Source organism: Ambystoma mexicanum, chromosome 12 (assembly GCF_040938575.1).
Source record: "Ambystoma mexicanum isolate Mex_15411 chromosome 12, UKY_AmexF1_1, whole genome shotgun sequence".
Classification (NCBI taxonomy): Eukaryota; Metazoa; Chordata; class Amphibia; order Caudata; family Ambystomatidae; genus Ambystoma; species Ambystoma mexicanum.
The window spans coordinates 933,134,445-933,206,533 of record NC_090936.1 but is presented as its reverse complement, the minus strand read 5'-3'; positions in this window follow the sequence as shown (position 1 = coordinate 933,206,533).

Genomic DNA, 72,089 nt, shown 5'->3' with positions numbered 1-72,089 from the left:
CGGAATGGCCTGGTAAGTCCCCTTTTGCGAGACCCGGACCTGAGTTTGGAGGCAGCCATGCCCTTATTAAGGGCATGGCTGCCTCTAAACATGTAATGAGGCCCTGTGTCTAAATCTAGTATTATGTCCAGTACAAAAAATACCATATCAGTTCCCTGGGCCGCATAGCGCTTAACACCCGCACACAAGATTCTTTGTGTAGGTGAGGTGCTGATGGGTGCAGGGTACAGGCATGGTATTGTTTACTAGGCATCTATCATATATACCCAGTAAGAAAACACCATATCTGTCCCCTGGGCCCCACAGCATCTAACAAACTCACACAATCAACATGATTGGTGTGTTTGTTAGGCGTTACATAAATGACAAGTACAATACAATCCAAAGACAAATGAATTTCGCCTACTTTATGAAAAATGTTGGCACAACCATTTTATTATACGTTTCGGAGCATACATGCAAGCACTTGAGTTGCATAGAGTAAGTAGTGGTCTCCAATACTGGGAGTGTAACACCATACACCACTTCCATCTGTAAGCGTGGTAAGCTTTAGAACACAAGCAAACGTTTATATTAGTTTCATGGGTAAAATGCTAATTTACAGAAATTTGCACTCCAAGTCCCCAGCAGATGTTGGGCCTTTATTTATAGTGCTGTTACTTCGGTTTACAGTTTCAAAACAAACACACACTGCCTGGCATCCTGCATTAAGATCTACACACACCCTGAAAATGGCAACTTTGGTTTACAAGCCAATTTTCATTATTCCAGGCATCTAAAAGCTTAAGAAATGGCACCTCCAGAGTCGCACTGAATGAAGGAGAGCTGACCTACAGTTCTCATGGAGTTTAATGACCACACTAAAACGAGGCACACATCGTTTAACTGACGCTACAGTGCAATTTTGCAGGTAAAGAACCACTGGGGGAACACATGAGGGCTCCTTTCCGATTCCTGGTCTCTAATTTTCCAGGTGCAGGTTTTGCTCTTATGACAGTTTTAATGGCAGCACGTGAGACACAATGCCAAAGCCTGATGCGCACTGTGACCACAGCAAAATATCCACAGAATAGGAGCATCAGTTACTGAAGTGAAAAGGACACACACAAGTTACCGACATCTGGGGTTCATCGCAAAAGTGCTGGTCCAAAACTATTATTGCCACAGCCACATGCTTTGTTTGTCTTTTCAACATAATATTGCAATCAGCACTTGCACCCAAGCAGAGATGTTCTGGCAAGGTCTAAAGCAGTAAGGCTTCAATTAAGCAGTTACGGTCTAAATCAGGCTTTTGGCACCTTAATGGTGTTTGTCCCTTTCAGGTGAGGACAACTAATCCGTTCTAAAATAGAGGTGGTGGGGAGCCTGTTATGGCCTAGGACATTTACAAATGGCTTGCAGTATACCCATAGCATACATTTCATACCCCACAGATACTGCCTGAAGTCAGTGACTGCTCACAAGAATAAGGCATTCCCCGTTCTTTGACAGAACTTGGCCAAAAAAAGAACAAAGTGAAAATGTCCTTAACATAGCATCCTCTTGGGGAAACTGGTCACATAGATTTGTAATGTTTACATTTCATGAACAACTAGATAATCCATTTAAAGCTTAGACAAGTATCTGCTGAATTGGACACAAGGCATGTAATCCCTTCATTTTACAGAATTGGGGACATGGGCTTCGGGGAGGGCAGGGGGGCCGACATGGGTTTTGAGGGGAGTGGGAGTAGGATATGGGTTTCTGAGGGAGACCCAAAGGCTGTCTGTGCCCCGGGCCGCAGAAACTGCTTAGATGGCCCTGCTTCTACTCGTTCCAATGTCTTACACGAGTGGCAAAGGAGCTGGTTACAGTTATCGGCAAGACTTCCACAATGTTTTAGAACACTGCGCCTCACTCACCGGCTTCTGAAACACTTGCTCTGCAGATCGCACTGCTTTCCCCCGACTTCTGCTGCAACTTCGGCTGCTTCTTGTTCACTGGGGACGCACACCCTTCTCCTGAACAGGTGTCTCTCGCCCAGCCACACGTTTTGGGAGTCTCCTCTATTCCCAAGACCCTCAGCTCGACAATTGCTTCTGGCCTCAGTTTCTGGCACGCCAACAGCTCAGCAACCATGGATATCAGGCTCACATGGGGAAAACCATTTCGCCTGCGGAGTTTGGGAGGACAGGACTCTCTCAGAACACGCAGGTGAAATCTGCTGTCTCCATGTTCCGGCGTCCTTCTTGTTCTCCCACTTCTGCTTAGTTTGTCAGCCTCATGCCTTCCTTCTGCTTCCACTGCTACAGACTGCACTCCAGTTAACGTTCCAGCTCCTTCCACTCCTTCCCCCTTTCTCTACCCGAGAGGGCCTATTATGCCCCCATGGCCTCTTCAGGTGTGGGTTGTTGTGCTCAATTGCCTGACCACTGCAATGGCTGTTAGGCTTAATTGCCTGACTGCTGCACAGGCATACTTCTTCAGCCCTCTTCCTCGCCTCAGTCCCTTTTGAATTCTGGGACTTGTAATTTCCTTCAACAAAGTTAGTTTTGATCATATTTAGTTTACTTTTAAGGGTAGATTTAATTCCCTTAAAGCTAAAAAGATAGGGGATATGAGAATGTGTCTTTTCAGAGGAAAATAGTTTATTGAAGACAATATTTCCAAATTCCTGTATATTGCACGCTTGGGTTTTAGGAAGGTGTTTATTTTGGGATACCTTAAAGGATCTTTCTTTTGGTAAAATTTGTTCAACTTTCCCAACATCAAGGTCCATAACTCAAGATCTAACGTGAGGTATAGGTATATTAAAATGACAATAAGCCATTACCTCTTTAGGTACCTTGTGTCATGATCTCTGCTTCCAAAAGGTCAGGGTTTTCCCAACTCCCTTGGAAGCAGATCCATAACCCAGGTTCCGAGTGCCAACCAGTCCCAATTGGGACCTTTTGGACCCAGTCCTGGCGCCAGTGGCACCAGGCTCATAAATATGCCCAGTCCCAGCGCTGGAAGCGCCGGGCTCATAATGCTTGGGTGGACTTACCTTCAGCAGACCATGCTGCTTACTTGCCTGCCAGTTGAGCCTCTGATCCTCTTCTGTTTGGAACTACTTTTCCTGTTGGGTGGGGCTGGAGCCACTCCCTAGATTCAGAACACTGGAACTCTTCTGGAAGGCAGGAACTCTTTTCTTACCAGGAACTCTTTTCTTACTTAGGCGTGGCTGTGGAAGGAGACACCTAAGCACTACAGGAGGCTATTTAAACCACACCCGGTGGATGAATCTTGCTTTGCGCTATTCTGCAACCTCTGCAGCAGAACGCTCATCGTGTCTTCTGCATCCGGTCCTGGGCCTAAGGAAAAAGGCTTACCATCCTGAATCCAGTCTTCAGCAACACCTATAAAGACAAGAAAGAACAGGTTAGCATTCCGGCATCTGAAAGGCAAAGGCTTACCATCCTGAATCCAGTCTTCAGCAACACCTATAAAGACAAGAAAGAACAGGTTAGCATTCCGGCATCTGAAAGGCAAAGGCTTACCTACTCTTCGTACGCTCCGGAGGCCTTCGGCGCTGCATCCCGCATCTGAAAGACAAAACAAGGTGCGTTTAAAGACATTGGGGAACTTTAATACTCACGTGCCATTACTCCTTTCCACATCTAATCCAGTGGGTATTCCGGCACCCTGCAGCCGCTCCGAACTCGTACCTGCAAAATAAAAAGACAGTTAGAGCGCATAGTGAAGCAGGCAACAAGCGCTTACTTACGTGCTTCCAGGCGCTTCTATTCATCACACGGGCTCCATCTTCAACTCACTTCAGCCCGTCATCCGCCATCGCCGGAACCCTGCAAAACAAGAGACATCATTACTAAAGACTTTAAAGACATTTGAATGACTCGAAACTTACCGTTCGTGCAGTAAACGACGGACAGCAGTCCTCTGAAGTCAAGAGGCCTGCGCTACCTATCCAGTGAAGAAACTGGTTACAGCACCCTGCCCCGAGGCAGATGGAGAGCTCGGCATTCACTTACCTAAGGTGAGAGCGTTAACCTTTGGGGGTCTACAGGAGAGGAGAAGAGGAAAGAGATAGGGACACCCCAATAACCCCAGTTCATTAACCCCATATTTTCTATCTGCAGACATCTTACTCTACACATCAGGCATACAGTGCACAGAGGTCCAGCCCAAAGAGCCAACCGGGTGCTACACATCACCTTTGAAGATACGGTAGTCGCCCAGTCAAGACCGGCGCCTCTGCGAGAATCAGGTGAGCGTTACAGAACGCAAAGCCTACCGCAAAACTCTCGCCCAGGCGCTATGGAAACCTCGGATACTGACCCCCTAGCCCGGTTACTTGGGGAACTAAGGGCAGAAGTGCATGCAGCTCGTCAGGAAACGAATGCTCTAAGAAGGGAACTAATTATTTCCAAGGAGAGAACAGACAATCTTGCTAGACAAGTGCTACAGTCACAAGCCGGACAGACCCCGTTACCCGCATCAGGGGCAAATCTTCCTTCAACATCCTCTATGAATCCAGTGCAGATCAACCTACCTGGGAATGTACCTCTGGCTCCGCCCGAACGATTTTCTGGTGACCCAAAGAGGTTTGCAGTATTTATCAATCAGTGCCGGTTGCACTTCTTATGCCGGCCAGCAGCCTTTCCAACTGATCAAGCAAAAGTAGCTTTTGTACTTTCGTACCTTAGTGGCAATGCGGCAGACTGGTCGATCCCTCTAGTTAATCAAGATGATCCGGTTCTCCATGATTTTCAAGCCTTTCAGCTTAGTATGGAAAAACTGTTCGCAAGACATTCACAGGGGCAGGCCTTGGACAATGAGCTTCTTTCGTTGCGACAGGGTAATCAAGACCTTTTGGCTTATATTGCATCTTTCAATAGACTAATAGTGGAAACTCAATGGCCTGAGGACAAAAGGATTATGCTGTTTTATAGAGGTCTACGTGGAGAGCTCAAAGACGTTTTAGCCCAAGTAGTGAATCCCCCACAAGACTGTTCGGATTATATAGACTTGGTCGTTCAAATAGATCACAGGCTGCAGAACAGGAAGGCCGATCGTTCCAAGTTTGATGCTCGAGTATTTTCCAAACCGCCAACTCCTTCCAAAGGAGTAGACTCCGGGGAACCCATGCAAATAGGGGGTCTGAAAGGTCCTCTAACACAAAGGGAGCGGGAAAGGAGGAAACAGTTGCAATTATGCCTATATCGCGGAAACTCAGGGCACTTTCTTCGAGACTGTCCGGTGAAACCTGCCAAGAAGGCAGTAGGAGCTGCAGTTACCAAAGTTACAAACTCTGAGCAGGGAAACGACCTCGCCCGACAAGAATAGAGGTCCTCTTGCCGAGCGTGAAAACCAGTTCCGTGACCTCGCATTTCGTGATACCTATGGTCCTCATTAGCCCTGATAATCCGGATCGATTACATGCAATTGAAGCTTACGTCGACAGCGGTGCCATCGGCAATTATGTGGATCATGAAATGGTTTTGAGGATGAATCTAACTCTTTGTCCCAAGGCTGTAAAGGACGTCATTACTACGGTGGATGGTACGGAGATAGCCTCCGGGCCAGTAACGCATACCACTCAAGAGGTGACGCTAGTAAGTCAAGATGGACACCATGAGAAGATCGTGTTCGATGTGATCAAGGCCCCTCAGTTTCAGATTATTCTAGGAATACCTTGGTTAGAGAAACACAATCCTCTGATCGATTGGCGAGCAAGAACGGTCCAGTTTCCAGAATGTGTCTCTACTTGTCACCCTCCACCTGGTGTTGCACTGGCCGCAATTTCTTCAGAGACTCCCCAGTTACCTCCCGAATACCTAGAATACCAAGATGTTTTCCGGAAGGATCAGGCTAACTCTCTACCTCCTCATAGGTCTTATGACTGCCAGATAGACCTGATACCTGGATCTACTCCTACTTGTAGTAGAATTTATGCCCTCACCGAGCCTGAGAACCTTCACCTTCGACAATACCTGGATCAATACCTGGCAAATGGGTTTATTCGTCCTTCCAAGTCCCCTGCTTCTTCAGCTTTGTTCTTCGTTCCAAAGAAGGAAGGAGACCTTAGAACTTGTATCGATTATCGCTCCCTGAACCAGATCACCGTTAAGAATAGATATCCGTTACCTTTGATCCCTGAACTCCTGGACCAAGTCAGAAAAGCATGCATATATACAAAGCTGGATCTTAGAGGAGCTTACCACTTGGTACGAGTAAAAGAGGGCGATGAATGGAAGACGGCCTTCCGCACCAAGTATGGGCTATTTGAATATCAGGTCATGCCCTTCGGACTTTGCAATGCCCCGGCCGCCTTTCAATATTTTATGAACGATGTCCTCAGAGAGCTCATAGATGTATGTGTTGTTGTTTACATTGACGACATCCTCGTTTATTCTTCATCGGAATCTGAACATCGGAAACACGTGAAAATGGTCCTCGAAAGATTGCGTCAACACAAACTCTTCGCTAAGTTGGAAAAATGTGTTTTCAACGTGACTGAAGTTGAATTCTTGGGATTCATATTATCACCTGGCGGAGTGCGTATGGATTCAAAGAAGGTCGATGCAGTTCTCAAATGGCCATCACCATCCTCCGTAAAAGGTGTGCAAAGCATGTTAGGCTTCGCTAACTTTTACCGCAGGTTTATCCCCGAATTCTCTCGAATAGTCCAGCCCATCACTGCCTTGTTAAAGAAAAACAAACGTTTTGAATGGTCTACCGAGGCGGAACAAGCTTTCCAGGATTTGAAGACTAAATTTATCTCTGCACCAATCTTAAAACACCCTCGCCCCGAACTCCCCTACATCGTGGAAACTGATGCTTCAAGCCTTGCCATGGGGGCAGTTCTATCACAAAAGGACCCGGTAACCAATCAGTTGCATCCCGTGGCATTTTGGTCCCGCAAATTCTCGCCTCCTGAAATCAATTACACGATTACTGACAAGGAACTTCTGGCTATCAAGTCTGCCTTTAAGGCTTGGCGGCATTATCTGCTGGGGGCCCGACACACCGTTACTGTGATTACGGATCACCGAAACCTGCAATATTTGAAGACCGCAAAAGCCCAATCCTCTAGACAACTCCGTTGGGCATTATTCTTTGCCGAGTTTGACTTCATAATTACCTATCGACCTGGTACAAAGAACGGTAAAGCCGATGCCCTTTCTCGGATGGGAGTGGAAGAACACTTGGTCAACCCTGAACCTGTACCAATCATTCCCGAACAAAGAATTCTGGGTGTAATCGCCACAGAATCCATAGAGGAAGTTAAGGATAAAGCCAGGCAACTTGTAACTCCAGCAGACATACAGAATTGGCATCTGCAGGGAAAGGACTTTGCAGTAAAGGACAACTTATTGTATTTCCAAGAACGATTATACCTACCCAGCACAGATTTACAGAAAAAAGTAATCTCTTGTTATCACGACTCTTTAATGGAAGGTCATCCCGGTATAGCCAAGACCTCAGAAAAGATCAAGCGCTACTTCTGGTGGCCGTCTTGGAAAAAAGATATCAGAGACTTTATAATGTCCTGTGGAGTATGCGCCCAAAACAAGAGTCAAAAGGAAAGACCAGCAGGCCTCTTACGCCCTATTGACATCCCACCTCGCCCTTGGCATACGCTTTCTATGGACTTCATCACCGATCTACCTCCATGCTCCGGATACAATACGATTCTAGTAATCGTGGACTTATTCTCCAAGATGGCGCATTTCATTCCGCTCAAAGGCTTGCCAACAGCAGCAACTCTGGCCCGAGAATTTCTCGAAAACATCGTCCGACTGCACGGTTTTCCTTCGGTTCTAATTTCGGATCGAGGTAGTCAATTTATTTCTCATTTTTGGCGAAGTTGCTGTCGGTCGGCTCAAATTGATGTGAGACTATCGACCAGTCACCACCCTCAGACCGACGGACAAACCGAGAGGACCAATCAAACTCTGGAACAGTATTTACGCTGCATGCTGCAACAAACTGAAAAAACTTGGAAAGATATCCTTTGGATAGCCGAGTATGCCTACAATAACTCTGTCCATTCGGGAACTGGGAAAACCCCGATTTTTCTTTTGTACGGCAGTCACCCTCGAACCTCGGAGTTGGATCCCCTCCAAGATCTTGAAACACCAGCAGTAGACTACCTGCATTCTACAATCACCCAAGCCTTTAAGGAAGCTGTTTCTCACCTTCAAAGGGCTAAAGAACAATACAAGAAAGGAGCAGATCAACATCGGAAGGAAGCCCCTCACTATCAAGTAGGGGATCAAGTCTGGTTATCCACCAAATATCTATCTCTAAAAGGGCCACGCACATTCAACCCAAGATACCTTGGTCCCTATTCCATCACTACCATAGTAAACCCAGTAGCGGTCAAGTTGGACTTGCCCCCGCACATGAAGATACATCCGGTCTTCCACGTCTCTCTATTAAAACCCGTGCAACCTCAAACCCGACTAACCAAATCTCCAAAACCTATCCTAGTGGATGGAGAACTCGAGTTTGAAGTCAAAAGCATTCTGGACTCCAAGATCTCCAAATCTAAACTATTCTACCTAATTGACTGGAAAGGCTACGGCCCCCAAGAGAGATCCTGGGAACCTGCTGAATATGTCCACGCTCCTCGCCTAATCAAAAGATTTCACCGAACATTTCCTGACAAGCCAAAACCCCCGGAGAAGCCCGGTTTGGGAGGGGCCTTGAGGGGGGGTACTGTCATGATCTCTGCTTCCAAAAGGTCAGGGTTTTCCCAACTCCCTTGGAAGCAGATCCATAACCCAGGTTCCGAGTGCCAACCAGTCCCAATTGGGACCTTTTGGACCCAGTCCTGGCGCCAGTGGCACCAGGCTCATAAATATGCCCAGTCCCAGCGCTGGAAGCGCCGGGCTCATAATGCTTGGGTGGACTTACCTTCAGCAGACCATGCTGCTTACTTGCCTGCCAGTTGAGCCTCTGATCCTCTTCTGTTTGGAACTACTTTTCCTGTTGGGTGGGGCTGGAGCCACTCCCTAGATTCAGAACACTGGAACTCTTCTGGAAGGCAGGAACTCTTTTCTTACCAGGAACTCTTTTCTTACTTAGGCGTGGCTGTGGAAGGAGACACCTAAGCACTACAGGAGGCTATTTAAACCACACCCGGTGGATGAATCTTGCTTTGCGCTATTCTGCAACCTCTGCAGCAGAACGCTCATCGTGTCTTCTGCATCCGGTCCTGGGCCTAAGGAAAAAGGCTTACCATCCTGAATCCAGTCTTCAGCAACACCTATAAAGACAAGAAAGAACAGGTTAGCATTCAGGCATCTGAAAGGCAAAGGCTTACCATCCTGAATCCAGTCTTCAGCAACACCTATAAAGACAAGAAAGAACAGGTTAGCATTCCGGCATCTGAAAGGCAAAGGCTTACCTACTCTTCGTACGCTCCGGAGGCCTTCGGCGCTGCATCCCGCATCTGAAAGACAAAACAAGGTGCGTTTAAAGACATTGGGGAACTTTAATACTCACGTGCCATTACTCCTTTCCACATCTAATCCAGTGGGTATTCCGGCACCCTGCAGCCGCTCCGAACTCGTACCTGCAAAATAAAAAGACAGTTAGAGCGCATAGTGAAGCAGGCAACAAGCGCTTACTTACGTGCTTCCAGGCGCTTCTATTCATCACACGGGCTCCATCTTCAACTCACTTCAGCCCGTCATCCGCCATCGCCGGAACCCTGCAAAACAAGAGACATCATTACTAAAGACTTTAAAGACATTTGAATGACTCGAAACTTACCGTTCGTGCAGTAAACGACGGACAGCAGTCCTCTGAAGTCAAGAGGCCTGCGCTACCTATCCAGTGAAGAAACTGGTTACAGCACCCTGCCCCGAGGCAGATGGAGAGCTCGGCATTCACTTACCTAAGGTGAGAGCGTTAACCTTTGGGGGTCTACAGGAGAGGAGAAGAGGAAAGAGATAGGGACACCCCAATAACCCCAGTTCATTAACCCCATATTTTCTATCTGCAGACATCTTACTCTACACGTCAGGCATACAGTGCACAGAGGTCCAGCCCAAAGAGCCAACCGGGAGCTACACATCACCTTTGAAGATACGGTAGTCGCCCAGTCAAGACCGGCGCCTCTGCGAGAATCAGGTGAGCGTTACACCTTGGGAAGATTCTTCCTTCCAGAGGAAAAATACTGCGTCTCATTTCAAGGAAATTCCTCACCACCCTGGGCCCGGTCTTCACCCAGGTGATCCTCCCGCAATACAACACCCGTAGGGTTGGGATCAGGAAGCGTCTGCCTTCCCCTGGCCACCGGGGAGGAGACTTTAGGCAGGAATTTAGTGAGGGATCTGTAGTTCTTTACATTTGCTGCAACTGCTGAACCAGAGAAGTCCTGTGAGGTGGTGCATGCCAGGGCAAAGATGGAGACACAGTTGCCATCGATTTGTGGGCATACATGTGCTAGATTCATCACTTTTCCCCTAACAACTGTTTTTTCCAAAAACATGGTATGGGTGGGACTGAATGCAATACACTACCATATGTGGGCCTGCTGTGTGGCATTTGTATGCACAACCATGTAGTAGCAGTGTGGTGAACCAGAAGAAGGCGTTAGACTAACATGCTCATCAGTGTTACTTTAAATAATAAGAAAAACGCATATCTAGCCCAACTGCTATTTGGGAACTTCCCTGCCTAACAAACTAAATCTAATGCTGCTCATCAAAATGTCCAAAAGAAATATTCCTTAGTCTAAACCCCACTATCTGGCCCTACCACTTAGAAAAACAAAGCAAACATGTGGACATGAGCAGTAGCTTCAATACTTGTCTTTTGCTCAGCTCAACTCCTTGGTTCTGTCGTCTCCCAAGAGATGGTTTTAAAAGTTCTTCAATGTCTCACAAATGCCGTCTTCCAGTCTCTGTCGGCTTTGAATTGTCAGTCTTAAAAACATATCACCTAGAAGATATTCTAAAAGGCACAGACTGGGCGAACAAATCAATGCGTAAGAATCTTTACTTTATGCTGAGCAACCCAGTAGCCTCATTACTGGTGAGTAAGCTTTACATAATCATAATACGAGTCCCCGCTCTTCACATAGAATACATATCTTCTATACTAACATTAAGGAAAGTCATGATTCTATTAAGTACACAGAGGTGAAGTATTGCCCCACCAGCGCAATAACTGAAGGCTGAGTGACAGGCAAAGCAAGTGCGCACTTTAACTAAGGCAAGGTGTAGTTTGGAAGCATTGTGGTTAAGACATTGATTGCCCGCCCCAGATTCCCAAAGGTTTCTCTATATGCTATTTCCCACTGCAGGTGAAGAATTTGAGTCATCAGGTTAGTGAGGGAGCCGACCAGGGCATTTGGTCACAGACACAGTCAAGAGCAAGTTATTAAGATGTTCCATTTTTCATGAAACAGCATAAGCAAGGAGTAAATGTGCAAGGGATAGCCAGCTATGTAGCTCTTGGAACAGGATTGGTGGAGAAGACCACAAAGGGCGGATACCACAGCATTTGAATTTTATAACTACAAAGACTGTTCTTTTCCCTGAGTTTTGTAGTTTTTATTGTTGATTTAGTTAAACATGTTTACAGCTGCTCGAGAAGTAAAGAGTAGAATAAAGCATGATCATTTGCCTCCTAAAAGAATCATGACTCCCCTTAACATTAGCATGGAAAATCTGCTTTCATTTTCCACGCTGCTCCTTTTTTAGTGGCCCCCTACATGCGTACTTACATAAAGCAAGAAAGCTTTCTTTGTCAGAAAAGTTCTAATGTAGTGTTGAAACTATAGTAGGAAGGCAACAGGGGGATATGAACACTGCTGGATACTGCAAGGTCAGATGCAGTGTAGGGCCTGGGGGCGACAGCAAAGGCAACCTGTAAAATGTATTTTGCTTCATGATTATACTTTCAGCATGTGGGTGGGAGCTCGCCTCCCCCTCCAGCTCGAGCCATCTTTCAAAGTTAATATTGGAAAAAGAAGGCGGAAGGACCCTGATACCATCCATGGCTGCTACCCATTCACAGCGTCCACCCAAGCCATGGTCCCTACGTAAATCTTCAGAACATAGTCATGCCCCTCCCAAGCCAGCTAATTTAAAGCATCAGCATCCCAAGACATTACAGGACGAACCACTAACAGCGGCTGGATGCAGACCATCATTATGGTATTATTTTTAAAGACTTGCTGTGGGTAAGAGGGGCAGGAGGCACATGAATGTGCAAATGAGTGATGGGGAACAAAGGATACCATTTAGCCTCAATTCGAGGAAGCTTGCTTTGTATGTGAATGTGTTTGTATGTGCTTTAAACCAGGGGATTATTGCAAATTGTTTACTAAGAAAGAAGATGATTAGGCGACATACGTGTTGAGCATTATTAAGATCGAAGAGAAGGATGAAATCAAGGTGATATTCAATAAAATGTGGGTGGCATGCTATGTCGAATCCTGGCATGCATTGACATAAAAAAGACCACTACCCTACACACTTTTGAAAGACTTCCCATGCATTTGATAGTAAAGTGGCAGTGCTTTGGGCTATGGAACACAAGGTACAAATCCCAAATTCAACTTTCTTTTTTTAAAATGTCTGGAAATGAAAAGCATCTTAATTAAAAGTAAATGAAAAGATGATTTGTAGTTTGTGCAAGGTTGTACATGACCAATCATGTAGGTAAAACAAGCAAAAGGGAGGAGCCCGTTTTGCATGTGAACGTGTTTTTATGTGCTTTAAACAAGAACATTATTGCAAATGGTTTACTAAGAAAGAAGATGATAAGGCGACATACGTGTTGAGCATTATTAAGATCGAAGAGAAGGATGAAATCAAGGTGATATTCGATCAAATGTGGGTGTCATGCTATGTCGAATCCTGGCATGCATTGACATAAAAAAGGATCGCTACCCTACACACTTTTGAAAGAAGGTCTAAACAAAAATGTTTCCAGACTTCCCATGTATTTGATAGTAAAGTGGCAGTGCTTTGGGCTATGGAACACAAGGTACAAATCCCAAATTCAACTTTCTTTTTTTAAAATGTCTGGAAATGAAAAGCATCTTAATTAAAAGTAAATGAAAAGATGATTTGTAGTTTGTGCAAGGTTGTACATGACCAATCATGTAGGTAAAACAAGCAAAAGGGAGGAGCCCGTTTTGCATGTGAACGTGTTTTTATGTGCTTTAAACAAGAACATTATTGCAAATGGTTTACTAAGAAAGAAGATGATAAGGCGACATACGTGTTGAGCATTATTAAGATCGAAGAGAAGGATGAAATCAAGGTGATATTCGATCAAATGTGGGTGTCATGCTATGTCGAATCCTGGCATGCATTGACATAAAAAAGGATCGCTACCCTACACACTTTTGGAAGAAGATATAAACAAAATGTTTCCAGACTTCCCTTGTGTTTGATAGTAAAGTGGCAGTACATTAGGCTATGAATCCCAAATTCGACTTATTAATATTATTATTATTTTAAATCTGGAAATGAAAAACATGTGATTCAACAGTAAATGAAAAGATTATTTGTATTTTGTGCAGGGATGTACCGGACCATGCACTTAGGTACTGCAAGAAAAGCAGAGGAATCCGTTCTGCGTGAACATGTGTTTTTCTGTGCTTTAAAGCATGCAGTTGTTGAAAGTTGCTTGTTATGAAGGAAGAGGATAGGTGCACATATTTAGTAAAACCAAAGACAAGGATGATTTCCAGGTGATATGCAATAAAATATTGTTGGCATGCCAGGTCACTTGCTAGCATGCATTGACATAGAAAAGGGACTACCATTCTAAACACTGTTGGAAGAAGCTATACTAGAAATGTTCTGCATGCTTTCCTTGTGTTCAATAGCACATTGGTAGAAGGCAAACTTTAGAGCAGAAGATACAGAGTTTGAGTCCAAAAGCATGCCTTTAATTATTTTATTTTTAATATCTGGAAATCAAAAGCATCTTGTTTTACAATAAATTAAATGATTATTTGTAGTTTGTGCAAAATTGTACATGTGCATGCACTTAGGCAATGCAAGCAAACCAGAGGAGTCTGTGCTGTATAACAATGTGTTTCTATGTGCTTTATAGTATGCAGTTGTTGAAAGTTGCTTATTATGAAGGAAGGGGATAGGGGCACAGATCTGTTTAACAATAGTAAAACCAAAGACAAGGATGATTTCCAGGTGATATACAATATTGTTGGCATGCCAGGGCACTTGCTGGCATGTACTGACATAGTAAAGGGAGCGCTGTCCTAAACACTGTTGCCAGAAGCTACACTAGAAATGTTCTGCAGACTTTCAATGTGTTACATAACACATTGGTAGAATGGCAAACTACACAGCAGAAGGTACTGGATTCTAATCCCAACACAAACATTCAAATTTGTTTCAAAATCTGGATATCAAAAGCATCTTATTTAAAAGTAAATGAAAAGAATATTTATTTTGTTTTGAAGGTTTTACAATGTTAGATATAAGATCTGCTATGCAACAAAATGGTGGCCTGCTGTGGCATGTGTCACATGTCACATTCAGCTCCTACCCGTTTCGTTTTTTTTTCTATTTACATGTGTCACATGTCACATTCAGCTCCTACCCGTTTCGTTTTTTTTTCTATTTACATTGTATATGGCTGAACGAGTTCAACCTTCACAATAAAATACAATACATTTGTTTTACAAATATGCATGCACATATTTGCCTAAAATACAACAGTATTAAGTTGTCAATATACAGTGTGAGTTGAAACAAGCAATCAAGTTTTCCATTCCACTAAAAACACAGATGTCTTAACATTCATAACATGCAGCATATAAACATAAAAACAAATACAATCCGATCATCCTAATATCAAGTATAGATAGAGCACCTCTAAATTATGAAGATCATGTGCTGAAAGAACATAACAATAGCCAAAGTTAAAGTTACGTATTGGTGACTAAACAAAATGGCCCACACAGCTTCGACTGTTAGAGTCCTGTACTGATTGAAAGCTTTACCCAAAAAAGGTCTATATTGTTAGCCAAGCAAGGGCAGGACATCAGCAAATGCCTCAAAGTTCAGTTTCAGACGTGACCTTCCAAAAGCGACAGCAGCTCTCCTCCTTAGACCATCTTTGACGAATGCCTAATATCTCTTTCCTGGCCAATAGATCTAAGCACACTCTTAGAAATGAATTTCTATATAAGGGACTGAGGAGTCAATGAAAGCAAGATAGATAGGCAAGTCTTGAAACAAAACCCTTTTTTTAATAAGTCCCAGAATAAAGGCATTCAATGAAGTACCCAGACCTACAACAAACTCAGATTGAAAGCGGTCAAAACTGGAACTCTCTTTCACCCAACAAAGTAACCGCATAAAAATGCGAGAGGCAAAAAGCTTCCCCGGGGCATCAAGAAGGGTGATCGGGCAGTAATTCCGAGGGCTTGTCCTATCGCCCTTCTTGAAGACTGGGATAATAATCTAATTTTTTCAGGAGAAGGGAACCCTTTAAGACTCCAACACCTGTTTAAACATGGAAAATAAAATCTCGTCCCAGGCCAAATGATATGCCTTAATCATAACATTTGAGAGGTAATACGGGCCATGTGCTCCGTATTTGCTACATTTTCTAATCAAATTAATATTGTCATTCTTATCAAACAAGATTTCCCAATTTTCATCCAGCAACATAAGAGCTTCCTGCTTATCTAAGCAGTGACCCACAAACAAGTCTGTAACCCATCCAAGCTTCCTCAGAGATTGGGTTAGTCTGAAACAAGCACCATATCAGCAATGACTTCCTAGAGGAGAGGGCTGCCAACATCCTCTCTGCATCATTTTGCATCAATACTGTTCTTTAACCCCTCCTTTTTTACTTGCCACAGCCTTATTATTGCCAACACAAATATGTGTCTGTGTATTGTTTAATGTATATAATGTATGATGTCCATGTTCTCTAAGGTTAGCGTTTCCACAGCTTTTTTTCTCTCTTTTCAAAGGAACAGTTATTAACCTTAACAATTTTCTTGAACCACTGGATGAAGGTTTACTTGCTGTTTTTTGATTTTTAGATGTTTCTTCGCTTTCAAGTTCGCCTTCTTTTCAATATTAAAAATAAAAAAAATCCCTTGCTGCTCATGCTCTATGATTCAGAGAATGAGATAGTGGCCAAAGGCGAGGCTTCCAGCGTCATTATTGGGGAAACACGAAATGAAGATTGATTGAGTGAAGATTTAACTAAATTAGCCAAGACTTGTGGCGTTGTTGTTTCTTGCAGAGTTGACGCTACTACATGTATTGGCTCCATTGCCATAGATTTGTTGATCAATTGCTTTTTATCCAAAAAAACAGGAATAAGCATTTGGGGGTCGTCAGAAGCCCTTCAATAAAAGAGACATTCGTATTTAGCAGGGTAAGGAGAGCAACTTGGTCATTCATTTTTACATTCAATGACTCATACAGCTTTACTAAAGTTGCATTACAAGGTTCAATAAAGGAATACAGATGGTATGCACTATGAGCTACACCAAATAGGTGTGGGGTGCACAAACGAAACCCAAGTATCCAGAAAAGTCTCTGAGGACTCCGGGTAGAGCACAGGGGTGGCAAGATAGCACATTCGCCAAACGGGACTCTTCATGCGGAGTTGAAATGCAAAGCCCCGCAGAACCTCCTCCAAGAGGCAGTATCAATTGCTTCCCATCCACCACTTGATTTGAAATGTCTCCCAAAGGGGTTGATACAGACTGATCGAGAAAGTGCCTAATGCTCGGAGCATGATTCGCCTGCACTGCAACCATGGCTGGGGGGGGGGGGGTGATGTACTGAATGAGCTCCCATGCCGGCCAACTCTGAATCCGTATAATTAAGCATCACAGAAGGCGCTGCCAAGACAGTTACATAATTCAGCGCTTGTATGCAATGAATATTGCTCCACCAGCTAGATCCCTGCCAAAAAAGCAAGGTCAGTAATGTCGTCGTAAATAATTAATTGGTTGGGGTCTAGTTTTTCAAATGTCTTTTTAGACTGAATGGGGTGCGGGATACAAGCGTCAGCAGCAACTGGACTTGAGGAGGTTATTGCTACCATAAGCTGTGGAAACGCTAACCTTAGGGAACATGGACATCATACATTATATACATTAAACAATACACAGACTCCTTTTTGTGTGGGCAATAACAAGGCCGTGGCAAGTGTTTCTTCTGAAGGACTGCTCCAGCAGCCCTGTCTTTATAGGGCTACTCTACCCTTGGGCTATCACAACCCTTTGGCCCCTGTGCATTAGATAGGCCAGCATATGCTGATGGCCACATAGCACCTAGGTGCCAGGCCCTCTGCTTACCCCTCATCTGTTAGCCTTATTGTTCTCTCCCCCTTTGAAGTCAAAGGGGGAGAGAAACACTTGCTGCCAGGGTGCCAGTGCCTGCCATTAGCACCCTGGCTGTCTGGGTGCCTTCTGTGTTGGACTTCCTTTCAGGATGCCTGTGTGAGCCTCCCTAACACCTGGTGGGAAGGGGGGAAACAGAAACAGGAGGGGGGAGAATGCCTTCCGTCTGCCTTTCATTCCCTCCCGTCACCCTTTGCCCACTCCTTGTTGCCTGCGGCCGCTCCCGCACTTAAGTACACGTGCCCTTGAGTTACATGGGGGCTGACCCCCCCTCATTTCATGGCGCCAGACATTTAATTACCAGTTCCAGGCAAAAATAATTGATGCTGTAAATCCAAGACGAAACGCGGCTGTGGAGTTAGAGTCAGCGCCTCAATGCCTACGGGTTGAATGCGCCATATATACAATACATAAATAAATAAATTAGCCAGAGGCGGTATAAGCAATACACTTTGGTGAGGAGGTGTTGGGGGCCTGCTCCGGATCACCGGCAGATCCCATGCACATGTCGAGTGCACCCGACGTGGTCCGTTAGTGTGGCGATTACGCCACAGACAATGGAGTGGGGGTCACCCCACTCGCCCCAGATCACTGGAGGCCCACACGTGGCTGGGGCCACCCAACACATTCCGGCTCTGGGGGCACCCAGGCCGGGGTCGCCACAACAGCTGGGATCACCTGGCTGCTGCATCGGACGGCGTTGCCCAGAAGGGGCACCATCCTCGTGCTGGGCCCCGTCCTTGGGCCCATGGCACGCGGTGTAGCACCAGCATGGTGCTGAAAGCACACACCAGAGTCGTGGTTGGTCTGACCGAAGTGCCCGTTTCTTTTATTAAATTGGTCACGTGGCTACGGCCACGTGACCCATTACAACAATCTGGGAGCTACCATGCTCCCAGGAGGGGTGCTATGCAACAGGAGGGACCGGTTGTTGGACAGCCACAGTGGAAGTAGAAGCAGTCTGAGGCATTTTACTTCTTAGAGCATATGCTAGGACATCCTCATATAGGCACAAACACTAGTCTTGCACGGATAACAGCAAAAAGTGGAAGGCTTACACCAACCGTTTCACCAGTCCCAAACGCAGACCCACGAGATGCAAGAAAACTGCAAGAGGCAGCTAATGTCACATCAATAGAATCCCCTTTTTTAGCTGGTCCACAGTGGCACCAGAACTCAACAGCGCTCACAGGTACTCTAGTAGTGGGGTGGGGAACAGTATTTAAGCTCCCAGATGCAGAAAGGGTGAGCAGGCCTCCATCAATTGAAAACAGGCTGCTTCATAGCTCATTTAGGTTAAATATATAAAGTCCAGTGTCAAGAAATAACCTTTTCAGCAGCAGCAGCCACCCTACCCCTTTAGTTTGGGCTATTGGGTGTGGACACCTACACATCGAAACTATTGCATTAGAGTATAGATAGGAAGAAATGGCATACAAGGAGAGACCCTCAGTCTATAGGTGGTGTTTGATTATGAGCCCACGGATGGCCATGCTAATCCGTATGGCCATTCCCACTCTTCCTGCCTCTGCCCGCCCAAAACACCTCCTCTCCTCAAGGGAACTCTTTGAGCTCTCTTTAATCAAGACTTACCATCAGGCTTTGCATTCAAAGTGCCTGCCAGTGTTTGCTCAAAGCAATCTTCTGAGAGTTAATGGGCCTCGTTATAATCCTGCCTGTCCGGAAACAATGGTGCCGGTAACCTTACCGGCACAGTTGTTTCTGGACCAGCATATTAAAGGTCTGCCTGCCGGAGCCGCCGTGCTTGACAGGTCTGACCCTGCCGGGCACAGCGGCCACAGTAGGCCGACCGGTCACTGAAGCACCAGTACCGTTAGCAACAGTGCCGGTGCTTCTGTGTCCCCATTCCCATAGAGTCTATGGGAATGGGGACTTACATTTTACTGATGCCTGACTTTCCAGGCCGCCAGGGTTGTAATCCCACTGGGAAGTCAGGCACTGGTAAATATTTACGGGTCTGGCAGCAACCTGCCGGTAGCACCGGCACGGTTACCGGCTTTTAGGGAGAATTCTCCAGAATGGCTAATTTCCCTTACCTGTTGAGTCCCTCAGCAGCTTTGCTGGATTTCTAGGGTTACATTTTTTCACCTGGTAAGAGTGTAAGCCTTTTTTCACACTCTTACATGTGTTTTGCTGTGTGTTGTACATTTTTTGCTCATGGACTATGGAGTTTCACCCACTCAATAGGCATCATCTTTTTACTGTGTGTCACACAGCACCTTTAGTGCAGTGACACAGGGCTGTCTTTTTAGACTTCCCACTTTAAACTCCATTTTCTGGGACTGACTACTGTCTCCCAGAACATGTAAAGTTGCCATTGACTTTACTAGTCTTTTTAAATCTACAGAACCAGTACACCCTATCTTTCCATAGAGTACTGGAAGGGTTAATAGTTATCCTTTTTTGTCTAATTCTCATGGGACATTTTTATGTTCTCCTTTCTCTAAGATTTGTCTGGTGGCAGTGGTATCTACCATTTTTATTCTACTGCGAGCTATGAAAATAGCCTCGGTACCGTAGAGGCTACGGTGGTAGCCTCAAACTCTAACCCGCTGGACCCCTTTTATTTTTATTTGGTTCCAATCGGGTTTATTCACCATTTCTTTTTGTAAAGGTCTTTCTTGTGTTTTACTCTGCACGCCAAACCAGGTTTGGTTCCTTTGTCTGCCGTCCTTGGGCGGGCTTCTGCACAGAAGCCCTCCTTATGCGCATGAGTGTCTGTGTGGACAGGATTTGAGGGAGGAGTTTGAGGCCCCCTTGGAGACCCAAGTCGCACTCTAGTTTGATTGGCTAGGTGGAGCCACCCTGCTGTGTGATTGACAGCCAGGCTGTGTGAATGGGGGATTTGGTGCATAAAAAGCCAGTCTCTGGGACTGGAAGGCAGAGTCGCCACTGGTGCAGGTCCGAATCGGCCGAAACTTCGACGACCGAGAAGATCTGCAAGGAATCTTCTTCCCTTGAGCTTGGTGGGACCAACCAGCTTGCCAAACACCAACAGCCAGAATCCTTCTCCTGGTCGGATTAGCTGTGCATCGCTGCAGTGAACCAGATAGCCAGGAGGAACGGAACCTGTTTGGGTTTTAAGGAGCGCACCTTTTATTCGACGTTTTGCTCCACTGCTGGCTTCATCCCTGGGCAGTGCAGGACTCTCCAGCCATCCTCCTTCTTGTCACCACGACTGAATCTTCACGAACCATGAGCCTGCAGGAAGTGCCAGGAACAACTGCCTCAATTACGTCATTCTTCGCCAGCTAAGGTACTGTGCAAATCCGGTCGTTCGTTCTGTCCGACCGCGGTGAAAGTGCTTGAAATCTTTCGCCTCTCCGAAGGCTTGTCCTTCTCTTCTCCTTTGAATAACTTTTCCTCCGACCAACTTCTTTTTAAACTCTTTGCAAAGACTTAACTGTGAACTACTCTGAACTGTGCGATCCTCTGCAAAGACTCTGAGCCATTAACATTGGCCCAGGTCTATTGACTTGAATCCTAGTTGTAGTAGCCTTTTCTAGATTGCCCTGCCTATAACGTGTTGGTGTAATTGGTTTTGAATAACCTTGTCTTTTCTCCCTTTTAAATTGCTGGAGTGCCATTTTGCTCACACTTCAGTTTGAGCCTAACTTGTCCAGAATTGATTGGGGGTTGTTGTAGTGTATTAAGACTGTGATTTTCTGCTGCTTTATAATAGTGAACTGTTTTATAACTGATGGTGTAAATAAATGTATATTCTTTCACTCATAAACCTTGAATCAGTGTTTGCTTGAATCATAGTAATTGTTGTCCTTTGTATAACTTCTTGTAATGCTCACTTTACTTTTGAGATAAGTCTGGCTGCTCAGCCATCGCTCCCACCTTACTGTGTAGTAGAAGCTTGTACCAAAGGTGAAATTGTACTTACACTTGTAGTCTTAATTGTGTGTGGTGTTCCCAAAGGGCACTGCATATGATTCTGCCTAACACCGCCGGACCCCGTAATGAGGCCCAGTGGAGTTATAAACACGCTAATGGTGCAGTAAAAATGCCAACCAGTCCTGCCTTCAGCCACTCCATTTATGAGCACTCTGCATGTCCTTCACTGATGTCCTCTTAAAACCAGGCATTGGCAAATCCACTGAAGTCCTGTTTAAAACAAGCATTAGCCAAGCCAACATTTGTGGCTTGTGCATTAGTTTAACCCTTTTGCCAGGCATGTCTATTAGATGCCCACAAACTCACGCCGTTATGTGCCTACCACCAACAATGGGTAGTTAATTCCATTACGGCTTTGCCTGACAAGAGCCTTTCCCATGCCTACAAAAGCATTGCCAATGCTCTTCTCTTATTCCTGCTGCAAAATGTGCTGTAAAATCTGTTTTTTCGACCTGGAGATGGGTGCAGCTCCCTCGTATCACTCAGTGTGGGAATCTCTGCCCCTGCATAGAAAATAAAAAGCTGCCACCCGTTAATATATGGGCAGTAAGTGAACATATCTTAAAGTGAAATGTACACATTTTGTTGAATTGACCTTTACCCTTAAAAGAAAGTGTACAAGACAAATGAGCACTGGCCTTTCAGAAAAATGTATAAACCTGGAAAAATAATCTGAGGGAGTAGAATGTCCAATAACTATGCTTACAAAGTATAAAAGGTGCCCACCTTTTAATATGTAGTCTTGTGGTTAAAAGTCTGCACTGGAAACATGACAACATGGGTTAAATTCTAGTAGCCGACGACTTGTGCAAGCAAACTTTTTCTTTTAATGCTGACCTCAGACCTACTCACTGGGGTTGCTTCCACCCTCTGAAAAAAAGTGGGCAGATGCTGTCCACCCACATGCATCCTTGACTTTTGCCCCGAAAATCAGCACAGGGCCAGAAACAGCGAAAATAACCCCTCCAGTCCTGTAACCTCTCCCACCAAATTCTGGGCAAATATTTGTGACTCACTTGCCCCCTCATCTTTCCCCCTATTACTCACACGTTTGGCTTTCAACAATACTGTTTTGTAAAGATAACTGGAAAATATCCTAGGTACACTGTTTACAATTGTGGTATTTCCCCCCCCACCTTGAGTGGAAGACTGCAAATACCAGAATGCAATTCAGCAGAAGGCAAAACATGGCCTGTGAATTTTTAAAATGTACCTACAATACTCATAACGAAAGGTAACGTGTGAAAAGGTACCTGTTTGTGTTTTAATGTTTGACAAAGTCATGGTTCATATATAATGTGTGAAAAATGGCAGTCTACCTAAAATCAACTCTTTGTGGTGTGTGGAATATGTACATGTGAAAATACGGCAGATCATTTAAAATGGTTTTGTGTGATATGTTTAGTTGTCCTGGAAGAGGGCACAGATGTAGGTAGGCAACTGATACTTTGCATGTGCTTTTAAAATAAAAATGTCCCTTTTCAGTTCTTAACACAGAAACGTTAAGAATGTCTTGTCAAATATAATGGTCTTGGGAGGATAGCTCATGGGCAATGTGCTCGCCTTGGAAGCAAGGCGTCACTGAGCACCACAGGTTCAATTCCCGGGTCCTCGCTTAGAAACCTCTGGGTATTAAGCGCATTATAAATAACCTATCATATCAATTGTAAATCACTCCCCCTTTAAATGCTCTGCATGAAGAAAGAAACTGAGAAGCAGCACGTTAGGGGCCTGCAGCATCTGGTGGGTTGCTGAGAGGGGTGGTATTTGTCTCAGGAGCGTCACAGCAGGAAGTTGAGCAGTGACACGCTTCCTCCCTAGTATAGACAAAACAGGGAGCCTTGTACATGGAAGCAGCGTAGCCCGTTTTACAATAGTCCTTTATTTGCTGGAGGCAGGCAGCTGGTGCCTGCTGAGCCCCTAAGGCTGCATGCCCTGGTCAGCGTCACAGGCTGTCCATGCCTCAGACCACCACTCTCAATACCCCCACACACCCTACCTCCACTCTCTATTCCCACCCACATACTGTAGTGCAGAAGCTCCAGGGGATTCGTCTTTCACTTTGTCAGGAGCTGGGAACTTACACTGCTGTTCAAGCATACGTCCGCTGGGAGGACGTCTTTGTCTGTTACACCTGATACACATTGTACACGTTGTGCTTATTTAGCCGTCAAATAGTGTACCTCTTATGAGATTGTTCGCTGAAACATCTCTTTTGTATTCTATTCAAAGGTCCTGATAACGCATGAGGACTCTGCCCTCGGGCGGCAACGTCCCCTTCTTACGAGATATAAACCAACGCACACCCACAAGTACATCAAAGTACTGTTTACTGTTCACGGTGCGCGGCGCGGGATGCAGAGGTCTCAAGTTAAAATGAGCATCTACTTAGATTGACTCACACGTGTTTAGAGAACTGTATTGTGGGGACATCACGTGATCGCGGGAGCGTGTTCTCGCGAGATCTCGCGAGACAGGATCTCGCGAGCCCACGCTCCGCGGGAAACAGTTCCCGCTTGACAGTTGGCGCCCTGCCAGCTGAAGCGGTCGTGCAGGAGCGCTGCTCCTGACTACATGAGAAGGAGAGTGAGTTGCAGAACTCTCACCACAGCCCCTAGGGCATAACACCACAGCCACTGGAGGCTTCATGGGGGCCCTAGGAGTTTACAGCGTGCCACCGGTGAGCACAACCCATCCACAGTGAGGCAACTGGGGAAGCACAGGACTTGGTCGCATTGAACAGTGAGTAAGCGCCCCGCGCCACCAGGCCGCCTTAGAACCTCTCCACTTGTTGCCAGTCAATAAAGACTGTTAGAAACCCTACAGCGTCCTGTCATCTATTTAGGCCACAACATAACTGGCGACGAGGATACCTGAAGTCCCACGGACCCACCATGCAAGGCGCCACACCACCCCCTGCGTTTCTCCCCTTGCCAGGGACACCGGCGATTCCGTGGATGCAATGGGAACCCCTCTTTTCCACCTACTTGGAAGCGGTGGGCGGCACGCGATATGCCCCCATCAGGAAGAGGGCGATGCTGTTGAATGCGCTAGGGGTTGAAGGTCAGCGTATCTTTGCCGGCCTTAAAGAAATACCTGCGGCCGACGATGACGCCGAAGACGACGACGTTTACAAAGAAGCCACTCGTCGTATCATGAAGAGGTTCACCAACAAGGAGAACATTGTACTGCACAGGTTGAGATTCTACACTCGCAAACAAAAAGGGAGCGAACTCGTGGATGACTACATCACCAGGATAAGGGAACTCGCTTCTCTTTGCGCCTTCGGAGAAAATGCAGAACAGGTCATCTGCGACATGCTTGTTGTCCACACCAACTCTAGGAAAGTACAGGACAAGCTCATCCAAGAAAAGGAGGTCACCCTCGATAAAGCCATCCAGATTGCCAGGGCGGAGGAAGAAACCTCCAGCAGACGCAAGGAGGCGGGAAGTCACCTGCCCGTGCCCGAAATGGCGGCGCTACAATGGAGAGGTCGCAGAGACAAGTAATCCCGCGACGGCCCTAAAGACAAAAGTCCCAGGAAAAAGGAGGCACCGAAATGCTACAGATGCGCCAGCCTCAAGCACATGGTGAACGACCGCGACTGTCCCGCCAGGAATAAGGAGTGCTCCAAGTGCGGACGCATTGGCCACGTGGCTCCAGCATGCATGTGGCGGGAGAAAACTGTGTCCCGTGTCGACGGTGACTGCACCTCAACCGATGAGGATGAACTGCAGGACAGACCCATGGTTGTCATGGTCAATGCCCCCCATGCCAGAAGAGAAAAGCCCCACTGCACCATTAAAGTGGACGGAATGGAAACGCGCGTCATGGCTGATTCGGGATCCGACCTCACCATTCTGCCCATCAACACGTACAAGGAGATGATGGGAAAAAGTGGAGATTAGATCAACCAGGCAAAAACCCACCGTGTTTGGAGGGGCAACGGTCGAACTGTTGGGGTACATCAAGGCCCGTATCGATTTCAAGGGGAGGTCTACCACCACCAAAGTGTATTTTTCTCCCAAAGGTCCAGCCGTGCTGGGGTGGGATGACCAACACAAACTCAGCATGAAACTAGATCCCAGCACTCCGGAACAGGTGCTCATGATCTCGTCAGGAGCAGCGCAAAACTACAAGGAGATCTTTCCAAGCCTGTTTTCCGAGAAACTGGGAAAAGTGAAAAACTTCGTCCACAAAATTCGGCTGAAACCCAACGCCACTCCAGTCAAGCACAAAGTAAGGGCAGTACCTGCCACCGCAAGACCAGCTTTGGACGCCCACCTGAGGAAGATGGTCGAAGAAGGAACCATTGAAACCGTGGAATCCTCGGAGTGGCTGAGTCCGGTAGTACTAGTTAAGAAAAAATCCAGCAACGACCTCAGAATCTGTATCGACCTGAGAAGCCTGAACTTGGAGGTGATCACGGATAGCTTCGCACTCCCCAGCATCAATGAGATCGTCCTCATGATGAAAGAGGCGGCCATTTTCTCGAAGCTGGACATGCGTGATGCCTATCACCAGATTCCCCTACACAAGTCCTCCCGCCCCCTGACGGCGTTCATCACTCCTTTTGGCACCTTCCAATACACCCGCATGCCTTTCGGGTTATCGTCCGCAGCATCCGCATTCCAGAGGATGATGAACTCCCTACTGAAAGGCCTCACCAATGTCTCATTCTTCCAAAACGACATTCTGGTATACGCCAAGGACAACGAGACCCATGACAAGGCACTCAAGTCAGTCCTAAGCAGACTTCAGGAGGAAGGCATTCACCTACGCCATGAAAAGTGTGTCTTCGGGGTGAACAAAGTAGAGTATCTTGGGTACTGCATCTCGAGTGATGGGGTAAGCCCCAAGAGGAACCTCATGGAGGCCATTACTGAGGCACCGGCGCCGATGTCCAAAGAGGAACTACGCTCATTCTTAGGCCTAGCGGAGTACTATGCCAAATTCGTCCCCAGGTTCTCTGAGACCACGTCTCCCATGAGGGAGCTTCTGAAGAAGGGGGCAGCGTACTCTTGGGGCCCAGAACAAGATGAGGCTTTCGGCGAAATCAAGAATAGGATTCTACACGCGCCGTGCCTTAAACCATACAACCCTGAATGGGACACCTACATCACCACTGACGGCAGCGCATACGGCCTAGGGGCCACCTTGACCCAGAAAAAGGGCGACACGGAGAACATTGTGGCGTTTCCATCCAAGGCATTATCCTCATCCGAGAAGAATTACTCTACGGTAGAGAAAGAGATGTTGGCATGCGCTTGGGCCGTCGACTACTTCAGATCATACGTATGGGGGACAAGATTCAAGCTGATCACCGATCACAAGCCCCCAATTCACATGCTGAGCCCGGGCAGCACCAAGACGGCCACCCCCAGACTGGCCAGGATCGCCGCGAAGCTCCAAGAATATACCTATGAGATACAACACATTGCGGGCTGGAAAAACGCACAAGCGGACTGCATGTCCAGGCTCCTCAACCAAAGCGCCCCCGGCACCACATTCCTGGAAGACGAATGTGTCGTTGCGTCCATCGGCGACCTGAGGAACGTCGAGTACATGGAAATGAGCGAGCGCCACTGGCAGGAAGAGTTCGAGCAGGACTATGCTCTAAGGCACGTAAGCACCTGGGTTCGAAATGGATGGCCCAACGAGAGAGCGATCCCCGAAGGCCTTCGTCCCTACTGGAAGGTGAACGAGGAAATCACTGCCATGAACAGTCTCATTCTCAGAGGTGATCAAATCATCCCACCCAGCGGAATCCGCAAAGTCATACTGTGCAGAGCACACTCGGGCCATTTAGGGTGCAACATGACCAGAAGAAGGATACGCGACGCATACTGGTGGCCAGGTATGGACCAGGACGTTCGGCAGATGGTCGATAGGTGCCACGAATGCTCCAACAGCGACAAGCGCCTAGCCGTGAGGCAAGCCCCCATGCTGCCCACCGAAGTCCCCAAAGGGGTGTGGCGAAAACTGGGGCTGGATTTCATAGGGCCGCTGGACAACATGCCCCCAGAGCACAGCTACGGGATAGTCTTGGTCGACTATTTTTCCAAATGGGTGGAAGCGGACTTCACCCCGGACATCACCACGGGAACAGTCATTGAAACACTCACTGCCATATTCCAGCGGGAGGGCCTGCCCGAAGAACTCGTCACGGACAACGGAGTCCAACTAGTCTCCAGAGAAATGGAAACATTTCTCAAGCTCAACAACATCAAACAGCGAAAAGCAAGCCTATATCACCCACAGGCAAATGGCCGAGTCGAGCGGGCCAACCGCTTCATCAAAGGGGCGCTGCAACTGGCTCACGCCTCGGGCCTAGACCCATACAAGACGGTCAAAGAAGCCGTAGCAGCCCACCGTCTCACCCCCAATGCCGTCACAGGTGTTTCACCGTTCCATCTGCTGAGGGGGAGAAGGGCGGCATCCTCACTGGTACCACCATGGCTTCAGCAAGTGAGAGCCGACAAAGACGTTGACATGGTTGACGTAACGTGCCGCATGCAGCGCAACAAAGAAGCAATGAAAGCACAGGGGGATTTGCGCCGAGCCGCTCGACACACACAAGTCAACAAAGGGGATCTGGTGAAGATACGCCTTCCCCACAAGGACACCTCCACAGGTTCCAGATACAGCAGTCCCATAGAAGTCATGGAGAGAGGGACAAACCACATCTGCACCAGCGATGGCAGGAGATGGAATCTAGAGAGGGTAGCCATGTACCGCAGGAAAGAAGACACTGTACACTCGCCAGGAGACACTGGAGTCGATCAAGTCTGCCAAGAGCCATACGAGAACGATCACCTCCCAAGTGGAGACATCATAGAGCCGCACCATCACAACGACTTCGCAAGCTCCCTTCCCCCAACTACACCCAGGGGATCACAGCAAGGAGCTGGACAAAGAGAACCCGAATCACCAGCACCCTCCCAAGGACACTTCATCGATCCCGCTCCATACCCGGATCCTGGCAGGCCCCAGAGAGAGAGAAGGAAACCCAGGAAATATGCGGACTTCATCATGGAGTGACCGCCCATTCTTTTTTCCAGCAGAGGAGGTGTGTGGGGACATCACGTGATCGCGGGAGCGTGTTCTCGCGAGATCTCGCGAGACGGGATCTCGCGAGCCCACGCTCCGCGGGAAAACGTTCCCGCTTGACAGTTGGCGCCCTGCCAGCTGAAGCGGTCGTGCAGGAGCGCTGCTCCTGACTACATGAGAAGGAGAGTGAGTTGCAGAACTCTCACCACAGCTCCTAGGGCATAACACCACAGCCACTGGAGGCTTCATGGGGGCCCTAGGAGTTTACAGCGTGCCACCGGTGAGCACAACCCATCCACAGTGAGGCAACTGGGGAAGCACAGGACTTGGTCGCATTGAACAGTGAGTAAGCGCCCCGCGCCACCAGGCCGCCTTAGAGCCTCTCCACTTGTTGCCAGTCAATAAAGACTGTTAGAAACCAACACATATCTAGGAAATTGTCTGAGTACTACTGTTAGAGGGGGATCGCTTGTGTACAAGCCTCTGAATCTTTGAGGGTCTTTCCACTCATGAAATATTGGGAGTTTACTCACAGGTGAGAACTGGATGGATATTAATGTGTAAAGGGAGATTCGGGGCCGTTTAGCCTCTGTATGTAGACTGTATGCAGTTGCGACCAGTGATTTTGAAAATAATGGCCGGTGTCTAAACTGGTGCGCTTCTGCATGCTGAAAAGAACTGCCGTAACCGGTGTATATAAATAGCTTTAACCCGGACGGGCCATACTTTCTCCGCTTTTGACGGTGGAAAGCAGAAGCATTTTTTAAGTACTGGACGGTGAGCCTGAAGGTTTCTGTGGGTTAAGGAGGTATTACTGGGCTATTTTGTGGAATGTGTCTGTTAATATTGTAGCACTCAAGTTTACTTCCAAACACTTCGGTACTCATATTTTTCTATCTGGGTGGTAAGGACTGACTGACTGTGCGGATCGTGCCTCCAATGCTCCTGGTTGGGCAAGAACCGTTTTACTGACTGCTTTGCTGGAGCATGGTCGGCACGCTTTGCAACGGTAAATCTGTTCGACCTCTTCAGGTGGTAAAAAAAACGTATTCTTTGGCTAAACCTGTTTTTGTGTTTAATATGGATAGCCTTCAGACTGGATGCTATTTGTCTGATCCCTCACTGAAAGACGCATCAAACGGTTTCAGTGAATTAAGGGAACAACTGCCACGGGGAAGTGTATGGAGAACACTGAGGTGCTGCGTTTATACCACAGGTGGAAGAGAGTATTGGGGATAGAATTACAAACTTAGGCCTAACTACGGCCCCATCTCAGAAGAGTTTATTAAGTGTACAAGAAAATCTGGGTAGTTATTCAATGGGGCAAATAGAGGAGGGAGCCAAACTGAAAATGGGGGCTGACACCTCCCTTGTGGCGCCAGTAGTACTTGCAGAACTAGACAGAAGGGTCCGCTTGTCGAAAGGGCCATCAACTCCTGCTAGGCCCAGAGCAGGGGGCTTTGATAACGTACACTTGCATGAAGCCACTGATGAGGCTCCACTTTCTCCCCTGCCCAACTCCACTTCTTGTGTTCAATCTTTTGGCACCAACTTTGGGGCAAAGGAAAAGGTACCATCCAATAGGGATAGTGAGGGGCTGGGTAGACAGGCTGCCAACCTTATAAAATCTTATAGCCCCACTTCCCCTATACAATATCAATCATTTGGCACAACCGATCCTCACATTGGACCGCTTTTTGAAGGCATTAATTCTGAGGACACGGCCTCAACATATGCCACATTTCCAGTGCTAACAAGGATCCTAAATCTCCTGCACAAGGGCCATGAGCGGACCCACTTGGACATCCAGGAACTTAGATCCTTGATAATACTTAATACAGAGAAAACCTGTAAATTGAAGGGCTATCTTTTGGCTATGGAGAGATGTGTTCTGACGGGGGGGCACGGTAAAGCTCAAAGCCGAATGTACTATCACGATCAGACCTCGCAAACGGAATGTGAGATTGTGGCTTGTCCAAAATCCTACGCAGAGGTTCTTACAAAAGGGAACAATGACACATTGCCCGCCTTACTGGGCAGCCTGGCAGAACTTAAAGTAATGGTGTCTATAAATGGTACCTAGATTAAAAATCTGGAGGAGAACATTGGTGTAGTGCACTCAAACTTTATAAGATTAGAAGAGAAGCTGGTAATTAGCAACAGCTTCTCCTACGCCTTGCAGGCAGCCACTAATACAGACAGCCCCTCTGCACTCCTAAGGGCATTGGAGGAAGGAGGTGATCCTGACGGTGATGAGAGGGGATTTAGGGATAGAGATTCTACCACAAAATGTGCAACTATCATCAATCAGCACACCTCCCGCAGGGAGAAAAAAATGAGGGCTAAGGCCATCAGGCGCAGGGCGGCCAGAGCGCATAGTTCTATTAAAAAGCCTGAAAAAAAAGCAAGAACTTACCTGCCTTAAAAATTTCCAACACCAATGCCAATTTAAAAGATATATGCGGACTCTCCGTCGAAGGTGGCATTGATTTGTCACAACTCGATGAGGAAAGTAAAAAAGCCCTAGAACTGAAAGAACTGGGGACTCCAAAAAAAATCAACCTGGCTTTAGTTGATGACCATGTCCCGTGTTTATCTGTGCCTACAGTCCAGGAGGAGGGCGATTATGAGGACACCTCTGATACCCTGATTGAGGCTATGAGCCATAAGGGACGCATTCAGACACTTAAACAAATGAAAAAAGAAATGCTAAAAAAATTGTACATATAGAGGAAGAGGGTCAAACGGGGAGGAAACCCCCTCAGGGCCTCAAATACTGTCATGAGGCTCAGTCCTCTCTAAAAAATACCATAAACAAAACAAAAAATAATAAAAAAAGACCGGGCCCGAACGATAACACTGACATTAAGCTTTTTTTTACACCAAAAATTTAAAATAGTCATTGTAGTGGTGAGGAAAATACGGGCATACTACCCGCCCCACACTTTATAGTATTGAGAAATCCCACCCCTGTACCCCAAGAGAAGGCCGAGGTTGGGGAATTAACAACTGAGGCAATCACCCCTTAAATGGAGGGGAGGCTACCTATGCAGGGGAACCCCATGCCCAAGGAGCTCCAATGGGAAGGAGCGTGGGGGGGATCTGTTCCTGTCTTCGGTACCCACCCTGGTTCCTAGTGAGGATATTAAAATCCTGGTAAAACAGGCCCTTAAGAACTTGTTAGAAGACTCCAGCAGTCGGGGTGTTAGATTTCCGGTCACTTATAATTGGACCGAAGAAAGGCACCATCCAATTGAGAAAAATGATAATATAGAAGGACCTCCTAATGTTACTAAAGTATTTGGGCCTCCTCAAGATTATGTTGGGATAGAAAAACATCAAATTGAGCCATTGTCCATGATTGGGTTGGGCCGTGAACTAAATAGCTTGATTAATAGTTCCGATAATCCATTGAGGCATGGGGGCATTAGTGATGCACAACTCGCTACGCTTAACTACGTAACCCATACCAATGAGGGACCTGCAGCACGGCTCAACTTATCTTGCCTAGACTCCTTGAAATTACAGCAAAACTTTACGTGTGAGCAATACGAAATGAGAAACATTCCTGAAAGAAATATGAACCTCCACCCGTCCAAAGAATGGGAGAACCTGGCACGAGCTGCACATTCGTCAGAAGGGGAAAATCATAAGTCCCATAGGGCCGACATACAGGCTTTTGGTAATGATCTACAGGAAGAAGGGGAGAATCGGGTATGTCCTGAATACCCTATGGGGGGTAAAATCACAGTCCCTATAGACCGAACAAACTAGCCTTAAATTATGAGATGCCCAATAGAATGGACTGGAGAGCCCCCCATTTTACGGATTGCCCTAGCATTATGTTATATTTTATGCTTATGCAGGGCGGTCCTGGTTCTCTAAATCGCCTTAGAGTTTTATTCCTCTTCAGTGAAATACCAAGACTCTCCATGATTTCATCGGGCGACATCAAATTGGTTGACTTCATCCATCCACTGATGTAAGACTGGTATTTTTTTCCCAGGCTATCATGGAACTAGTAGCTTCGGAAATTGACTCCCTCCACTGCTTTGGCTTTGACCTTGAACCATTTAATAATAGATTGATTAGCCGAGGAGGTGAGGTAGAGGGGAGGAAGCTGTTCAGCTGCTGCCACTTCATATTTACACTCAAAAAGGACTTGGGGTAATTGCACAAACTCTAACTCCAGAAACTGATTTAAAATGGCTGGCACAAACATTGAGCGAATCATTAGCCAAAATTCAAGCTTTAAATGTGAAACCATAGGCTTCACTATCATATATAGTTTTATCTTGGAACTCAAGGGGAAATATAGCCCTAAGGTTGGCGTCTGACAGCATTAGTCTTCTAATTTAAGCAAGAATTTTTTGTCTCCAAGAGACATGGGCACTTTCTCCCCTTGTGTTGGACGGGTACTGTTTGCATCAAGTGCGAGCAGTAAAAAAATCTAGAGGAAGACCCTCGGGAGGTATGCTTATTGCTATTAGAAATTCGCTGCCCTTCAAGTGACTTAAGCTTTTTTCGCCTCATAAGGGTTGCATTGCCATGCTGTTGCATTTCTTCCCCCCTGTTCCCCTCGGCCAACTGCTGATAATTAATGTTTATTGGAGTCCTGAGCTTGATTTCAAGGAATTTATTAAACTGATTGATGGTATCGTCCAGGAATGCCAAATGTTGTGTAAAATTTTGAATATTATGGTCTTGGTTGATTTTAAATCTGAAGAAAGTTTGCGCTCAAAGGGGGCACTTGGGGAGTTGACTCTTTGTCCCAAAAATGATCGCTCCTCTATAAAACAAGTGCAGGGATTACAGTGGAATCATTTTCTGATGAGCTGGGGCTTAAACTGTGTAAATGATTGCTTGAGTAAGGACGTGACATGTTACACCTGGACAAATGGATCTGAGTTCTCCATTATAGACTATATTTTTGTAAACATGCATCTACTTAATCGCATTTCCGACTTCACAATATTACCTTGTATGGTTAGTGATCAGAGTGTTCTTAAACTGACCCTGCAGGCGCAAACTGTGGCCCCTCCTAAGGATGTATATCCCTTGACGATGGAGCTTAAAATTGCTGGGAACAGAATTAATTGGCACTGTGATAATATTGAGAAAGTAAATAAGGTCTTCTTCCAGGACTACGATAAAAATGGCTGTGAAAAAGAAATCAGAATGTATACACACGGGGAATTCAATTGTTATGTCAAGGGTGTTATCCTTGGGCCCCAAGGGATCAGGAGACCCAAGAAACCAGGTCCTTCGCATACACCTGTTTTTGATCCCACTATGTACCTACTTAAAAAAGAGAGGAATCGTGAGATTCGACGTTTAGTAAAACTGCCGTATACTCCGAAACTGGAGGAAGTGATAAAAAAGGTAAAAAATAAATGAAAACCAAAGCGCGTACACTAAAAGCAAATATCTTTCAGCAGGATGCGGAAAGTATATTAGAGGCATTATCTAAAACAAACACGAGACATTTTTGGACCCTAGTCAATAGGAGAGGTGAAATCCAAGCTAGAGTAAGTGTGCATCTCCACGGCTGTTTGGGAAGGGCACTTTGGTTCCCTATACTGTCCACCTTTTTCCAATTGGCCGGTGCCGGCAGATCTCCTCACATGTCAATGGAATATCCTTTTTACATTGCTGGATATACAAAGACTTATTTCAAGATGCTCGTCTTCACGGGCACCAGGGCCAAACATGCTTGCCAACGTAGTATTTAAGGGCAATCCGAATCTGTGGGCAAAGATTCTGTGTCTTTTGTTTAAGGACATAGTTATATCTAGCGTATTTCCAACAAGTTGGCACTTGTCTTATGTGGTACCCATCTATAAAAAGGGCGATAGGTCTATACCATCTAGCTATAGACCTATCGCCCTGCTGGATGCTGATTCCAAAATCTTTGCGTCCTTAGTCTTAGAACATATCCATTCCTGGATGGATGGAGAGGCAGTACTCTCACCCCAGCAATTTGGTTTTAGGAAAACAGTGGGCACGGATGCTGGGGACCTTCTTTTGTCTATTATGCAGCAACAGACCAGGTTAAGAGGCAGCCAACCAATATACTTCGCGTCAATTGATTTGCACTCTGCCTTTGATTTGGTAAATAGAGCCACACTGTGGAAAAAATTATTTGCTCTAGATATGCCCGCACAGCTATTAACTATTATATATCACCTCCATGTTGAAACCAAAATTAGGGTCCGACTTAATACGGAGGGAACCCTCTCGGAGGAAGTTATTACGAGTAATGGTCTTAGACAGGGATGCATATTTGCGCCAACTATTTGTAATTTGGATTTATCTGACGTTGGCCCAGATTTGGAAGGTGCATCCTGCGCTGCTCCTAAAGTGGAGGGTACTAAGATTGTCTGGACTGCCTATGCCGACGACATACTTCCTTTTGACCTGACGCCCATAGGCTTGCAACGTGTGCTGTCCTCTTTTAAGAAATATACTGTTGAAAATTCATTAGCCATTAATCGAACAAAAACTTTCATCATGCGATTAAGCTACAGGAAATGTGCAATTAGATTTGCTTGGTTTTTAGATCATGCCAAACTCTCAATATGTCATGCCTTTCGCTATCTAGGCTACCCCATTTTTGAGTTTGTAACTAGGGCAAATTGAATTACTTTTTGGATAAGAAAATCACTCCATTGATTTCCCAATTGCGAAAAATGTATAATAAATATGGAAAGTGTCCGATGTTACCTTGTCTGAAAGTGTACCGTAGCAAGACGATTGCGCAGTTTTGTTATGGGATGGAATTGGCCCCCTCTTGGTTTAGAAACGAATTTCCTAAATATGAAGCCCGCTTGTTGCGGTCTTTGGTCTGGTGCCTTCCGAAGTGCGTCCCACTTGCGGTGATACGCTATGACCTTGTGCTATTTTCATTGTTAAGTATAATTGTGTGGTGTAGAGTATCGCTATACAGGAAATTGCTTGTGGGTAAGACCTCCACTTTGTATGGAATCCTGGGACGGTGCCTGGCCGCAGGTGAGGATTTGTCTGCGGTATTGCGGGAACTGGAAAGGGAGGCTCAGGAATCCCTTGCAGAAGTTGGGGTCTCTAAAAAATTACTTATTAAGAATCCCATGAAGGTCAAGAGACTCTTGCAGCATGCGGACTGGAACTCGACGGTCAGTGTAATTCACAGCAAAAAACTGTATGCACATCTGGTTAACAACAACAAATGGGCACCACGGAATCTTATCTCATAAAATTCCCAAGCAAAGTGCTTAGACAGGAATTTATAAGATTTTGTTTTAATGTTTTGGCAACTGGCCAAATTGTGAGTATAAGGCGAGGTCCGCTTGCCGCAACTGCGGAATGTAGATTCTGTAATCTAGATTCCAGGGACACAACACTGGAACACCTACTGACTCAATGTGCGGGACTTAGACAAGCACGTATTGAATACTTTTTTAAATATGTGCCCAATCCAGAATGTGTTAACCTTGAAGCACTTTGGATGGATATGCTATATGGCTCCAGGGTTAAACTGCAATTGGCGTCGTTACGCTTTCTAAAAACTAAATGCGAACTGCAAGGATGATTGCTGATCATTAATTTAGATCGCTATTGTAGAATTTGGTTTTAGGAACTGGTTTGATTGTTAAAGAAAAGTATGAAAAAGTAATATGATACGGTTTTTGTATTATGGGGTAGAAAATTGTGAAGGTATGGAATATCTAAATGATAAAGCTGCTAAGTCTTATTGAGACATGTAACATGAAACATCATGGGCGAAGAAAAGTTATGTTTACGCTTCAATTGTAAATACTCTGTTGAAGAACGTGTGATGATATTATGCTTGTTTTTAGTCATGATTAATGTGTATCAGATTTTATCTACTGAAATCTTATGTAATTTTACTTGAGATTTCTATTTTTGTAAAGGTTACTGTGTAGCCAAAACAAATAAAAAAAAACATACTATACCTCTACCTATACTACCCACAATCTCTTTCCCCAACCACCCCCCTACACCCACCCATCCTATACCCACTCTCTCTACACCACGCACCCCCCACTCTCTATAATGCACTCACTCACCCTACCTACCCACTTACACATCCCTGCCCCACCCCTCACCCTACCTCTCTACCCCCACCAATCCAATCCCCTCCCTCACTACCCCACCCACCCATTTCCTGCCCTCTCTTTCATTGTATTTACATTGTAGCAAGAACATTGCAATAAAAACAAATCAACATGATGAACATATACATCAGCAAAAAGCATCCCCCTCCTCTCACACCTCCCACTCTGTCTTCTCCTCTACCTAAGGTAACCATCATCTCCCAACAACATTACGAATCTTTCCCAGATGTCTTTAAACATTTGATTTCTTCTGAATCTTATAAAGTACCCTCTCCATCAATGACAACCTGTGCATTTCCTGTATCCATACTCCTACTCTATCTACCCTCACCTGACCCCCACTCTCTCTACCGGAGCCCACCCACCCTACCACCGTTCCCCCTACCTGCATCCACCCTACCCTCACTCACTCTACCTTCACCCACCACACCAAACCCCACTTTCCCTAACCCCACCCACCCTACATCCCACATCCCACTCTTTCTACTGCCAACCATACCCCATCACTCCCTATCCACACCCACCCTACCCCCATTCTCTATAAAAAAAAACACCCTCCTCCCACTCTCTTGTCCACCCACCTGAAGCCCTCTCTCTCTACCACCACCCACCCTACTCCTGCTCTTTCTACCCCCACCCACCCTACCCCACTCTCTAACCCCAATCTACCACCACTCTCTCTACCCCCACCCACACCCCACTCTTTCTATCCTCACCCACTCACTATTTCTATCAACACCCACCCTACCCCACTCTTTATACCCACCAGACACACCCCACTCTTTCTATCCTCACCCACCCACTCTTAACACCACCCGCTCTACCCCCACTCTTTCTCCCCCCTACCCACCCTACCAGCACTCTTTCTACATACACCCACCCAACCCCAACTCTCTTTACCCTTACCCAGCCTACCCTCTCACCCACCATACCCCCAGTCTTTCTACCCCCCCACCCACCCTAAAACTCTATATACCCCCATCGACTCAGCCTATCAACTCTCTCTACCTGCACCCACCCTACCAATTCTCTCTACCCTCACCCACCCTACCCTCACTCTCTCTACCCCCACCAACCCACCCCCCTCTTTCTACCCTATCCACCCAGCCTACACCCTCTCTCCCAATCCCCACCCATCCTACTCCCCTTTCTCTACTCAACCCTACTAAATCTCTCTTTACCCCAACACCCACCCTACACCCTTTATTCCTGCACTCACCCTACCCCATTCTACTTACTCTATCCCCACCCACCCATCTTACTCCCTCTCCCTATCCACTCTCCTCCTTCCTCTCACACTCTCACTTTATTTCTTACCCTCTCACTCTCACCCATTCTAGCTCATATTTCCTCTTGCTCATCATCGATTGCACACTCTATCAATGGCTTCCTCCCCTGCTCTATTCCCCTTATCATTCTATTTCTCACTTGCACGCCTTATTACATCCCCTTTGGAACTTTGTACTCTTCACCTTGCACCCTGGTGCCTATAAATGCAAAATGCAGAGAACAGCAAAACTATTGGCATTGCCAATGCTTGTCAGTTTGAACTATTAGGTGTTGCTTGCAACACCAATAAGCTGAAACTATTACATGAGTGTACAGATAGGGAGGGATAGCATATGAGGAGAGACACACAGCCTGTAGGTGTTGTTTGGGTATTGTGGAGAATCCTGCAAATCCCCCACTAAAACCCTGCCTAGAGTCTCCTCCCAGGTGGCCAGGAAAGGGAAGATGCTTCCTGATCCGAGTCCTGCGGGTGGTGTACTGCAGGAGGATCGCCTGGGTAGAGACCAGGCCCAGGGAGGTGGGGAGATTTCACAGGGTGAGACACAGTATTTTTCCTTGAACAGGAATACTTTTACCACAGACAGAGGAGGAATTGGCTTATTGCCATTTTGATATATCTCGATCTCCTACTAAGGATGGAAGGGTACATTCTGAAGGAGCAACTCAATTTAGTGTTCAATCCAAAGAACCAATCTTTTATAGCACACATGTTCATGTCTCCACAATATCAAAGGTATACCAACAGGAACGATAACAATTTGACTTTTCCTCCTAGATTTGTCTCTCAAAAGGTTAAACCTTATAATTCCTCTTTTAATAATACCAAGAAAGGGAAATCCGTTGTTCAACCTTTCAAAGAAGTATAGACATTGAATATATCACTGCATGTCCCAGAATCCCTCAGGCACTGTGAAGAAGAGGGCTGAAGAGGCATGCAGAAGTCCAGGCCAGGCAGGCAAGCATAGTAGCTTGTTGCAGGGTCAGGAGGCAATTATTCCTAAGGGCCTGTACCGGAAAACAATTAGCCCCCCTGAGGGACATAAAAGGCTGCAGCAGGGAGGAGCAGTAGAAAGAAGCTGGAGCAGGAGTCGTAAGCTTGGCAGTAGCAGAAGCAGAAGAAGCAGAGCACGAGGCTGGCAGTTCACAGGAATGTGAACACAGAAGGGATGCCGGGGCAGAGAAAGGGCAGATTTCACCTGCAGGCTCTGAGTTGGTCCTGTGCTCACAAACCCTCCTTGGCCGTGGCAGCACTGGAAGAAACAGGCAGTCTTTCCAGGTGTGCCTAGTTGCCATGGATGCAGAGCTGAAGTCATGCATTCTTCCAAGGCCTGTTTGCAGACCCAAGCTGAGAGAAACTGGAGAGTGGAAGACTCTACCTTAATGAGGCCGGATCGGAGACACCTGTGCAACAGAGTGGTGTGGATCCCAACAGTGCCTGTAGCAGTAGAAGAAACCAAGCCGGGAAGCAGAAGCGGCCTGCAGTTGTTATAATTGTGGAGTCGTGAAAAGACGCTGCAGACTACAAACTAATAGAAATACCTTGCCGGTAACTGTAACTAGCTTTATTCGCACTTGCATATACAACTAAGCGAGTAGAAGCTGTTTGCAGAAGTGGGAAGTTATTCAAATAAGGGAAATGTAACACGCGCTATTGTTAACAAGCTGAAGTACCCGCGTGGAGTAAAAGCATCTCTTTTTCCCATTATTAGAAATACCTTGTTGTCGAACGGTCATATGGGCTCTATTACCGAGGAGAATACTGCCTGTTAAGTCATTGAAGCAGAACTGAATTTTCTGAAATGTTAAAAGTGTAGGTAAAGATGTTACGCATGCAACAGTGTTTCCTGACAACTTGGAGGCTGAAAGCTGACCGAAAGGTGGGAACATCATCTTTGACTCTTCTCTTTCCTTCTCACCCCATATCGCTGACCTTGCCCAGAAGGCCCACTTTCAGCTTTACCTCCTCAGAGGCATTCTCCTCTTCCTCACCTTCCCCCAGAAACTCAATGTCTGTAGAGCTCTGGTTCTCTACAGGCTGGATTATTGCAATAGCCTCTTCCTTAATTTTCCTCTCTCCTCCCTCTGCCCTCTTCAAATAATCCAGAATAGGACTGCAAGACTTATCCTTGGCCTTAGGCCCAGGGACCGCATCTCTCCAGCCCTAAAATCTCTCCACTGGCTCACAGTGGTTGCAAGGATCAAATTCAAGACCCTCTGCATCTTCCACAAGGCTTTCTGGGGCCTGTGACCTCGCTACATCCAACTCTCGCTCCCTAAATACCTCCCTGCTAGAGCCCTTCGGTCCTCTAGCTCCAACTCTCTGCAGATCAAATGATTCTCCAAACAGAGAGTGGGGGGTAGATCCCTCTCTTCGGCAGGAGCCTCCCTCTGTAATGATCATCCTGACCCTCCATGTCTTGAGCCGGATCTCCTTAAGTTCTGAAAACGTCTCACAACCTTCCTTTTTTCATCCTCCTTCCTTCTCCCCCTCCCTCGATATCCTTCATCTGCTGCTGCGACTGGTTGCCTGTGACCCTTATGACCCTCCGGGGCCAGGCCTTCCTTCAACCAGTTGTCCCCTGCACCCTTTTTGGAGCACTTGCCTCGGGCTACCTCCTCAGACTAGCCACTGAGGCTGGTCCACCTTCGTTCTTGCACTATTCACCCCTACCCCTCTCTCCCTCCCCTGGCACTGGCCCTCTGGGCCTCCACCTGGCACTTGCCCATCCACTGTGGGTCTGTCCCTTCTGCACTTCTCCCTCAACCCCTTCCCTCTCCCATCCCATGCCCTGACCCCCCAGCACTTCATGTTACTGCAGTTGCACGATCTAAATGTCAAGAGGCCTAAACACTTCCTACTGTATAGGCGCTATACAAATGTCCAATAAATAAATAAATACAACGTGCATCCTTTGAAGTGGCAGTTCAAGACTAAAACGAAATTCCATGTGCCTAATTTTATTTCCATCAAGAAACCCACATCTTGTAACATATGAAACACTAGCAGTAGAAGTTGTAGCAATGGCAGAAGATGGACAAAAGAACAAGCATTACCCAAGCCCATACAGTGAACTCTTTTAAAGTAAATCATGCTCATGTAAGAACTATACACCATTATTCTGAAGTCGTTTAAGTTGTTGTTACCTGAAAGTCTTTTAATATTAAGTTGACAAGGTTTCCAAAGCTATAATAGTAGCACAGAAGCTTTGGGTAACCATTGGAGTAAAGGTATACATGAAGCCGGGGAAGGGAGCTTGATGCTTGTTAAAAATAGTTGTTTTAAATCTGCTTGGCTGAGACTGTTTGAATAAAGGAGAAATAGTCTGGAAGCAGATATTATGGTAGCTGCAAGACAGATGGAAAGGCAAACAGGCTGCACTTTCTTGTCAGACAAGAGAGAAGAGTGCCTTGCCAACCTGTAGAGGTCAAAGAAGTCTTGCTGAAGTTGAATAAAGTTGAAGTTGCAGTAGCAGCAGCACATTTTCCTAACATTGGAAGTTGGAGTAGCAGCAGTAGAAATGTGGTGGTCAACATGTTTTTGTCAGAACTGTATCAATTGAAGTAGTAGAAGCACAAGTCAACTGTGGGGAAAGGGAGCCTGCTGGAACAGTACAAATAGTAGAAAGGAGTTAGTGAAGAGAGAGAGAGCAAACATTAAGTAGAAGCATCCTGGCAAATTGTGTATAAAATACGCTGCAGAAGTTGAAAGCAGAAGAGTTGATGTAAACAGAAATGGTACTTTTGTCTTCAACTTTACCCATTATTTCTCTGGAAGGAAGCCACCAATGAATCCTTATTGGTGCTGTTATTTTCTTTGTGAAACTGGGAAGGAGATTAGTTTCATCAAGCAAAGAAGTAACTGTTACCAGTGGATTTTTATTTATGTATTAACTTTTGTTTCTTTGGAACCTTTCAAGACTTTAAGACTTTTCTTTTCCTCTGAGGAAATTGACTTTGGCACATTCTTGGGGGAGCAAGTTCTGCCCAGCATCATCAGAAGTCATCCAAGACACTGGTTATTTGGTAACATTTTTTATTTTCGTTGTTTCCATGTTGCTTTGAATGTTTATGTTTAGTGTGAGGGTTAGTTTTGTGAATGCCAGGCGATTTCCCTTAGATCCTAGAATGGGTAAGGTATTCCCTGGTAGAGTAGTTTAGTTAGGGTTTATTTTATAATTGTGTGCAAAATAAAATGTTGAATCTTGAGAAATCTAAACATAGTCGTGAGCCTCACATTATTGAACCCTCACAGTATGTGCCCACATATTGACTGCCCATGGCCATACTAATCCCTATGGGCCTTCCCACCCAGTTCTTGCCCCTCCCTGCCAAAAATACCTTCTCATGAGCACTGTTTGAGCTTGCTTTAATCAAGCCTTACCCTCAAACCTTGCACTCAAAGTGCATGCTAGTGTTGTTTTTTTCAACGCGGTCTTCTGAGAGTTAATGACCTAATTGGAGTTGTAAACAATCTACTGATGCTATAAAAATGTCTTACCAGGTCTGCCTTCAGACACTTTATTTATAAGCATTCTGCTGTTCTTCACTGAAGCCCTGTTAAGAACAAGCATTGGCAAAACAAACAGTTTTGGCTTGTGTATAAGTATTAGGCATTTCACAGGCACTGCTATTAGATGGCTAGGAACTCGTACAATTTTGCACCTGCTACCATCAATGGCCAATTAATACTACTGCGGCTTTGCCTGGCATGATGAATCCGATGGTGTCATCACTCTTTTCTCGGTGGTGGCCTCTCCCCATGTGGTTAGGGGATGGCAAACGCTACCTGATCCTGACCCAAGGGGTGTATATATGAGATAGGATCCCATGAGGGGAGACAATCCTCGGGGGGTGGGGGGAATGTTGTGACATCATCGAACGAGACATGGTGTCGCCCTTTTACATTTTCCATTCTCCATGCCCAAATGACATATTGTCATCCCTCCACTCACCGACCCAAGAAAGGCACTGAAAACATCTTCTCGGGTTCTACACACAAGGCCTCTATAACTGACTTGCTCTTCAAGATCACTAAGAACACTGTACCAAATTTCACATCCAAGTTATAAGAACCAGCCTTTTTCCATAAGTTTGAAAATACTGTAATGAGGAAGATGAGCCAAGTAATGAGGGTCAATGGAGGCCAGGAGCGCAGGCTGTGCTCTAGCTGTTATAGAAACCTACCTGAAGCCGGACAATTGAAACCGGCACAAATGCTGATGAAGGGATACAGGCTGGAGAACGCCACCTCTCTCAGTGCTCAAAGAGGAACTGTGGGCCTGGAGTGGTGTCTGTGGAGCAAAGCAGCTTTCCAACAAGGGAAAGGAAAGTAAACTGCAGGAGAACACATGCACAGCGAGGATGCCAGAAGCAGACAGAGAGCTTCTGTGCGTTGGCGGGTACTACAAGACAGCCTCAACCAAACAGAAGCCCGAAGAGATGTGGAAACAGAGAAGCAGGAGCCGCAAGAGGACGTGAAGATGGAAAGCAGAAGCAGCAAGAGAAGGCAGAACGCCAGAAGGCCGACACCTGCTTGCAGCAGGAGAACCAACATATGCCAGCCAAAGCTGGTGAGGTCAACCCCGGGAAGCGGGGACACCAAGGTGTATCAGCAAGCTTGCCAAACCCAAATACATGCAAATAAAGCAAATAATTAAGAACAAGCAAGTGGAATTCCTTAACGAGGCATAACAGAATATACAGAAAAGACTGTCAAGTTTGTGATTGTATGCAATACACCTATGAGCGAAGCCCTGGCAGGATATTATACCTGGGGGATTCAAGACCGGACAGTACAGACACAAGAGACTATCAAGTTTGCAAGTGTATACAATACTCACATGAGAAAGCCCTGTCAGGGGAATATACCAGGCAAATTAAAGGTGCAAAAACACACACATGAGAAAAGCCCTGGCAGGAAAATGTACCAGACAGATTAAAGGTGAAGGAATATACCTTAGGAAAAATGTATTTTATTGTTTTTTTTCCCCATAACAGAACAAACAGATGTAAAACCGCTCTGTCCCGCTCCCACCCACCCTCAAATAATCGAACATGAAAATGTAAATAGTTTTCACACTGATAGGGCTTTTGTCATGCACAATTCTTGAAGTTACTACGGAAGAACTGCATGTACCTTTCTAATGCAGGGGACTCAGCTAGCTGACCTGAGTCAAACAGGGTCCCTCCAACTTACACTTGTACATTTTTCATTATTGCATCTCACATTGCAGACCCCAGCCATCTCTCTTTCCATTTCTTTGCATCGTCTATCTCTCAGCGCTCCTGGCTCCTGTCTCTTTAAAACAACCATGATATAACCTGCTTTCCACATTAATCCCATTAACCATGGCCCTGCATGCTTTGCACTGTTTTCGTGGTATTGAACATTTTCTGGGTGAGCATATTCCAGGCCAGCACGTCTTTCCTCCCCTCTCTTTGGCTTCTGCCTACCACCCCATGCATACCACTGTCTCCGCCATCACCCATCTCCATAAATATCCCCACCATGCTTCGATACTGGGGCCTCTAGTCATTTTCCAGGCCATGGCTATACTACGCTTGGCTAATTTACAGATAAGGGGCCTCATCACGAGTTTGGCTGTAGCCCTTAAATGTGGTGGTAACGATATTACAGCCATATTTAAGGGCTGGCCCTATCACGAGTTGGGTGCTAAATCGACTGTTTTACCTCCAGCTTTTTTCTGGAGGTGAAAATCCCTGTTTTCGGCTGTATTACAGCCGGCTGTATTAGCCGGCATAATTAGCGCTGAAAATTCCCTATTGGATCCAATGGACCCAATCAGGAATGGGGATTTACCGTTAAGGCCCAACTCGTGATCCGGTGGTAATACCACCGGACTGGTCGGTGTTAGGGCTATTACAGTCAGCTGTATTACAGCCGGGAATACAGCCCAACTCGTGATGAGGCCCAGTGTCTTTCATTTCCGCCAGATGCACTGTCTGCCTATTCTGTCCTCTTCTTCTCTTCCCCCGAGAACATGCCAAATAAACAAGCTTCAGATGGCCACTCCTTCATTCGAACCTGTCCCTCAGCTGCTCTATCCGCAACCGCTCCCCAGAATATTTTAATAATGGGCCAAGTCCAGAACATATGAAGCATTCCCCACTCCCTCCGCCAAACATCTGGGGCAGCTCTGTTTATCTACACCTGGTATCTGCGATATCCTGTGTGGTGCCATGTATGTGGGATGTGTCAAATACAGTTGGATCAACTTACAGCTAACATTTCTTGACACCTGTTTTGTGTAAAGAAGCATATTTCCCATTCCACATCAGTGAATTCTTTACCTAGGTACTCTTCCCATATTGCTTGTGTCTGCAATGTTCCCTGCCCTTGTCGCCCCATCAATAATTCATACAGAAAGGATACGACATGGCCCCCCTCCGTAACATCATACATGGTCCTAAGAGTACCATCAATCTCTATTCTAGTCCAAACTTCAGGCCCTATTTCACAATTAATCCGACCATACTCATATGAGTCAGAAACTGCCCTTCTTCAATTCCACAGTCGTGACATAAGGTCTCAAAATCTATTAACCACCCTTCCTCTGTGAAGTCACCTACAGTAGCTACTCCTTTCTCTTCCCATTGAATTCTGACTAATTTCCTCATTTCCCAGTGTCTATTTGCTATCGCTAGCAGAGGGACGTGTGGGGAGTAGGGGTCGTCAACCCCTATCAATTTCCAGGCTCTCCGCCACATCTTCCTACCATGAGTTACCAGATGCAGCATCTTGATTAAACTCCTTTCATCTACCCACAATATCTCCTTCAAATAAAAGGGTTCCACCCATGGTTGCAGAAGCTGCGTCTCTAGTGTAGGCTCATCTGCCAACCACCCAATGACAAACGGTAGCTGTCCCTTCGCATAATATCATTCAAAGTTAGGCACACGTATCCCACCTACCCATAAGAATTCTCTAACAACGCTATCGGCTTTACGGAATGATGTCACAGGCACGTTGTATGGAACATTTACCAAATGAGACAGTATCCTTGGTAGCGACATCATTTTAATCAGCGCTGCCCTGTCTGCCGTTGATAGCAGCAGTTTCCTCCAAAATAGCATGGTCTTTTCAAGACCGTGCAACACCACCTGTGTGTTATATGTATGTGTATCTGTCAGGTCATGCCAAATGTTAGGTCGCAAGTATCTAAACGGCTGCAGTGACCATTTTACACACAGTTCCGGAAGCTGATTTTCATCTAAAGCCTAAAGGTCGCCCAACGAGAACAAGCAGGATTTCTCCCGACCGATCCTTATTCCCGAGAGTTCTGCATATCTATCCAACACGTGTACTATGTAAGGGAGATTGTCTTCCAGTCTGCTTAAATGAAGCAGCATATCATCTGCCTAAAGCAATATAACATGCCTCACTCCTCTTATTGAGATACCAGCGTCTTCATATTCTGAACGTAGAATATCTGCAAGCAGCTCCAAATCCAAAATAAATAACATGGCAACCCTGCATTGTACTTTTTTTTTAGCTTCCAGAGATATGGTTCCCCGTCCGTACCCTAGCCATTGGAGCCGTGTGGATCACTTGTACCCATCGTAAAAAGACCTGCCCATGTAAAAGCATCTCAGAGTAGCATATAGCCAGTCCCACTTGACAGAGTCGAACGCTTTGATAGTGTCCAAGGAAGCCACTGCATATTCTTTCTGTGTACAATTAGTACAGTTATGTGGTGTCATCTCCATAAATTCCAAGACGTATTTCTGCCTGGAACATACCCTGTTTGACCTGGGTGTACTAATTTCCCTATCATTTTTTAAAATCTTTGCGTAAGGATTTTGCAATCTGTGTTTATCATGGAGAGGGGCCAATATGATCCGCATTCCAAAGGTTTCTTTCCTGGTTTCAGAACCGTCACATTTATAGATTCCCTTAAGCTTTGGGGCAACTTCCCTCTCTCATACGCTTCCTCATACATTTCTAATAGTTTGGGTGCTGATATCTTCATATATTCTCTATAAAATTCCCCACGTAACCCATCTGCTCCAGGTGTCTATACCCACGCCTTTGCCCGTGTGTAATGTCTTAATAGCCTCTTGTATTTCCTCAACTGTCAGTGGGGCATCTAACATCTCCGCCTGCTCTGAGTTTAAGCTTGGCAGGGTTATCTGTGACAATTCCTCTTCTACTTCTGAATGATCTATTTCCTCGGTATGATTGTATAGAGACTCATAACATCTAGCAAACACTGCATTAACATCAAATTGTGTCAAGTGTCTCTCTCCTTGGTTATCCTTAATTGCACAAATGCTCTCATTTTTCTCTCCCCCTAGACACAGCCACGGCAGCAGCCTTCCTGGTTTGTCCCTCTCCTCATGTAAACTTTCTGTATACTTTGCATAGTCAAACCTACTCAGTCTCTCCCACTGCGCTATACACTGCTGTCTAAGTTTTATCAATGTTCCATCTTGTTCTCCATCATCCACTTGTTTGTGTTCTACCTCAGCTATTTGTCTCTCGGTACTCGAAAGATGTTTTAATATATATCGTTCCCAACACCACACATTCGTCACATTGCCTTTCCCCTCATCACAATTTTAAAAGCTTCCCATTGCGTTCCCACACTGTCTACACTTCCCGCATTATTTTCAAATAAATCCTCTATACTGTTCGATACCTGATCCCGAAACACATCATCAAGCAATGCTTCTGCACGCATCTTGCATACTGGGATCAGGGGTTTATATGAAAATCCCTGCCACTCTACGATCAAGTGGGCATGACCTGAGAGAACTCTCGACAAATATTCTGAGCCCTCGAACTCTCCAAGTGTTTCCCATCTCGTAAAGAGATACTCAATACAAATATGTACGCCGTGTGGGACAGAATAATGTGAATATCCTTGTGACTGCCCATGTTCCGACCTCCAAAAATCCTCAAGAGACAGATTATCTAGTAATCTTGTCAGGGTCTTGGCTGAAGGGGCTGGCTTCTTAAGTTTCACATATGACCTGTCTATAGAAGGATTCAGCATACAATTGAAGTCCCCTCCCCAGATCCACATTGCTCCCCTATATGTAGTCAGGCGTGGGTATAGTAAATGAAAGAAAGGTCCTGTGTCACGATTGGGTGCGTATGTGCACTTCTCCATTCTCCAAAAAACCTTATGCTGGGACCATTCTGCCCTCATTGTCTCTCTTCATCTCCAGGATTTTAAAGGGAACTCAGGGTGCTACCCAGCTCGCCATCCCTCTAGCATATGTGAAATATGATGAGCCCACCAATTTCCCTCCCCATTTCTTCGACAGGGTAAGTTGTTTGTCCTGCAATAGCGCTATACCTATTCCTTCTCTTTGCAAATGTGTGTGTACTCTCAATCTTTTAATGTAACTATTTAAGCCCTGTACATTCCAGGTTACTATTTTTACTCCAATAGCCCTTTCCACTTGTTGACCCAACCTATCTTTGTCCCACAGGTCTTTTTCCCTGCATCGTTCCACCATGTGAATTTATGCTCCCTCTTCCAGTACTCTAACTGAGAAAGAACATATTGCCAATACATTCCAAAACACTCTAGCTTTCCTCTTTTGAAATTGAGAACTCCCTCCCAACAATAAACCAAAACATTTAGGGAAGGACATGTCCCTACTCAAACTAGAAACCAATGGCCCAACAGCTTGTGGCATGCAGTGAATACCGTATAACTCACACTCTTAGCAAAACTGTCTATGTGGGTGTAAACCCTGCCAGCTGTCCGAGAGGTTTAGATAACCCCTCTGTTCAGGAGGTTTTCCTGCTCTTAATACATAGATTCTTCCCACTCCGCAATAGATTCCTTGTTCCTGCATCCTGTCCATGGTGCATTATCTGTTCAATTGTCTTCTCTTTCCGGGATGGGCTCTATCCCTGTTCTGTTCATCCAATCATGCACTTCCAGCATGGATTCGAAAAAGTATGTCTTGTGTTGGTGTACAGCTTTACATTTAGCACGGTAAATTAGCATCTACTTCTTGTTAGCGCAACGTAATCGTTCTTTAATAGGGCCAAACTGTGCTCTGCTCCTCTGTACTTGCAGAGTGTAGTCTGGGTATATTGCCAATGTTGAGGACGCCCTCCGGATAACACCTCCTCGCCTAGAAAATGCTAGTATGTGTTCCTTGTCTTTAAAATTTAAAATCTTTGCAATGATGGGCCTCTCGCAGCATGGGTCTCTGAGCGAGGGTCCTGTGTGCTTGTTCTACTGTGAAACCTTGTGTTAGCGTCTCAGCCCCAATCTCATACTATGCTGCATTCAGTCCTCCTCCTTCCGGCAGGTCAAGTAGCCATATATTATTCCTCCTCGCCCACCCCTCTGTATCTTCTACCCTTCACTCAAATAGTTTCCTTTTCTCTGTCAGTTGTGTTACGTTCGACATGGTATTGTTTATGTTTGCCTTGTTTTCTTGCACTTGAGCTTCCGCTGTACCTAGCCTTTCGGCTATGGAGCAGACATCCTGCCCTAGTAGGCCCATGTCAACTATGACTGCATCAATCATATTCTCCAGAGAGGCCTTCAGAGCTGCAATAGCTGCCACTATCAGTCTTTCACTTTGCTGTATCCCGCACATTCATTGCCTCTGCTGCAGCTGGACAAGGGACACTTCCATCTCTCTTTGTAAATTCCTCCATTATTGTCTGTTTGCACTTTCCTCCGTTCTGCTTTCCTGTCATATATGCCATATTCTGTGTGTTTCCAGTACACTCTTATCTTTAGTGCACGTTGTTGGGACACCTCTCTCTGCATATCTTTGTTATTAATGTTTTCCATCAAATGTGATTGCTGTTCACAGCGGGCGCTCTCCCACAATGTCATATGACAAGCCTTGCCTATCTCTGATTTTATTCCTCTTTTTAGATCTGGGCAGGAGCATTATTCAATTAATGTGGCATAACACCAGGAGGAGGGGCGAGGGGCGCTCTATGCACTTTTCTAATGTTATGTTAGTCTTCTCCTATAAGGTCTACCATTCCATGCATGAATTTGTCATCTTGCCATATTCAGTGCTGTTTTCCAATATCTAATCTTATAGCTGCATTTGGCTTGCTACGCCCCCAACAGTATGTGGCGGCAGACCCCAGTGCTCTGATACAGCATATATGTTCCTCTTCACTCCCAGCCCGATGTCCGCCTGTCCCTCTGCAGCTCTGCAATGGTTCCAATAGATAAGTGGTAGTCCTCCGTGCCTTTTTGGGGCCTTAGAGCGTTTGCATGCTGGAGTTTGCCTCAGCCACCTCGCAGCCGCTTACCTTCTCCTCTGGTGTCTGCCCCAGGGCGACGCTCACGTGCCCCTTCGCACACTTCTGTATGTCGGCAATGTCCGGTGTAGATACCATGTCCCCCATATGTACGGTTCTAACAGTTCCCAATATTGCTCACCCCTTGCAGTGTCCATTCTTGGTTGCCGTTTGAAGGCAGCGCATTCTAATAGATATGTTTTTGAGAGGAGTGTGGCCCATTCTGCTGTGGAGGATGGTGTGTTAGTCTTACAGTGAATGATCAGTAGTTTGCGCGCAGTGAAGAGCATTAGGCCGATTAGTCTGCGCGTCAGTGCGTCTGAATGCCATTCATTTTCATTTACGCTGAATAGCATAGTATCGGGGGTGTACGTAATATCAGCCCCATCTATGTCTGAGATCTGCTGATGTACCATGCGCCAGATTGGGGTGAGATCAGGGTACGACCACAACATATGACCCATGGTGCCTCGATTGTCGCAGCCTCTCCAGCATGTCGCTGTGGGGGACAAGCCCATTCTATAGAGCTTGGTCGGGGTGGAATATATGCGCTGTATTATTTTGAACTGGATTTCCATTCCATTCCAGTCTCTCGTGTTTTACTCTGCACGCCAAACCAGGTTTGGTTCCTTTGTTCACCGTCTTTTTCGTGGGCTTCTACACAGAAGCCCTCCTTAGGCACCTGTATGTCTGGGTCGGACAGGATGTGAGAGAGGGGTTTAGGACTCCCTGCACAAGGTCTCCTTGGAGACCCATGTCGCACTCTGACATGATTGGCTGTGGTGACTGTCCCAGCGGGACAGCCACCCTGCTGTGTGATTGACAGCCAGGCTGTGTGAATGGGGGAAAACTGCATAAAAAGCAGGTCTCTGGGTCTGGAAAGGCAGAGTCGCCACTGGAACGAAAGAACCGACGAGGAGCTGACAGAAGAGGACCCCTACCATGACTGAACCGCCCGGAGAGGCCCTGCTGCAAGTCCGAATCCGCAAACTCCAACAACAGAGAAGATCCTCCAGGAATCTTTTTCCCCTGAGCTGGTGGGACCAACCAGTTGCTTGGAAATAAGCTTTTAACAATGGTACTGCCAATCCACCGTCAGTTTCTGCCGCCTGTATTACACTGAGCCGGATTTGTGCCTTTTTCTCCTCTCCATATAAAATTTAGCAATAGCCTTGTCTAGTTCCTTGAACATTTTGGGTGAGGGGCTGATGAGCAGCATCATAGCGATGTATACCAGTTTGGGTATTGAGTTAATCTTTAAAGCATTGATCCTGCCGGTCAGGGAGAGGGCCAGAGTATGCCACCTTTCCAGATCTGCTCTGATATTTTCTAGGACCTGTGGATAGTTCAGATCTAGGAGCTAGTTTAGGGCCGCGCTAATGTTAAATATTTGATATGATGCATTTGGAGTGTGAACGGAGCAGCTCCTGGGGGGTTCCAGGGGATATCTTGCCTTAAGGGCAGAAGCTCACATTTGCTCCAATTTATCTTGTATCCCACCATTGGGTAAAATTCTCATAGTAGGGTCTGTATGTATGGTAGGGATGTCATCCGGGGTCAGTGCGTAATTTTATAGCTATTGGTTCAATGGAGAACGCATATAGAAGTGGCAATAATGGGCATCCCTGACGTGTTCCCGATTGGGGATTGAACGGGGGGGGCTATGCCTTTGGTGACTGAGGCAGTGGGGCCAGTATACAGCAATTTGATCAGCCATAAGCGGTATGGGGGAAAGCCATATCTGGACAGGGTGAGGAACATGAATTCCCATTGTACTTTGTCAAAGGCTTTTTCCACTGCGAGGATCATGTCCTCCGGGTCTCTGTCCCCGGCTAGTATGTGTAATATTTGGCATATGTTATCGCTTGAATATCTATTGCGAATAAATCCTGTTTGTACTTTATGGATCAGGTATGGGAGAATCACTTCTACCCGTTGTGCTAGACATTTCGCTAGTATTTTAGCGTCCGAGTTAATCAGCGATATTGGTCGGTACGAGCTGCAAATCTCTGGGTCTCGGCCTCCTTTATGGAAGACTATTATATTCGCAGAAAGCATTGATTGTGGTAATTGTCCTTAGTTTTTTGCCTCTTCAAATACCGCCTGGGTACTGGTACTGTCGCTTCGCTCATAGATTTATAAAAATCGATGGGCATCCCATCCGGTCCCAACGCCTTCCCTGGGGATAGCGAGGAGATCATGTATGTTATTTCTGAGGCTGTAATGGGGTTGTCTAGTTCGTCCACCCGATCCGGGGGTATCTGGGGCAGGGTTACGGAATCAAGGAATGCTGTCATGTTTTTGAGTTGAACAAGATTCAGTTGCTGTATACAGCTCTCGATAGTATTTCCGCGATCCACGAATCATGCATTGATATGGTCGTCTCCGACCATTAGTTGGCCGCCAGCGTCTCTAATGGATATAATCATTTGTGCCGCCTGTCTCTGTTTCAGTGCTAGTGCCATCACGTAAAACGATTACTTTCCAGATGCCTGTGACCAGCTCGCAAAGGATTTCTGTGCCCTCACAGCAGAGAGTTGTTTAATGTCCACTCTCAATTTCCTAAGCTGGAGTTGGAGTTCGTTTCAGGCCTGTTTGTGTCTTTGTTCTGTTTTTCGGGGTTCTTCCGTCAGATGGGCTTCAGACTTTCCCCAGGCCTTAAGTTTGTACGACCATCGAGATATGCATTGGCATCTAAAATACGCTTTGAAATCGTGCCAGCACTTATGAGGTGAATATCCCGGGGTAAGGTTTGATTCCCAGAATAGGTCTGAGTCTCCATGTAAGTGTGCGATGAGATCTGGGTATTTAAGCATGCGTAGATTGAGGCGCCATGACGGGGTTCTGTGTATAGTGTCTGGGATTGTTATGCGCAGGAGTACAGGGGCATGGTCTGGGAGAGCAGTTGGGAGGATCGTACAGTCCGTGACGATATGTAAAGTGTTGGCGGGGGTCATCCAATAGTCTATTTGAGAGTAACTGTGGTGTCTATGGGAGTAGAATGTATAGTCGTGGTGGTTTCCATGTAAATGTCGCAGAAAGAGAACCAGGAAAGCATCCAAGTTTGTTGTGCACTCATGTACCGCCCTTGCATTAAGTTGCAGGTGTTTACTTTTCTCTTGATCATAGGTAGAAAGGATTACTATAAGATCGTCATTTATATGGCATCTTCATTCCAGATAACTTGCTATACACGGCAACCTTGTGTATTACTCTAATGTTGAAAGGAAAAGCAAAATACTCATAGTTTACTTATTGTTTGGTTTATGTGGCTTCAAGAATGCTACTTGTACATAATGTATTGCATTTGAGCACAAACATTACATGCTATTTTCCATATAGATGGACATTCTCAGCATACAGACAGGTAAAAACTCTATAAATGTTTTACTAATATCTTGGACCTAGGGATACTAAAGTATATGAAGTATTCACCACATGTATTCTCTTATGTTTCTTTTACTTCCTACTTTTATTTACAATCGAAAATACAAACCTTGGGGTATGTACAATTTATTATATTCTTTATTTGACAAAAACAAATGTCTGTATTTTGTATTGTTTAAAATTATTCTTGCTTTAGATGCATGGTATCTAGCCCTGAAGACAGAACACGCTCCGAAATGCATTGGCATATATTGTTAAGATACACATCTGTGGATGCATACTGCCTTGCAGACTATTAAAAATCTGTAAATCACACTGATCTGTATATGATATGATATGAAAGTTTATTTATATAGTGCCCATACACAATGTGTTTCAAAGCGCTTCAAGACAAGGGAGGGAACAAGGAAAAATACAATGACATTCTTACAGGCCATGAACAGTAAGGATGTGAAATTAACTATCATACTCGGCCTGACAACATTTCAGATAGTGCAAGAGCTAAAACATAGATAAGAAAGGGAGGGGGAGAGTGGGAAGGAAATGGAAACAGACAGGTGGCTACCGTACTAGGCCTGACGACATTTCTGGTAGAGCCGGAGAAAACAAAAGGTGAGGGAGAGGGGTGCAGAAAGGGAGGGGAGGAACAAAACAAGCGACTATCGTACTAGGCCTGATGACATTTCAGATAGTGCTGGTGGGGGAGGAGGAAAAAAACAAGTAAGGGGAGGGGGGAGGAGACAGACGAGGTTGCTATCATATTAGGTCCAGGCACAATTCTGATAGAGTAAGTGCATAGAAGACAGTAAGGGGAGGAGGGGAGGAGATAGGAAAAGAGAGAAAGGGAGAGGAGGAGAGAACAGAGAGTATGCAGTCAAAAAGAGTGGATAAGCAAGAGGAGAGAGTGAATACAATTGCAGAAGTCAGTAGTAACACATAATGTTGCGAGCCTGGATACAAGATGAAGATGGGAACAGCATGATTCAGGGCCACCAGGTACAGTGATGCATCATTATTTTGAGAAATACATACAAGCAGAAATAATGCATTAAGTTGCAGGTGTTTACTTTTACTGTAAGGGCGATTTGTGAGATCACCTCGAACGTGGATGCTTTCCTGGTTCTCTTTCTGCAATATTATATACCTAGGTGCCTAGGCCTTAGTGGTACACTCCGAGACAACAGTTTGAATATTCATACAAACAACAACTAGAGCTACTATAACAATATCAGTGGTGCCCACCCTTTTCACTCAATAATTCTTCCATGTAGATGTCGCTGTATGTCTCTTAGTCGTAAGTCATTCATCAGTGCTGAAGGGCTATTTGTTTTCTTAGGTTGGTGGGGTCGCCAGAGGTGGTGCTCTGGCGATCTTTGATGGGGTCTAGAGCAACGTTTAGATCTGCACCCACGATGGTAATGTCCCCCATATATTGTGCACATGTTGTGAATGTACGGGTAAAGAAGGACGGGGTGTCGGTCGTGGGGGAATATATATTTAGTAATGTGGTGGAATGTTGATGTACCCGACCCAGGACCAGAACATATCTTCCTTCCCCATCGCTGCATATTTTCTGTACATGGAACAGAACCCGTTATGGATCAAGATGGAGACCCCCCTTTTATTTGGCATGGCGGGTGTGCTGCTATTCCCACCCATCTGCGTTCTAATTTTTCTGATTCAGTTTTGTTTAGCTGAGTTTCTTGCAGGAATATAATGTCTCCTTGGAAGTCCCTCATATGGTTCAGCATTCATCTACCCTTTAATGGGTGTGCCAATCCCTGGATGCTAAGGCTTATCAGCGTGAGCGGAGCCATTTTACGTTAATGTGGGTAGTCCTGTCGCCGGGCCATGCAGTGTTCACCCGGAGTTACTGTATTATTGAGTTTGCAGTGAGTGGGAATGTCATTAATTGTACTCCCATGTCTTCTCTCAAAACATAAGCTTAAACATAAACATAACCATAAACATAAACATAAATATAAACTGAAATATTGGGAGGGGCAACCATTCATCATCTTCCCAATACTTGGCCAACCAGCCCATATATGGGGTTTGCGTGTGCAGACCAGAGGGTTGCTGACCTTCCTCACATATTGTGGTAGTTCCATGGACAGGGTTCACCTGCAGGGGGCAATTGCTGGGCGCAGGTGACGAACATTGCATTGTTGTGTTACCCTTCATTTGTATTTGAAAAGAGCGCCTAATGCGCAGTCTCTGTCTCATGGATAGGAATTGGTGGTGCTCAGCGTGTAATATCCATTGTTTTTCTTGCTTTCTGCAGGATCTCGTCAGTGGAGTGATCATTAGTTTTCTCCGTAGTTTTCTCATAGGTGTATGGAGATTTTGTTGGGATAAGGGCCTACCGTTGGTTATATGGATTGTTTACATATCTATTTCGCGTAGCTAGATTGTCTCCATTCCCGTCCCATTGTTCTTTTTCCATATGGGGTCCAGGCCATGGGGCCCTCTGCCTGCTTTTTGCCATTTTCCCCTTGTTCGCTGTCGACCTGAGAGGGGTGAGGAGGAGGGTCCTTTTATTTAGTCTCTGTAGCCGGCCGTTCAAAGTCTGTTGTCACTAGGTTTCTTTGTTGCAGGAAGCGCCATGCTGTCTCCGGGTCTTCAAAGGAGTACCATTGCCTATCTAATTGGTTGCACCATATTGCCGGGAACTTGAGGTAGTGCCTATGGTCAGTGGTCTTGAGTGCCTCAAAGATTGGGCTGAAGCCCTTTCATCGTCTGGGTACCTCCATTGAGTAGTCATTGAAGATTCTAATGTCGGCTTCCTCGATGCGTATTTGGGTCGCGGCTCTGTAGGCCTTCAAAATCGCCATCTTGTGTTGAAGTTCAGGAGCCACATTGTAATTATGCGCGGGCAATTCCCCCGGAGGCGGTTTTGGAATAGGGGCTCAATGAACTCTCTCAATTACATCACCCGAGGGTTGTCTATGTGGAGCTTGTCTCGGAAGAAGTTGTACACAAAGGATTCCAGTCCATTCCTTCTGAGTTTTCCGGGAGGCCGACCAGGTGGAGGTTATTTCGGCAGGATCTGTTTTTCTTGTCTTCAATTCTTTGTGCTAGCCTTTGCACTTCTCTTGCAACCCTGCCAGGTCTGTTGCTGTCATAGCCTGGTTGTCTTCTACCATGCTAATGCGTTGTTCATTGTCCTTCGTTCTCTCTGCTTGTGCAGTTAGACGAGTCCGAACGTCCTGAAGGTCCCGCTTAATGTCTTGTACGGTCACGTTCATTTTCTGAGTTCACTGACCGATAATCCTCATTTCGGCCAATATGGTTTGGAGCTGTGTCTGAACAGCCATCTCTGGTTTGTTCCTGTTGGATCGTTGTGGTGGGTTGCCGTAGCCGGGTGTGTTTTCTAGGCCTTGGATTTGGTTGCTCTGCAGCATGCCCCCACTATTGTCGTTGAATTGTGATTTGCCTTCTGTGTTTGCATGGGGGTATCTATTTAGGATGCATGTACTCTCTGCATGACCCATTAGGACTCCATTGTATGTTGTGCGGCACTCTCAGTGACCTGATGGCTGTAGGCATGTGGGGGATCCGCTTGGGGATCCTGTCTTTTCGGTTGTCTTCTTAGGAGGCTCCCTCTAGGGATGTATGCTGCTGGGGTTCCCAATCTTTGAGGTATGCAAGAGCATGTCCACTCCAATGGTGCGCCAGGGAGGGAGCACCCCAGGGTTGCTTATATTAGCAGTACAGGTACTTCTCCAGGTTAGCCGGTTATGTGCGGGGGTGTCTGAGCCAGTGGTGGGCCAAGTAGATAGAAGCAAGGAAAAAGCCCCCAGGGTTTGATTTTGGTGGTGTGATAGGTCCACCTTTCTGGCACGGTCTGCGTGTCCCCCACATTGTGGGTGTATTGTTCTTTGTGTGGGGCTACTCTTCGATCCACCTGGTATGTTGGGGGTGCAATGGCCCGTGTGGCAGGGGGTGGTCACGTCTCTCTCAGTACCTTGCTCGTGATGTGGCCGATCGCCTGTTGATGTTTGATCCACAGTCCAAACCTGCCTGTTGATCTTGGCGCAGGGTCTCGTGGTTGCCTTTCCGGATCTCAGTGGTGGACGCATTCACCCTCTGCCATGCTCCGCTTCCAGCGTGGATGTGGTGTCTGTTTCATATCAGACAGGAGGTTCCCCAGAGGTCGACTATTTGTTGTATGTAGCCGGGTTAATTGTTTGCAATTCGTGTCCTGGGGTCGGGTGGCAGCATTCCACTTTCATGCGGTTCCATCCATTCGTGGGGGAAGTGGGCGGTTCTCCAGAGTGCTGCCGCGTATCTCTGCTGTCAGCAAGCAGTGTCTGTATGGGCGCTCCCGTAGGGTGTTGCAGCACAGGGGCACAGTTTATGGCAAGCGCCGCCGCATTCGTTTTTATTTATGCAGGGCTTCCATATTTTCCCTTGTTGTTCTCCTGTGGAAGCGATCACATTCTCGATCAGCACCTGGACAAACAGAGCGTCCTGAAGGCGGTTATTTTGGTGATTAGTTCCGTCTCTGCAGGAGCTTCCTCAGCCAGCTGCCAACTTGCTCGGGCCCTCCGAGGAACTGACTTTCTTGAAATACAAGGAAGAGTGAAGAGAAATCCAGGGGAAGGGAACCAGCCTCTGGAACAAGGAACTCTGTCCTGCTGGACCCTTTTTTTGTTGCAGTTACGCATTTCCTTTTTGAACATTTGTGCACTACGAAAGGCCAAAGGCCAAAGACATTTTCCCTTTTCACCATAGAGTTATTTTTCCTGTGAGGGCCGGAATAGTAATTTGGACATAGGACAATTTGCTTTAGACATCCTGACTTTGGACAGACCCTTAGTTTTGGTTAAAGGTAGGGCAACTGCTCTTAGAGTAGGGACAGAGAGGCATTTCCCAAGCCCCTTTAATTTTAATAAAAGTATTTGACCAAACCAATGAATCCAGTGTGTCCGCATCTCATTCCTGGCTCCTCACATGTTGTGTCAGGTATGGAATCAGGCTCAGTTGACACAAAGTTGGGAACCGTCAGGTTTGAAATACTAGAGATTCTGATCCATCAGAAGCTACAGAACATTCCATTGGATTTGATTTATGTAGTAGCAGGGGGGATATGATACAAGCTGGAGACCGAGTTTTGATACCTACTGATCTGGTCTTGATAGCCCCATCAGGCACTTCCATCGCCTAGACGTCTTAGCAGTCATCATAGACCCCGACTATAGAGACAACATAAAGATAAAGATAAGAGGCATACCAAGTAAAGGCAGGTGAGTTAATAGCCCAGGGGATACACGGTTTGGCCAATGATATTTAGTAATATCATCAGAATCTAGACGGTTCTGTTATACAAGTGTTGTTATGGCCACCTGATGAGGTTTCTGCACAAGTCTGATCTATGAAAGTGTCATCCAAACATGTTCTCTCCTGCTCCTCCAGAACCATCAAGGACCATATTGAAACCCTCGCTCAGGCCTTGGCCAATTTCTGCAATCACTCTTTCGCAGCTGGAGCTTTCCCCTCTTCCCCTCTCCCCTTAAGCACTACATTTTGCAACCCCTCCTCAAGAAGCCGTTTGCCGATCCTACCTTCCCAGCAAACTATCGCCCAATCTCCATCACGCCTTTCCTGGGCAAACTCTTGGAAAAGGTGGCCATCTGACAGCATTACTCTCCACACTGAATCTGTTGGTTGTCTCCATGACCATCAGTATGTCTTCAGTGCTCCCAGAGGCACGGAAACTACTCTCCTGAACACCCTGATCTACTCTCTAACCTTGATTCCAGCATTTCTTCTGTCCTCATCCTCCTTGATCTTTCCTCTGCTTTTGACACAGTCAACCATGCAGTACTGATCAATCGACTCTGTGAGAACCTGGCCATCACAGATCATGCCCTGGAGTGGTTGACCTGCTTCCTCTTGGACTGCCCCTCCAGGTCCAACTTGGTCCCTTTCTCTCTGCGGCCTCTCTCTCTCTACTTGTGGTGTTCCCAAGGGCTCTATCCTCTCACCCTGGTTTTAAAACCTCTACTTGACCACTTTGGCCCATCTGATCTCTACCTTCTCCTCTAACTTTCAGTGTTATGCAGATGACACTCAACTCTCCTCCAGGCTTCCCTCAACCACCTCTGCTCTCTCGCTCATTCCTGACTGTCCATCCACGATTCAGGATTGGGCACCTCCAACGATCTCTGCCTTAACACAAGTAAGGTCGAGATCCTTCTCATTGGAACTCCTGATCCTGCTTTCCCCCTCTCATTCTGGCCGCCCGCCTTGGGCCCTTTTCATTCGCCTTCCTGTAAGGCAAAAAACCTTGGTGTAATCTTTGACTCCACTCTCTCTTTCTCTCCTCACATCTCAGACATCACCAAAAAGTCCCATTACCAGTTGCACCTCCTCAAAGGGACTCTTCCCTTTCTCACTTCTCCCCAGAAGCTCACTGTCTCCAGAGCCCTGGTTCTCTCTAGGCTGGACTACTGCAACAGCCTCGTTCTCAAGCTGCCCACTTCTACTATCCCATGCAAAGTGTAGTATACAGGCACTCACCAGTATGTTAAATTAAACAACTTATTGTACTTAAACTAAGTCAGAGGGTGCGGAGGAGAAAATAACAGCCCTGGCACTGGGCTGTGGGCGAACGAAGATAGGAACCGGTGTCCACAAACTGTGGAACACTCACCTCCTGTTCACTCCTAAAGTAAATGTATACCAATAAATATTTATCGTTGTAAATTATTTTCTTTAGAGAAAGATATTCAATCACACACTTTATTTTCAAAGCAAAGTGTTATTAGGAAAACAAAACTATTAAAGGTTTTAGCAATCAACAGTGTACATATTTATCTGAACGTGATTACAAATAATATTGTGGAATCCAATGGATTTATGCTCTATGCGTTTCAGGACCAATGTCACTTCCTCAGGAGCTCAAGTTTGCAATGTGTAGTATCCATTAACTTCTACTTTATTCAACACAAATTTAATAGGGATAGGAAGTACATTTTCTTTAGTATATTTCCTTCATCTACTCATGTAAAGTTTCAACACCATAATTTAATTCTGTCATGACACATGGTTCATCATTCAACTGGTGTGGGCTTCGCGAGTTCACTCCACGAAGTGGTGCTTAATTCTTATTGAAAAACTGGTACATGTGTGTCAACCTATATGGGTAATTGAGGATACCTCGAAAGATGGAAAGCTGATTACATATTTCTAGATGATGTGAGTGTGTCGTTATATAAAACCTCCTAAATTCATTATATCGATAGTCATACTCTGTGATTACTTTACTCATACTTATCCATAAAGGATAAAAAGTCTACTGCTTGTCAACAATAGCCTACCTTCTAAGTGCAGTACCACTGTTCAGGTTTAGATTCTGTGGAAATGCGCTTCTCGGTGTCCCCAAGAGAATGAAGTGACAGGAAAAGCCTGTCAGGACTGTTACACAGTTATTGTGAAAGCCTGACAGCTACTCACCTATAGAACAGAAGTTGAGCCAATAGTTAATGCCACATGTATGTTACTCGTAACGCTTTCGAATGGGGAGTCAATCAAATCCTGTACCAGATTAAAGAGGAATCCAATAATGCTCCTTGTACTGTAGAAGATACCCATTCAACACATCATCCCTCCTTCTTACCTCTCCCATGGAATGCTCACATTCATCTGAGGTTCCAGCATGTTACCCGCATCGTGAGCAGCACAAAGATGGCTACTACTTAACCTCATGTCATAATCACGTTGTGATGTAATGACATCATAGGTAAACAAACGGGCCCGCGATAAGCGACTAAGAAAAAGTGGTAAAAACAGTAAAAACCTATTAAATATAGTCATGCCCCAGATGTGTAAGCCACTGTTGAATTCATGTCCACGCCCACTCCAATGGATCCTGATGGTGGATCATGCTCACAGTGTTAGCAGTTTTAGAATTTGACAGAGCTCATCATTGTACATTCTTGTAATGAGTCATAGCTCCCCAATAGAGTAACAGTGTTATACCTTCCTGACTTCTGTACCACGTCTACGAGATTCCTATTATACTTTAACCAGCCTGTGGGGTTGCATATAGTTCATTGCATCCTTGTGCGGGCAATTAAATATTGCTACATGTATGTGACTGTTAGGCAGAATTATATGCAGTACCCTTTGGGAACACCACACACAATTAAGACTACAAGTGACAGTACACATTCACCTTTGGTACAAGCCTGTACTACACAGTAAAAGTGGTAGCAATGGCTGAGCAGCCAGACTTATCTCAAGAGTAAGTGAGCAGTATCAATAGTTACACAAACGACAGCAATTACTATGATTCAAACAAACACTGACTCAAGGTTTCTGAGTAAAAGAACATACATTTATTTACACATCAGTTGTATAACATTTCACTAAAGTAAAGCAGTTCAGAAATCACACTCTTAATATACCACACCACTCCCAATAGTTTCCAGACAAGTTAAGCTCACAAAATGAAGTGGGAGCAAAATGGCACTCTAGTAATTTAAAAGGGAGGGAAAGACAAAGTTAGGCAGAAATTGAGCAGCACCAACAGGTAAGTAAGTAGGGCAATCTAGAAAGAGGAACTACAGTGATGGAATCAAATCAAAAAGGCTTAGGGCCAAAGTCAATAGGACAAAAGTCTTTTGCTCAAGATCACATAGTTCAGGGTATATTGCGGTTAAGTCATTGCCAAGGATTCCGGACGAAGTTGGTCGGCAGAAAAGTTAGTTTAAAGAGTAGAGAAGGACAAGCCCTCGGATTGGCGAAAGGTTTCACACACCTTCACTGCGGCTGGACGAAATGAACAACCGGATTTGCACAGTACCTGTAAATGGAGAAGCTGTAGCTGAGGCGGAAGTTCCTGGCAGTTCCCGCAGGCTCACGGTTCCTGAAGCGACTGTCAGACTGACATGAAGTAGGAAGACTGGAGGGTCCTGCACTGCCCACGGAAGAAACCAGCAGCAGAGCAAAGCAACAAATAAAAGGTGTGCTCGCTAAAACCCAAGCAGGGTCCGACCTTCCTGGCTATCCGGCCCACTGTTGCTCTGTACAGTGAATTCGACCAGAGGAGGGAGTCCTGGCTTGTAGTTTTGGTGAACTGGTTGGTCCCACCAGCTCAGGCGAAGAAGATTCCGGGAGGATCTTCTCTGTCGTTGGAGTTTGAGGATTCGGACCAGCAGCAGGGCTTCACCGGACGGTTCAGTCGTGGTAGGGGTCCTCTTCCGTCAGCTCCTCGTCGGTTCTTTCGTTCCAGTGGCGACTCTGCCTTTCCAGACCCAGAGACCTGCTTTTTATGTAGTTTTCCCCCATTCACACAGCCTGGCTGTCAATCACACAGCAGGGTGACTGTCCTGGCCGGAGAGTCACCTAGCCAATCAAACAGGAGTGTAACTTGCGTTACCAAGGGAACCCATGGCAGGGGTCCTAAAGCCCCTCCCTCACACCCTGCCTACTCATACTTTCAGGCGCCTAAGGAGGGTTTTTGTGTAGAAGCCTGCGAAGAGATGGTGAACAAAGGAACCAAACCTGGTTTGGCGCGCAGAGAAAAACACGAGAAAGACATTTTCAAAAAGAAATGGCGAATAAAACCAGCGGAACCGTATAAAAACTTACCACTGCCACCAGCCAATTCTTGATGAAAAGGGAGCAAAACAATGCTCCAAGAGAAACAGACAAAAATATTGAAACAGGATAAATATTAACCCTTTCCAGTACTTCATGTAAGATGGTTTGTACTGGGTCTGTGAATTTAAAAAGACTAATAAAGTCAATGGCAACTTTACATGTTCTGGGAGACAGTAGTCAATCCCAGAAAATGGAGTCTGAGTTGGGAAGTCTAAACGACAACCCTGTGTCACTGCACTGAAGATGCTGTGTAACACACAGTAAAAAGATGATGTCTGTGGAGTAGGTGAGGCTCCACAGTCTATGAACACAAAAATGTTAAACACACACAGCAAAACACTTGTAAGAGTGGGGAAAAAAGGGCTCACACTCTTACCAGGTAAAAAAAAAGAAATTCTAGAAATCCAGCAAAGCTGCTGGGGGACTCAGTAGGTAAGGGAAATTAGCCATTCCTGAGAATTCTCCCTAACAGCGACAGCTCCTTGTACTCACAGGTATGCACTGATGGATTCAATAGTGTTTTCAAGCTACAAGTGAAGGGTTATAACTAGTTCCATACACTCTAGAGGAGACCAACCCTCTTAGTTCTAGTTTAGTCATAATCAACCCATACATGCTACATTAGAATTACATTTAGCGTGTTGTTGGTTACATGAAAGCTCCCAAGTAGAAGACTGCATTCATACCATGGGGTTTCAGGCTGTCCAACTTATCAATCCAATATAGCTCTCCCTGATTCAATTTCCTGGGTTAGTGCCCACCACTGTTGGATTTGTGTACTACTTCCAATCCAATAAATCTCAGTTGGGCAACAGCATGTCAGTGTTCTGTAAATTGTCTTGCAAATGGCGAGCATATATTTTTTGTTCTAATGTTGCTTTTATGTTCATTGCATCTATCTTTCACCTTTCTGGTCGTTTGCCCTACATTAAAAATGCCACAAGGACAGCTCAAACCATTTATGACTGAACATAAGTTGATACACTTTCAAGTAGAAGTTGTCCAAATTGCAGATTCGTATCAAAGGAGGATGGAATCGGCAGTCAACACACTAGCCCCAGAATAAACGCACTGTATAATGAAAACAGACACACAAAGCTGGTACTGTCGCGAAATTCAAACGTGCAAAATAGCAAAACTTAACGCCTTTTCAGTGTGGTAAGCCTCAAATTCTGAAACCAATAAGGATGCATATGCAAAGGCAGCTAAAGAGCACAACGCAGCTATCATTAAAGCTAAGAAAGAGGAATACAACCAAAGGATAGTACAGGCTAAATCAGATTCGAAAGAAGTGCTTAAAATCCTTAAGGAATTAGAGGCTCCGTGCCCTCAGACTTCTACGACAGTTAAAGACAAAAAATGGTGTACGTCAATTCAGGACACCTTAAATAATAAAGTCAAACAAATTCAGGCTGATATTAGCACAAAAAAGAATTTACAGGCAAGCAATTCTTACACGCAATCCCCCTACAAAGTTAAAACAAAACGTCTGCTCCTCGATTTCGCCCTTTGTCCACTGCTGTGAAACGCCTCAAACCTACATCATGTAAAAGAGAAATATGGCTAATTCCTCTTTATGGAACGCTCAGTACCATCTTGCCTGACGCAAACATGGATTTCCCCATTACTGAAAAAACAGAGGTCCAGACAACCTATAGACCCATTTTGAACTCACCCTTCTTGCTCCAAATCTTAGATCAGGTGGCATATATTCAGGTGCAGGAACACATAGAAAAACTACAGATCTTAGGGCAGAAACAGACAGGCTTTCGCAGGGCTCATAGTTTAGAACTTGCTCTGACGGATCTCAAGGCCAACATGCTGGACATCATGGACAAAGGATCCACTGCCCTCCTCATTTTGATTGACCTCTCTGCGGCATTCGACCTGGTGGATCATGTCCTGCTGGTCAGCAGACTTGTGTAATCAGCCAGTTTCTCTCCTACATCGGCCACATGGGTAGAATCCTTTCTCTCCAAATGAACTGCAAGGGTCTTTGCCAACAACTGTAGGGCAGGTGACTTTCAGGTGTGCTGCGGGGTGCCGCAGGGATCTTGCCTGTGCCCAGTCCTGTTTAACCTTTTCAGACTCCCGCTGTTTGAACTCCTGGACTCTAATGGGGTACTATATACCATCTATGCAGATGATACTCAGTGTCTCATCCCTTTATCAGGGGATTACAGCAGGGACACAGAGTCCACCAATAGGGTCTATTCTTTGATTCAGTCCTGAATGTTGGAGAACAATCTTGCGCTAAATGTTGCAAAGACGGAAGTAATGATGATAGGGACAGCTTCCGGCTTGCGGAAACTATCCTCAGACTACAGGTAGGTGGTCATTGCAGGATGTACCATAACTCCCCTCTCGAAGGTGAAGACATTAGGGATGGTGATTGATCAGGAGCTGAACATGAAGGCTTGTGAGCTTTCTGGTCTCATCCACCTCCTATTACCTCAAACTGCTTGCTCAGCCGAGACCTTTTCTGTCACAGGATAATTGTGCCTCCATTGCTAGGGCCATTATCGGTGCCAAATTGGACTACGGGGCCAGTCTGCTGCAGGGCATAGAAGAAGGAAAAATCATGCGTCTCCAGGTGATTCAGAATAATGCAGTCAGAACAGCAAAAGATCTGAAGAAGCGTGAACATGTCTCAGATGCTAGGAGAGAACTTCACTGGCTACCTATAGCCAGTAGAGTGAAATTCCGCCTATTGTGTATAACACACAAATGCCTAAACCCAGCCTACCTATCTAGTTGCCTTGCATGGTTGCCAGCTAAGAGGACATTAAGATCTATTAATGTGGGTTACTCAGTACACCTTGGTCCAAACTGGCAGGGGTCAACCAGGGGTATTCTGTCCCTAAGAGCTGGAATGTGCTGCCTCTCGATTTGAGGCTATGCCAATCTTTCTCTACATTCAAGGACCTGAAAACCAGGCTGCATGAATTCCAGCTTAGCGTCAGCTCTGCTCCCTGGCCAGGCTCGGTTAAGGGTATTCCTTCGTTCTTAGGCACAGTTTAAAAAAAATCTGTTATGATTGTATGTTGTCCGTTTTGTTAGCGCTACTATGCCTTCGAGCCTGTGGCATGCACTTTATAAGCATAAATAAATAAAAATAAATAAATACATTCAATCACAATTAGCAAAGTCTCTCAACTTGATCTTAGCCCCTGTGCAGGGATGTCTCACATAATTGCCCACATAATTGCCCTTCATGATAATGTTACAGTTTTGCAATGGAGACAGGCAACTGTACCACACTTGTTTTTCAGTAGAATGGTCTGGGGGTTGGGTTTTGTCCTTTCAGCCTTCATCAGTAGGTCACTGAAGACCCGGCCCCTCTTATATGCTATGAGCGTTGGTTTAGCGAACAGCTTTTGAGCTGTGTGTCCAGCTATATTAGTTTCCAATTTTTCTTAATGAGTCGTGTCACATGGTGACTCTGTCTGGAGTATAATGTGTGGAGAAATGGGATTTGTTTTGACTTGTTTTTGGTTTTCAACAAATCCCCGCCTTGTTCTTCACTTGCTTTCGTTTTGGCTGCCTCAAAGATAGTACTTGGATAGCCTCTCTGCTGGTACTTGACTGTCATTTTGTCATTACTTGAGTCAGCATCCTAGACACCTAAAAGGACAATCTACCATATAACCAGTTTCTATAGCTGAAACGCATTGTGTCGGATGACAATACATTGAGAGTGGAAAATGACAAAATGGCAGTCAAGTATCAGCAGAGAGGCTATCCAAGTCCGGGCCTCCCTCACACTTAGGGGCTGTAAATGTAACTCTACAGTCCCTGTCTCTTTGCGCTACCCAGAGCCACGCTGCACTTATTCAGAACTTTGCTGCTCAGTTTTCCCCTCTCCTTTGCAATCCACCCCTTCCTCTCCTCTTACATTTCTCACACTTGCACATCTGAATGACACAAGGCCTAGTAAGATCGTTTGTCTTGTCCTTCCTCTGCCCTCTCTCCCTTGTCTTGTCGTGCCTAGAAACAGGCACGTTATAAATGACTTATCATATCATAATACGTTTTTATTACACCATAAAGAAAGCCAAAAAATTAAGGCAGCAAACTGCAATTCAAAGGTTGTAAATGTCAAACCAGTTTAAAAATAAACAATGTCATTGGCTGGACTTTCTATTACTCCTAAAAACAGTCTAAAGAATCTCATTTCAGCACTCACAATGGGGTTCCGGGATATTGTTGCCGAAACACCTGACGCATTTGTGGTTATTCCACCAGTTTTAGCGTCATACATTTGCTTTGCTGGGTGCACAGCATTGGCCCCATGATTGGCTGAAAAAAGGAAAACTCCGTGCATTCACTTGTATCATACAGACGGATAACTTTTCTAGATGGAGAGACGACTAGGCCCTGGAAGAAAACCTTATCCTCAAGTAATCAAAATGTTCAGTTTTAGACATTAATACATCATCTATATAGAATCTAGCCATTTTCTTAAAACCCTTTTGATACATCATTATCCGAGATTTGCCAACATTAATTTGCATAGTGTGAGCAGACATGAATTCCTGAGAGCCTTTTAATAATAGTTGCAATGCGTACAGAGTTCTTGCCATTAGCACCATTAGTAAGTATCTAGTCCTTGTATATGTCATTCTTCTGCCCATTTTGGTAGATTCTGTGTTGTATTGTTTAAGCGCCCTGATGCCTTCGGGCTACCGGCGCTATACAAGCTCCATTACACACATACATACACCACATTGTTCGCATATGCTAAACAAGGCATCAGTCTAGTTCTAACCAATTAGAGATCAGTTTTTAATGTAGTTATATGGGATTTAATGCCATTCAGATATAAATTAAATAACAAAAAAGGAATATTAAATGTCTCTCCCAAGTTCTTTTGCTAATCCTATTCTGGGTCAGTGCCCGTGTCCCACAGTGGGCCTGATCACGAGTTGGGCGGTAGCCCTTAATTGCGGCGGTAACGGTGTTAACGCTGCATTTAAGTATCTGCCCAATCGCGAGTCTGGCGTGTTTACCCCCAGCTCAGAGCTGGGGTAAACACGCTGTAAAAATTGACATTTTCGGTGCAATTAATGCCGGCAGTATTACGGCTCAGTAATTGCACCGAAAATTCCCCATTGGGTCCAACGGACCCAATGGGGAATGTGGATTAATGGTTAGCACCCAACCCGTGATCTGGTGGTAATACCCAGCCGGGATACTGCCCATCTTGTGATGAGGCCCAATGTCATGGTGCGGGTTTGCTTGGGGAGTCCCCAATCCCTTAGTGCCATAGTCCTTTCCTATGGCATCCACAAAATGGTGGGTCATTTAAATGGTTATAGGGTAGTGCCTGGGACTTGGATGCCCACTGGTGTCATTTGTTAGTGCTGTCACCTGCCTGGGTATGCTGACCTGGACTAAGCGAGGTCCCCGGTGTAGCAGTATTGGTGGTTGGCTGACAAGGCCAGCCCTACGCTCCCCTCTATCTAACAAGTCTCCTAGAGCCTTAGCAGGTCCTGCCGTCCTCACCTCCATGCCAAGATCACATACCTCCTCCCAGTCCCTCATCTCCCGAGTCTGCTCTCACTGATGCTTTACATCACCTTTCTAATGTATCCAACCTCCTCCTTCAACTTGTTAACCACTTCCAACAATCTCCTGCCCCTCTCCTTGACTGTTCCCACCCCCTCCAATAATAATGGGTTCTCCTTCTTAAACTCTCCACTGCTCTCCTTTTATCCACGCAGTAATCTTTCTCTTCCTCCCTCCTGAAACAACTCTCCTGCTGTTAAGGCTTCCTCCCCTCTGTTCTTAACCACCTCGAGCCCACTTGATGTTAATCCTTCCTCCCCTAATACTCTTTACCCAACCTCCTTCCTGCTAATGCACACCAATACCCTCTCCCCCTCCTTCTCCCCCTCTAGGATGTTACCACTTCTCCACACACTCTGTTCCCCCACTCTCCTCTCTTCTCTAATCTGCTCCTTCTCCAACACTCTGAATGCTGTCTTACTCCACTCCAGCAACCCACAAAATGACTGGGGTTGGAGCGTTTTTTACAGTGGTATGGCGCCTTACCTGGGCTGGTTTTCAAGGTAGCAGGCAGCAGATGTGACTCTAGGGGAGGGCTGCAGCGTGATTGGATGCATGGACTCAGTAAGAAAGAGGCTATAAGAGACAGGGTGGCCTGCTTGGTCTTCACTACTCTGCCCTGCCTCTTCATGTCTGCCTGCTGCCTGCAGCTCGCACTTCCTGTCTGCTTCAAGATCTTCTCTTCTGCTGATGCAGACTTTAGTGCTGTTTTTTTCCCCAGGTTGATTTCTACATTATACATTTCCTGAAAGTTTGAGGGAGGCGCAATTTAGATTTTTCTTCTTTGTTATTAAGGGGGCACGGCACACGTTCTCCCATCTTAGGGACAAGGACAGGGGGATCCCTTCGGCCATATGTCCCAGTGTTTGAAATGCCCCCCTGTGGGTTAGCCCGCTCCCCACCCATATTTCTCCTGGCACTGTGAACATGAATGTATTTTCCTGGTCCGGTTTGGATTCTCCTTCAGGGAAAGTGTGGGGTTATGGGAGATGTACTCCTCCCCTTCTGGCATTATGGAAAAATCCTGGGTGGTCTGTCTACTTGAGTTTCCATGCATTTTATTGCTTCCCACTCCTACCTTGACCTTCATGAAACCATACTAGCAAATTAAAAAAGACGGTAGCTTCTGCTCTAGGGGAGAAAATGCATGGAAGAGTATTCCGGTTCGCAGTTGATGAGAGGAAAGAGGTGACCCATAACAGGGGCGAGAGACTACCCTCCCAGTACTCTTTTCCCAACTTTTATTTGTTCAAGGGCCTTTATCATCTGTAGAGAAACCTCTCAACGCTCACACCAGAAAAAATGCAACCAACTGGGGAAAAAGGGGCAGCACACCTCTTGCAAGGAGAACAAGGTTTTATTTCCACAAACATAGAAATGCACCAGTAAAGCACTCTTCTGCCATGGAACATTCTGGTAAAATCAGTATGAGCAACACTTTATGAAGGCACACCGTGTCATCAGTGATGTAAATTACATAATGTACATATCCAAAAGGCTGGTTGATGCAACCCTATGCATGGGGGATGCCGGGCCATTGGTCCCAGCTCCTTCTGTCCATCTTCCTTCACGTGGGCTCCTCCTTGCGCATCCTCAGACATGAAGCTACACTTAATTGTTTATTAGACAAAGAAAAACAATACAGGCTCTATCTCTAACCTGATGTGCACCTGGTACTGCAGACAAAGGATAAGAGGATACTTCGAGGTCATTGCATCGCACACAATAACTTGATTCCAGACATTGAAGCGCCGATCCAAAACTCCCCACCCTTGTTTTAGTTATGTTGTTTTACCCCTCCGGCACTTCACAAAACAAATCACATGACCTATGGTGATGGCAACTGGTCCCTGCTTTCTGATCTTTCCTGATCGATTCAGGGTCTAACAGTTTTATGATTGGTTGTTTCTGATCTTTCCTGATCGATTTGGGGTCTAATAGTTTTATGGTTGGTGGTCTTAGACTGACTGGTACCTTGGAATGCTGGGCGTCTTGGGATGGGGGCTGTTGGGTACTATTACTTAGAGCTGGGACTGAGAAGGTCAGAGGCTTGTGCCCTTCTACTCGTGGGATAACATTTTTCGCAGAGAGTTTGCAACCACCTCGTGACCTTGCAGGGCGCATTCCTTCTGGGATACAAAATGTTGGCAACATGAAACAAAGAGTGTCTATGAATCTCTGCAGCTCTGGCCTTTCTCACCGGTGCCCAAGCTACAGCCTATTCCACATGCATGCACTTATTTCTACGTGTGTGGCTCAGGCTCTGGCCCTGGCTGCAGTGCGAAACTAGGCCTTGATTGCATTATGGCTGCTACTATCTCAGATGGCGTTTGGTTCCCCATGCACACTAAAGCAAAAACATACACCACCCTCCCTGCACTATAGCCCCTGTCAATCCCCCCCTTCCCCTGTAACCTCCCCGAGTCCCTACTGCACACTGCCTCATCCAAAAGTGCTGGGGGGCCTGGGACGATGGACCCTCCTTCCCAGCACATCCCACTGTCAAATCTTTTAAACAGACTGATGCAGCCAACCTTTTTGAAATGCTGTACATTGTTACAATATTTTTTCATTCCTTTGTTTGTCATTTTGTAAGCACATCTTGGACTGATAAAACACTTCAAATGCACAGGAAGCTCTCACCCCATTGACAGAGTATGGAGAGGAAATGGGGAAAGAGACACAGAGGAAGGTGAAGAAGAGATGAGTCAGTGGTAGGGAGATGGGAGGTAGGGAAAGGTTTAGAGATGGTCATCAGGAGGACAAGTGAACCAGGACAATTGCACTACCCCAATAGGTTAGCTAGGAAGTCCCTGAGGGAGTTACACAGATAAGGATACTGCCATTAGGCTCACCCTAGGGCAGGGAACGATTAGACAGTAGGGGTACCCTTGCTACAGTGAACCTGTGTGGTATCAATACATTTTGGAGTAGGTTGCCTGGTTAGGGAGATGGGATGCATCTTCAAGGATGAAGAAAATGGTACAGGGACTACCCCTAGACTTAGAGCCCCAATTGTCTCTTTTTGCATATTTTTGTCATGAAAACTGTAAACATATTGGCTTGTCTTGTGACTCATCGAGCACCGGGGCACAAGTGGTGTCATGCGAGATAGTTTAGGTCCTGATACAGAGACCACCCACCAGTGTAACATGGAGGGAAAGCACCCACTCTTCAGAATCATTAAAATAATAAAGTTGGAACGACTACCCAACCCAGTGACCCCTCAAGTGGCAGGAAGTGATTTGTATAGCAATGAAGACAGCATTGTCTCGCCTAGCGGGAACACAGTGCTGAAGATCAGGTTAAAGGTCACTGAACATCAGAAGCGGCTGCCAGAAGGCAGTGCGGCTTGATGTTTTTCCGTTTCTGTTGCGTTGGAACACTTTGGGTCCTTTCCTCTGAACTCAAACGCAGGTTGGAGGTGGCCACGCGGAAGAGCTGGCACAGGCACTGTCAACGGGGCTGCAGTAGACTGCCATCTGGATGGCTCGTGCTGCGTTCTCTGTGCAGTCTTGATGACCAGGGAATAGGG